Below are 72,089 nucleotides of genomic sequence, written 5' to 3'. Positions count from 1 at the left end.
AAGCAAATTCCTAGTATGTGTTTGATCATACCTGGCAACAAACCCCATTCTGATTCTGATTCTGAAGACAGCAGGGATAGGCTCTAGCACCCTCTGCGACCCTCGTGAGGATAAGTGGTAGAAAATGAATGAATAATAATAATAATAAGCGTGAGCATGTTGGCCACACAGTCAGGAAGCTCTGGATTGGATTTTTCCTATACCACTTATCCTCATTAAGGTTATGTGGGGGGGTTGAGAATTCTTCAGTCTAGCTTTACAGGAATTCTACAACCACCCAAGCATTGTCCTACATAATGCAATTCGGGCTTCCTATGTAAGTCTTGATCATATTATAGCCCCCCATCCCTCCCCACGCCTTCTCGTCAGGCTGCAGAGGGGAGCCAGGTAACGTGAGAGCCACGTTTCTCACTCGTGTTTGCCAAGAGCATCTTTGCCGCAAGAGACAAACAAGAATGTCACGGATGGAGTCAACCTCCATCGATCCGTCCATCAGCACACTCCCCTTCTCTCTCTCTCTCTCTTTTAGCTCTCCTTTACCTCTGGTCTCCCTGACCTACTTTCCTCCTGACCTGTTTACGCTGGCTCCTGTATACTTCAAGTCAGGAAAAACTAGAGATTGCTGTGTGATATGAGTTAGTTGATCGAGTCCCGCACTTTGCTTTTGGACACATGAAGGATTTGTATGTTTTGTTGCATGTGACTGAGAGCATTACGAAGGGCATTGATGCGTCAGCCTCAAAGAGGTGCTTTGTTTGCAGGCTTAGATAGAGGTCATGGTCACTTCCCTCCTCTCCTGTATCCTGCCCTCCCTCCATTTGCCCTTTATGCCCTTCTTAACATGACCTCCTTTTGGTGCATAGTGTGGCATGGGTGCTTTCTGCTACTTGTGTGAGCGATAAGTATTTCATCTAGTCCAGGGGTCTCAAACACGCGGCCCGCGGGCCAAATGTGGCCCGCAGGACACTAGTTTGAGGCCCCCGCCTTGATATGAAAGTTTAATGTTAGTGCGGCCCGCGCAGGTTTGATATGGATGCTGTATGGTTAAAGGTTAAATAACTGTTAATAGTTAACCTCCCTATCTGTGTGGAAGTGGTAAGTTTTTGGATATTTAAGTTTAAAGGAAATAACTTGAAGGCTACCGTTTAGGTCGCTAGCTCTCTAGTTTGCGAGTTAGCATGTGTCTCAAGACCCTGCAGTTGCGCAATATGTTGTAAATAAAAAAAGTATAAATGTGACTATAGTCGTGTTTTGTCATGTCTACAGGGCTCTAATAATGCTTTGTTCATTTTAATCTGAAAAAAATCATTTGTCTGCCCACCAACTATATGTGGTTTCTTAAGTTTTTATTATTTGCCGTTTTATTGTTATTATTATATTTATTTATTTATTACTGATTGATTTTCTTTATTCTTGATTTGTTTATTTATTTTTCATCTTATTTTGTGCAGAAAAATAAAAATTAAGATATTTGAGAACAGTGGAATGTTTTATCTGAGCTTTTCTTGTAGAAAATCGAAACCAAAGCAAAGTTTATTCATTTTTCTGTTTTTAATAAATGTGTTTTTTTTTTGGAAAACCTGATGCAGCCCAGTCTCGCCCAGACCCTAGCTCCAGTGGCCCCCAAGTAAATTGAGTTTGAGACCCCTGATCTAGTCATTATGCAAACGACAGCATCCGCTAGAGATAATTAAAACAATACTAAAAAGTGTGGGCCCTTTTTTTTGTGTGTTAACACAAAGACTCCCACTTGGCCTGGAGGTTGGCAACAGCAGCCAGGATCTCAGTCTGGCGCTGGCCCGGCTTTGCACACATCCCACAGTGATGACTCACCCCCTTCAGTTATAGGGTGTTTTACTTGAAACCTGCGCTGCTTATGTTATGTCTGCTCTAAACATGTTTTGAGAGGAGCACCTGTTGGACTTTGTGCGCGGCTGTCTTTTGGTGTGTGCGCACACACGAGACCCACAATGACAAGATCAATATTTTGAAAGCGTGATTACATATTTGACTTATGTTAATTTGGAAGAAGTGGGCTAGCGTGTTACATCAGACATGCCAGGGAGCTTGCTGAGGCTGTCAGGGAAAAGTGTGTCAGTGTGTCACTGTATTTATTAAATAATTATGAGGCTATTCATCTGCAATGAGAACGGTTGGGGAGTCTTGTTACATGTGGACACCTTTTACAGTTTGCATGTTACAAAACCATGTAAAACAATATCATGATAATAATGGTAATGGTTTTATTTCATTTGAACATGCATCAGATTACAATTGAATGCATCACATAATCAGTTCACAATTCCACATGTCCAAAAGGAGTAGGAAGAAGCAAAGCTTAAATCCTACCCCTCCATCTGGTACTTTTACAATCAGTAACTGTTACATTTGTTCACTTCCTGCTTTCCTAATATAGTTAAAAAAATTTTTTTAATTTTTTTATTTTTTTGTCCCGTACCGAAGTACGAGGTGATATGACCATATAATGACATAATGGGTACCATAGTAAGTGTCAATATAGTTTGATTCCACATACTGAAATGCTATGGCTTTTTAATGTAGTCCTAGCATATATGTGTTTCAAATTTACTTCTTCCATGAGATCATATTTCTCTTCTTTTGTAGAGAAGTATTGGATGACATTTTTAGGAAATAGATTTCATCGATAATTGATTTCAATAATTGTTGAAAAAGGAATTTATACTAACAGATATATTATAATTTATCCAGGAAAAAAGGGCAAAATACGGGGGTTTCCGGTGAAAATGTGAGTGATGACTGCTATGGCTGGGTTCATCCTGACCAAAAGTACTACTAGCAGTTATGATGCTCTATTGCCTTGATGTGCTCCATTTTTCCCTTTTTTTTATGATGAGTCATTGTTAGAAAAGGCTGCAAGCGATATGTTATCCAACCAGAGGTAGAGGTTTCTAGATCATGATGACGAGCTCGGCTGTCATTGCTGTGTTGACAGTCGCTACTGTCTGACGCCAAGGGGCCTTGAATAGATCCAACAAGCTGCTCACTTCTATTCAAGGTGTGCAAGGTTTGCTGGGTCTGGGAACAATATACATGTGAGGTAGGTAGGTTTATCTTAAGAGTCACGGCAACTAAATGTGTAGTTGACCAAGTTAAATACGTAGTTTAGTTATCTACTGTGTGTAGTATTAGATCCAAGCAAGATCTGGCTCAGTAGGTCAGGCATTTGCTATTAGTCATCATCTCAGGAGGCTCCTCTTTACAGATACACTCAACGATTCAATGTTTTGAGGCTGTTGCTTGGCGACTCAAAGTCTCAGCTCCCACTACTATGGGATTAAGGTCCAGAGACCACTCCAAGATCTTAATGTGCTTCCTCTTCAGCCACTCTTTTGTTGTCTTGGTTGCATTTTTGGGTGTCCAAACTTCCACCAAGGGCCAGATACCAAAAACAAAAAGAATGCACAGCCACTCTAATATTTAGTAAACCATTGCTAAGAAGTTATGTATATTTCGAGATTTATTATTAGTATGAACTATGATCTTTGCACCGTTTTTCCCATTTTTGCTGTTATTTTTAAAATTCAAAATATTGACTTTCTTCTTAAAAATATTTGTGAATTTTCTTTTTGTAATATTATGACTTTATTCCCATAATATTTGGACTTTATTTCCCCAATATTATAGCATTTTCCCAACCTAATTTCCTAAAATTTGTCTTGTTTCTTACATTACGATTTTAACAAACTAATATATTTCACCTTTATGCTACTAAAATGACATTATTTTCCCACATATAAAACTGATGAAAAAAATTTCTTGTTCCAGAACAACTTTTTTCTCTTGGAATTTTGACTTTATTCTTGTAAAATTACATTTTTTTTAAAATATTTTTTAAAATGTGCCACAAGCAAAAAATGGCCCCTGGGCTGCACTTTTGACCCCCCTTGTGCTAGAGGAACGTTCCACGTTCTGGCTGAAGCTAGGAGGTTCTCTCCTAAGATTTGAGGCATTCTCTCTTTCTCACCAAACTTCTTGGACCAGGACTCATTTCGGTGCTGCTTTGGTCAGAATTCTACCTGATCGGTACGGGATCAAGGAACACAGTCTAGCTATTTATAGCGCAGTAAAAAAAAAAATCGACTTTTCATTTGGGTCAACATTCTTTTTATTTCTTTTTCGATCTTGAAATGCTCCCATCTTCCACATTAGTGTCATTACATACATATTCATGTCAAAAGGAAGCAATGGTAATGACCAGCCAGACCAACCACTACCCATCTCAAACACCACATCACCTGTGCCTGTTTTTATTTTTCATAAAACCATCAGCAAAACCACAAACGTTACTGATTAATACACACTGAAAAGCAGGGGGGTGGAGGGTGAGGGGTGGGGGGTGGGGGTGCTATGAGGCAAATACATGTCATCACGGTCAATAGGAAAAAAGACACAGTATAGCGGGAAACTGAACAACACCTTGACGAAAAAAGAGGATATAAAAAAAAACCCAAACAAACAATGAAATAAACATTACAGTGTTGTTCAAGGGTGAGGGAGCTTTACATTTATACACAAGTGCCAAAAAGCCAAACATGGTACATATACTTTCTGTTTCACTTGGATCCAGTGCAGGCTACACATCACTGTGTAGCAGCACTGCAGTGAGAACTGAATAATGGAGGCAATTGGGGCGATCCAATCTATGCTGTGATTGTCTACATCATTATTCAGACTGATGGAGACGTGCAGTAAGCCAATCTTATCCGGTATCCAAAATGAATTTCGACGATCACTACAACTTGTCAATAAGTGTGTAGTAATTGTACATTTTTACACGACAGCTTAGCAGCTTATACTACATTTAGCCCCGAGCGTCAAATGCCTGCATCACAGTTCAAACTCCAAGCTGCAGATCTTTTAGTTGTAAGTATGTACACATTCTGTTTATGTTCCCGTGGGCTTTTTATACAGTGATGGGCATGTGGAGAAGAGGGAAATAAATACATTGGGCCAGTGAATGGTGACAACAGATATGGTCGATAAAGCTCAAATAAACTAAAGGCTTATTATAACCTGCAGCTGGTGAATTCCACCACATTTTTAAAGGCTGGTTTAAAGGTTAAAAACAAATCCAAACATTTTAATTAACGAGGCACTCGCCCCAGGAAACAAAATGTTTTCCATTCAGTGCTGTTGGCTCGCCAAACTGGACAGCCGTTTCTGTGTAAACAGGGCATTAACAAAGGATTAATGCTAAAGCGTAACAATCAAGAGAGGCGTTTTTTGATTTGAGTGGGTCCTGTCGCAACATCAGACAACGTGGCTGTACAGTACAGTGGAACCTCGCTTTTCGGTGGATTTTTGACCAAAAATTATTGCTAAAAATGTTACATGTTGGTCTCTGGGAAGTTGGGAAACTATAGACAGATTCCACCCATCATTGATCTCAGTGTGTGTGTGTGTGGGTGGTATATTTATTTGTTCCTAGAACACACACAGAACTTTCTTACACCTAATAAGCACAGTGAGTCGTTCACTGATGACCTGTTCAAGCGCACTGCGTATTTCTGAATGTGTGAGGAATCTGTACAATAAGATTGTGATGTACAGTAAAAGTAGATACCTTTAACACTGGTTGCTTTTGACAAAGACACACAACATACATTTTTAACAGATTATTCTCTGTAAAGGCAGCACGGCGGTCGAGTGGTTAGCGCGCAGACCTCACAGCTAGGAGACCAGGGTTCAATTCCACCCTCGGCCATCTCTATGTGGAGTTTGCATGTTCTCCCCGTGCATGCGTGGGTTCTCCGGTTTCCTCCCACATTGCTTGGTTAATTGGTGACTCCAAATTGTCCATAGGTATGAATGTGAGTGTGAATGGTTGTTTGTCTATATGTGCCCACTGATTGGCTGGCGACCAGTCCAGGGCGTACCCCGCCTCTCGCCCAAAGACAGCTGGGATAGGCTCCAGCACCCCCCATAACCCTCATGAGGAAAAAGCGGTAGAAAATGAATGAATTCTCTGTAAAATATGTTGGGAAATGGATTTACATTATTTCTTATGGATTCAGTTTCCATACGTTTCATGACGAAAACCGAGGTTCCACTGTAATTTCATTCCGATTCCTCAAAGGATGGTCATTTCAAAATCCTTGTTGCATTGGTATTCAAATTTCCTTGTAAAATATATATTTATAATAGATACATATATTCATATGTCACATTAATATACAAAGCAAGTGCTTAAAAAATAAAGGTGATGCAAATCTTTTGTGAAATTAGGGGGCATAGAGGTAGGGTCTGGGAAGAGGTATGGAACTTGAAATTTGTAGTAGTATCGGGGGTGTTGGGAGCTTCTTTGGTTGAGGGAACGTTTGATTTGAATGACGGCATATGCAGCCATGTGTGTGTTTATCTCCAGACAGATATGCGACAAATTTTAAACGTACCCATAAAGCGTGACACTGATTTTCTACATTCTTTTTGGTCAAAATGTGCTTTGACTCGTTGACGCTTTATGGTGTTGGCATTAATGGCGTAAGTAGAAAAAGTATAGGTAGTTCCATTCCTCCTCTCATCACATAAACAAAAGTGCTTCTGTAAGTATGGAGAGGATGTAAGAAATGACAAATCTGTACAATATACACAAGTATGATACAGTCCTACAGGACAAAAAGTCCAGCCTTTTTGGTGACATTGAGGTTCAGGGTGTAAAAAACAAAACAAAAAAAAAGCTCAGCTTTGTGTCCCGCCAATAAGAGGAGGTGATTGGATCACAGGGTAAAGGCATTATGGCGGGATAGTGACAGGGGAGCAATTGTCTTGACTTTAAAGAGCACTGGAGAATACGTAGCTGTCACCAAATTCCATATCGCCTAATCTCGCCTCTTGTTCCGTCGTCCACCTGTCTCCTTTTTTCCGTTCTCTCTCCTCTTGCCCTCCCCCTCTGATGCTGCCAGTTTGGAGGCCACGTCTGGGCTCAGGCTCTTAATGTTCTGCTGTGGTGACAGGGATAAATAAGGATGCTGAGGGAGGGGCGGCGGCGTGGCAGAGGGAGGGGTGGTCGGGGACTCTTGGCCGGAGCAATGGCCTCCAGTGGTTCCGGAGCTCATGGCCCGGTGTTTGAGTCTGAGTTTGTGGGGTAATGCTGTGCCCTTCACTTCTCCTTGGTGGTCCCGGCCCTGGGCTTGAGAGCAGCTCTGGGATGATGTTTGAGGGGAGGCCGGCTGGTGGATGCTGTTGAGATGTCGGTTGGGGTAGTTGCCCAGATCTGAGCAGGACGACGACGACGGAGACTCTTCATCGTCGGTAGATGCCTCTTTGTCAGAGCTCCTTGGATCCCCGTCGCTAGATGAGGTGTCTTTACCAGAGGAACTTGACTGGACTTGGTAGTAAGCCTCATTAGGAAGCTCACCCTCGTAGGCGAGAACCGGGGGCTCCTCGTCTTGGGCACTGAGGTACGAAGGATGAGGCTGGTGGTGATACAGGTGGGGATGGCTGACTTCCTCCACTTGTCTGTGGATAACCTCCGTGGACAAAACGGCTTCTTGCTGCTCCGGCAGATTCTGCCGGCAGACTTTGTACACTTGTCTCTCTCCAGCTTCATTCTGGCTGCCTGCGAGCTCGTACGGAGGAGAGTCCAAAGTTTTCCTCTCCAGCTGTTTTGTCACCTCCGTGAGAGTCTCTGTGGAGCTCTCTGCAAAGGAGTGGGGTTGTCGGCTGACACACTGCTGGCTGCTACCGCCGCTCTGCTTTTGCACGTCGATATCCTGGGATCTTGTCAAGCCGTCCACGGGGTACGAGGCACTGCTCGAGCCGTAGAGAATGACACTCCTCTGTGCAGCAGGCGGTTGAGGAGCCGGCTGGTTTGCAATAGTCGGAGCAGGCTCCTGATGGTGAAGATGGTGCTGCTGTTGCTGGCTGTGATAAGCAGCCTCCATCTCCTGAGAATGCTGCTGGAGCTGGTGATGAGTGGGTACCGACGCCAGACCACGGTGGATGTTGAACATGATCTGAGTCGTGGTGCCATTGGTGATATCCATCTCCAGTCTGTCGCCTTCTTGTTTGATCTCGAAGGGAATTGGCTCGGGGCTATCTCTGGAGGAGCCGTCAGACATGTCAGACAGGGAACCGCGCGGGGAGTATTTCACCAACTGCCTGTGTCCGTCGCTGCGTCCGGACTGCTCGGTTTCAGAGGAGTCAGAGTTCATCATCACCTGAGAGCTGCTGGAGTACCCGCTGGAGTAGTACTGAGTGGAGGACGACGACGAAGAGGAGGATCCTCCGTTTCCTGTGCTATTGCCCGTCACGCCGATCTGCTGGCTCTTTTCGATGTAAGAGGCGGTGCTTATAAGGCCGAAGCGCAGCTTCAGTTGGAGCAGCTCGGTCTTGAGCCTAACATTCTCATCGTTCAGTGCAATGACACGGTTCTCCAAAACCATGTCATTGAGACGCCTCTTCTCACGGGAGCGCTTGGCCGCCTCGTTGTTCTTGCGCCGTTTCTCCCAATAGGAAGCGTCTTTCTTCTCATCTGATATGAACTCCCGCTTTCGCCTGCAGGTTGCATTGGGTTTGGGTTTGATGATGCGGCCCAGGCGAGTCGGAGTCCCTTGGAGAGGGGGTAGAGACTCTTCATAACTGCTGAAGGTCTCAAGGCAGTTTATGTTACTTCCTGAGTTTTTGAGGGCTGAAGTTAGATTCTCCATTCTTTTCTTGTGGTAGCCAGTTTGAAATGTTGACTGGACAAAACAACAAAGTCAGAGATTAGGGTGAAGAGCACCTTTTTCAGATGTTCTCCAGGATCTTGATCAGTCTGTTTTATTGCAAGTCCAGGACTCAAGTGTCCAAATTAGCCAAGAAGATCAGGAAGAGTTGGAGCTCAGCATTTGCAACCCTCATTTATTCACTTGTAGCTTTGGGCTCAGCGTCCATTCGCGTATTGCAGTCAATGAATCTACAATGAAAGAGAACGTGTTTTTTAATGACAAGTGGAGTGGATGAAGCTAATTATGGTTTTTAAGTACTTTTCTACTTGAAATTGTCGAGTTGGCAGAAACGTGTCATATTGAGCTAAGCTGGTACAGAGGTGTCCCAGATCTGCATGCAAAACTGCAGCATGTAGGTCGGCCTGTCTACCTTGGTGCGTCAGTCTCTTGGGGAACGTTCGCTCGCTCGCTCGCTCCCTCTCCCTCTGTTCTTTCCACCGCTGATGTCGAGATTAAAAGCTGTAGAGATAGAAAAACAGGAAATAAGATATTATCATCTTGGTGAAATGGTGTCATGTTATTCCGTTGGGTTTGTATAGTGACTGAAGCCAGTCGTGTATCAGAATGCGTGGCTGTGTCTCCCACGGTAACCAATGACAAGTCGTCCGACCACACCGTCTGACCTCTATGCCCTGCTATTGATCTGCTCTGTCTGCAGCCTGTGACCTTTGACTCCGAGCCCGGCATGTTGACTTTTGTGATGTAACACGGTCACCGGGTCGGCTTTTATCTTGTCACTGTGTGCTTTTGTAAAACGCAACCCGAGAACCCGAGATGGGAATTTAAAGGTGTAAGCCGCAGCAACTGCAATATGCCGAGAGCTGGAATTGAAGGCGTATGTGGGTCAAAGGGTCAGTCAATTGGAGACTTCCAGCCTTTCAGAGAATCCCTGTGTGTAATCAGTGCTGAAATACTGCTACCCCCCGCCCCCAAAATGCACTCAGCCACAGAGGAATGTGGCAGCATTCTTTGCCAAAACAACTCAATGCCAAATCAATGATGCACAGTGAGGAGATAAGGCAGACAAAGGCAAGCAGCCAGTGTACGGTCAAGGATAAAGAGGCAGGGACCTGGGGTATGAGATTTTGAGGTGTGTATGTGTTTTTTTGGGGGGGGGTGGGGGTTGCTGGGACTTGGGGCATTGATAAATATAGGTCAAGGGCCTCTGGAAGGAGAGGAGGAGGGTCAGAGGCAAGACTAATGAAGCTCAGTAACACAGACTACAACACAAGGATGGTAAGTCTCATTGTAATCAGAATGTAATGTAATGAAGAATGTAAAAAAAATACTATTAAAAATACAATACAAATGACAATAATACTATGATTTATAGATTTTTTCATTTTGTAAAAAAGCTAAAAGAAATGGTATACTAATTTAATAACACTATGAATAATAATAATGATATAATAATAATAATTATTATTATTATTGTTATTATTATATGTATAATAATTATTATTATTATATATAATAATTATTATTATATATAATTATTATTATATATCATTATGATATTATCAATAATAATAAAAATCATGTATAATAATAATTATAATATTATTATATATAATTATTATTATAGTTAGAATAACTGTTTTGATTATAATATAATATTTATAATAATAATAATAATAATTATTATTATTTATAATAATGATAATAATAATTATTATACATAATAAAATAATAAATAATATATAATAATCTAATAAAAATTATAAATGATAAATAATAATTAAAAAATAAATACATAATTATTATAAATAATAATATTAATTATTATTATTGATAATAATAATAATGATTATTATTATTATAATTAATAATAATGATTATTATTAATTATTATTATTTATAATAATAATTATAATAATTATTATTATTATAATTAATAATAATGATTATTATTAATTATTATTATTTATAATAATAATTATAATAATTATTATTATTATCAGTACTAAGAGCTTTTTGCTCCAGTCCATACATAATATGGGTCAATAAAAATGAGCTGCAGGCAGCACGTTGGGCACCCCCGGCCTAAAAGGTTCATAATAGCCAGCTAAACACTGGCGAGAACTGCTGATTCCACTCCCCCTTGTCTTCCTGGTTAGGAATGGAAATTTTCTGTCTTTTTGCCCAGCCTTAAAGATCTGATCCTCGTGAGCTTTCGACATGTGGCAGGAGTGACACAGAATGGAAAGGGAACATTTCGCGCCGTGCCCCACTGACCCAGAAACCGGGGACCGGCCGACTGACTCTGTAAATACAAGTCTATGTCCCTTCACTGTACGGTTAGCTGGAATCTAGGTCAGCAGAACTGCAGTGAGGTCCTGAAAAACACGCCAGAGATGGAGGAAAAAACACCAAAAGTAATAGAATAGATACGTACGAGGGGGGTGGGGGGTGAAGCCAAATCAGAGCATTAACACAGAGGAGGGAGCAAGTGAGTGCAGACAAAGAAGTGAATCAAAGAGTGAGCGTTGCAACAAAGGCTGAGATTGTCGCTAGATTAGGGGGATACGGCGCTTCTGACAATGTTGGTATTGCATCAACAGAAAGAATGTATCACCCAAAGGAACAAAAGAGTGGCGGGCAATCACATGACATGTCCCCGCCCCCTTCATATGGTCAAGAGCACATCATTCAAGTATATTCTGCAATAAAAGGTCAGCGGCTGACGTCACTGATGGTGTCTTTTGCTCACCCCTCCTCAGATGAGCTCATTTTATTGTCTCCGAATGGACGCACATGCTCGTTCTTTGTTTTTCCCTTTTTCTCCCACCCTCTTTTTTTTGTGACCCACGTGAGCAAGCAAATCAAAGCAGCCCTATTTTATCCGCACGAGTGGCTGTCATTTATGACTCAAATATACAAATACAGTAAGCTCAAGCAAGCAAACCGGATCCGCAAAGATTTCCATGACCTAGATTACTCTTTCCAATTCATTATAGTCCTCACGTGTCATCGCCCGGTCTCTGAGGCACTTGTGGAATGATAGCACGGTAAAAGAATCCAAGTTGCACTCGTTTCCACAACCACAGGGCCCAAAACCGCAAGAGACTAAATGTGGTAACGCGCACTGGAAACGGTGGATCGAGTTCAAGCGCCGCACGTGTTCCTGTAGAGCATTTCAGGAAATAGGAGCAGGCTTAAAATAAAAGGCACATGCCTCCAAAAGAAGTGGGGGGGATGATGAAACAAGGGGGTGGGGGGGGGTGAATACATGGCACGTGGTGCGAGGTTGGGGGTCGCTGGCATGGGTGGGGTCTGTGTGAATTCCAAATCTGGGTGCAGACTTCATCCACTCCAAAAAAAAATAAAAAATAATCACAGAGGTAAAGGGGGTGGGGGTTAAAAATCTGAAAGCATGCCAGCAAGGTGGAGTCCTATCGAAACCGGATCCTTGTTCCAAGAACACTCAACCATATCGCCCCTTCTCTCTGGAAAAGGGGGGGAAAAAAAGCCGAGTGACTCAGTCCATGTGTTTCGCCAGTCACATGTGCTCCCTTGGCCTACTAAAATGCCGTCATTCGCCTGCGCTTGCTGCAACAACCACAGCACAACAACAAAGCACATCTTTTATCACCTCACATGTGCTACAAAACACCCAAAGAAGCCATAAAGCCATAAAACCTACCTGGCAACCTTTTGGAACTGCGTTTACATAGTTTTATTTACTTCTTGTTTTGACCTTTAAGGCTTTTTATATCCATATCTGCCTGTACAGTTATAGTTGGTGGGGATTTTATTTTGGTGCCCCCCCCCCCCCCCCCCCCCCACTCAGTAGCAAAGTGACCTACATTTATAGCTGGCATGGAGACCAGCAGTGTGTGCGCCAACCAACTGGCAGCAGCATCTCCGCAGACTGTTTCCGACGATTGCATAATAAGCCTTATTAAAAATATATAATTTTTTTTGGGGGGGGGTTGTTTAAACATACAAGCAGCCTTTCACAGTGAATGGAAGTGTCTATGATGGAGATAAGATTGGAGGATGGATGCCATTACTGAAAAGCTGCAAGGGCACGTGGGGTAACCCATGTGCAGTTCAGTGTTATTAAAAAAATAATAATTTAGCAACATCCAAGTTGATTAGTGAATTTTGCTTTTCTTCATCCTTCCTGGTAAGGTGATGGTGTGACTATTTCACCCCGCGTGGCTCCTTTGTTGTACTCCACTGACAAATCGCATTCATGCATAATTTAATCGATCCCCCCCCCCCCCCCCCGGTCATTGAAGGCAGCAGCATGCAAGCAATTGTGGCCCCAAATTCCATCAAAAACACCCAACATATCTCAACGTGACCGGCTATTACACCGACCGGCGTCTGACCCACATTTCTTCCAGATGTTCCCCCACCTCACCTTGCGACATCCAAAGCCGGTGAACCTGCCCATTCTACACGCGTCACCATCTTCTTCTTAAATAAGCCAAAAAAATAAAAATAAAATACAAAAATCCGCATCCAAATCCGCAAAGGACGCATTCACGGCTCGGTCATGTCTTACTGACACGCTTCTCAGGCGGCGACTGAAGGGTTAACGCAGCCGGAGGACCGCACAGCCGCGTTAACCTTTACAAAGAGCAGCTACACGTGACACGGAGAAGTGTGCCCACGGAGCCGACACGGGACTGCTCCACTTGTCTGCGTGGACTCCAGCCTACTAACCCACAACACGTCCAATTGGGTCGCTGCTTGAACACTCTGCACCATTGAACTTCATTTTTAAATATTGATATGCATAATAAAAACAACCATTTTATTAAACGTATTGTTATATTTATGATTAATCTAAACATTATATGGAATATTATCATGCACAGATTGTGACTGTTATTATATATTACATTAAAATTAATATTCCTAAATATTATTATTGTAATTCTAGAATAACACAACAATAAATAAGTATACAATTAAAAACGCACATACTTCTAAAAAAGGGAAAATTATATTTTTTATTATATTTTTATAATTTTATATTAATATTTTTGATGATTTTTTTCTTGTGTAATATATTATTTTGAAACAAAAATTAATAAGAATTATAAAAAACAAACTCCACACTCACCTGGTTGTCTAGTTTATAGAATCCACAGTGGGCATCAATCCGTGCGGTGTCTTCTCCCCTCACATTCACTCATAAACACACACGCACGCGCGCACACACACTCACACACCATCTACCACTTTACAAAACTCCAGCGCGACTCGATGAGTGCACGTCTCCAGAAGGAGTGCGAACACACAGTGGATCTTGTTTTTTAGCGCTGCTCCTCATGTCATGTTTGCTCCAATTCCTCCCTCTCTCTATTTCCTCTTCTCTCCCGGTCTCTAAATGTATGTTAGTAGGTCAGTTGTTGCATAACAGGACGCTTTGGGTGCCTAGTCACGTTTTTTGTTTCTCTCCGAGCTCTGCCCCCTCCCCTCTTTCAGAGCCTTCGAATCCTGTTGCAGGGGAATGGACTGGAGGGGTGGAGCTACAGATGGAAGGGGAGTGGTCACATGCTGTCAGTTGAGAGCCCATGATAGCCATAATAAGGTTAGGGTCAACAAACCTGCTTGTGAACTGGGAGAACATGCATATAAAAAGTTAGCAAGGGTTAGTAGAGTAGCGTAATGGAAGCAATGGATGTCAACATCACTCAGATGAATTTGCACTTCTATTACGCCTCCGGTAGTGTAAGATTTAACATACACTTTAGCACGGGGGTCTCAAACTCAATTTACCTGGGGGCCACTGGAGCTAGGGTCTGGGCAAGGCTGGGCTGCATCAGGTTTTCCCAAAAAAAATGCATTTATTAAAAACAGAAAAATATACAAACTTTTTCAGTGCTTTGGTTCCGATTTTCTACAATAAAAGTTCAGATAAAACATTCCACTGTTCTCAAATATCTTAATTTTTATTTTTCTGCACAAAATAAGATGAAAAATAAATAAACAAATCAAGAATAAAGAAAATCAATCAGTAATAAATAAATATAATAATAATAATAAAATGTCAAATAATAAAAACTTAAGAAACCACATATAGTTGGTGGGTAGACAAATTATTTTTTCAGATTAAAATGAACAAAGCATTATTAGAGCCCTGTAGACATGACAAAACACGACTATAGTCACATTTATACTCTTTTTATTTACAACATATTGCGCAACTGCAGGGTCTTGAGACACATGCTAACTCGCAAACTAGAGAGCTAGCGGCCTAAACAGTAGCCTTCAAGTTATTTTCTTTAAACTTAAATAGCCAAAAACTTACCACTTCCACATGGATAGGGAGGATAACTATTAACAGTTATTTAACCTTTAACATGAACATTAATCAAACGTAATATTTTTTTCTGGGTACATGATACCATACAGCATCCATATCAAACTTGCGCAGGTCACACTAACATTAAACTTTCATATCAAGGCGGGGGCCTCAAACTAGTGTCCTGCGGGCCACATTTGGCCCGCGGGCCGCTTGTTTGAGACCCCTGCTTTAGCATGTGCTCCCAATAGGCTAATGGTAGCATACTTGGGCCCCGCTTCACACCAAAAGTCCGGCGCTTTTCGGCTTGTATGATTGCACTGATCCATGCGCAAGAAATGGAAAGACTCCAAATAATCCAAAGGTTAAATCCTACAGTATACTCGCTCACCTGCGACTACATTAGTTTCAGTGATAAATAGAACAACAAGAGCTATGGATGTAATGAATGTGACTGCTCAATTAATGATGGACGCCACCTTGCACCAAAAGAGTAATCAAGACTACTAAGGTAGGAAATAATCCACATTAGGCCAGGACACGAACACGATGGGTAATGTGACTTATTTATCAATCACCATAAAAAAACACACAAATGCCCAACCATATTTATGCACCTTTTATGTTTGTTTTTTTTTTTTGTGCAAAAGGCAAAACGAGGCGATAATACAAGTGCACAGTAAAAGATGTCGGTTTTTAAGCATAAAAACCACCACAAGGTGGCAGAATTGCACACCTTGAGGAAGAGGAAGCGTGGAAGAGTGTAGCATGCAACATTGTCGGGAAATTGTAATGCTTTCAATGCACGCATTTAGTTCCAGATGTGAAAATTGTCAATAGTTCATTGTAAATAAATGATCATGATGTAAAACATTTTTTTGTGGTATACTTGTTGAGGTATGTCACAAAAGCAAAACAACTCTCTCTTTTAGTCAGGAACTGATATTTTCCTGAAACTCCACGACAGCATTATATTCACGCAAGTCATAGATTGCCTGTAATGCGATCGCTCCTCCTTCATGATAACGACACATTTTAGAATAAAAAGTAAAATTTTATTTATATTTTATTTAAAAATAAAATAAAAATAGTCATAATAGTCACATCACACGTTATGCTTGTTTATCTGTGGTATATATATGTGTGTGTGTGTATATATATATATATGTGTGTGTATATGTATATATATATGTGTATATGTGTATATATATATAAATGTGATATAAAAATGTTTACATCGGTACTGTAAGTACAGTGGATCTGTGCATACATGTGATTTAGCATTCACAGCCTTGTAAATACGCATATTTTTGTACACAAAATAACAATTGGAGTACAATTACGTACATTCAATGAACAAAATGAACTGTTATGAATCCATATATCCTGAAAGAATGCAATAAAGGGGAGGGATTACATTAACAATATTTCAATATTATAGTTATATTTTGCAGTGACAAATGACTCTCTAATAGTCAATCTCAATATAATGGGCGTCTCTACAGGGTTGAACAGTGCAGTAGGACACAAGGATCACATCCTTCATCAGCAATATTCTATATACGCCATCAGAAGCTCAAGCGAAGACATGCAAATGAGGACACTCAGAGCAGAAGGAAGACATATTGGAAGCATACGTTTGCCTGCGAACCAACTGGACCCATATTGACTGCAGAATAGTGAAATGACACATTCCGTTCTTGCCTTTTGTGTTCATCTTCCTCCACATTGTGTGGAAAAACCCCGGCTGCTATTGAAACACTTGTTACAAGCGGGAATGTGTAACATGCTGGCAGGATTGAAGTGTGGAAAACCCCTCACACAAAGACAAAGGCGTGTTTGACTATTCTGTTCATCTCACACCTTTTGGAGCAACCACTATGTGTAAATGAGGGGTTATCAATGATGATTGTGGGGGGGGCAGTCTAGTGTATTGGGATGAGACCACACTGACTGTTTGGCGGTGTGGACTGGACTGTTTGCATGCATCCTCTAATGCATAGTTAATGATGACCAGTCTAGCTTTGGGAATCTAAGCTTTTGCTGATGGGGGGGGGGCTTCTGCAATTTGCAAGGGAGATAAATATTGTGAAAATTTGGGTGGAAAATACAACATTTGAAGCTGAACTCTTTGTCTCCTCCATCCGTGGAAGGAGACAAACGGCACCGAAGTAGCTGAGGCATTGGCCGTGAACATGGATTCCCCCTCCCCCATGAAAAAACACACATTGTCTCTCCGTCTCTGCATCGTTCTCTCTCTTTTTGCGCCCCATCCTTATCCCTACCATAGCACCCCCCACCCAGCCCTGTCTGCACGCGTTCCCATGGCAACTGTCGCACTGACTGCCTAGCAACAGGCTTTATCCTTTCACTGAAAAAAAAGGGTGGTGGTGGGGGCAACAGATTTGGGGGGGTGCAGTGGAGGAAGAGGGGGTTGCAGGAGTTGTGTAGATGTTAGTAGCAGCATGTTGCAGTGGATTCGTTAAATCACACACCTTCCTCCCTTCCATCCTGCTGCACACCTGCACCATCTGCTTGCATGCATGCGTGCGCTACATTTTTCAACATACAGTACATACATCAAATGATGCATGGGAACGTTGTAGATATATTTTATTTTTACTCCCACAAATGGGGGTGAAAAACATTTTTTTAAATGCATAAGCAGATGAAATATGATGCATTCCCCACAAACACTCATTTGAAAAGCATCATCGGCAGTCTGCATCTGCGCGTCTTTCATGTGACCTTCCCTCACGTGTATGAATACCAGCAAACGCACAAAAATAGACGTGCACAGATGTTGAATTTAACTTATCACCATGCCAACTAACTTGCTCCTAGGAATGATGCATGGATGTTGTTATGTCTATTTTAAGGTAGCTGGAGCCACACTTAAAAGTTCCTAATTATCGCTGTTTTTGTTGTTTTGTGTTATCTTTTATAGAACACAAAGTTCTGTGGAAATAAATAGTGATAGACATAAGTTATTAGTATAATTATGCTGCATCTCTCAGTCAACAAACGGTAAGGTTACTGAAGTTGAAGAAGAGGAGTTCATTAGCAGGGAATGATACACACACACACACACACACACACACACACACACACACACAGTAGATCATCGGCTTTTGCGGGGGTTACATAAGCGAATGGCAAAAATCAGTGAATACGACCCCTCTTTTATCGTGGTTAATTGGTTCCAGACCCAACCATAATAAAGGACTTTTTGCAAAGTAGGATCTCTTATTATTAATGGAATATTTTTATAGCTGGAGCATAGAAAACAACCTTTTAAATAGGGTGTTTAACATTAATAGAGATCTGTCAACATGAACTAGCACCCCTATAGTCACCTTTACAATTGTATTACCCAATAAAATAGACATAATAACAGTTAATAAGCCATTTAAGACATAAATAAAACTTGTGCTATTGATGTGTTTGCTCCTTAGGGGACCTGAGTGGCAGGCAGACAGGAAGTGATGTCCGGAGTTCAGAATTGAGTTGCAGCTTCGCATGGGTTATGGATGCAAAAGTAGCACTTTTCTTTTAATGAAGGATTTTTGGGCCTGTTATGAGATAATTCAAAGCTGGAAATAAAAGTCAGTTGTTCCAGTTTGGTGCTTGTGTGTCAGTAACAATACTGACACCTAGTGACCAGTGTAGAATACTACACATCATTAACGCATTGTTTGTGTTTTAGTTAATTTTGTCATTAATTTACGGCAAATATATGTAACTTTGCTTCAATTGGCATATATTTCAATTTTGGATCAACATTTGCAATAAAAGACTAAGCTCCAGAACCCTCCCCTTCTCTCTTCAATATACCCACATACCTATTAAAAGCATTTGAAATGATAAATTACATACATGGTACTCCCGACTAAGGAAGGAATGATAATGTAAGATGATCCTAAAATGTTACATAACTCATTTCCAAATGCATATACTGTATTTGCAAGATATCTTGCAGACTTGGAGGAGGAGAGTGGCTTCTAGAGAAGGCAGGGTTGGAAAAGAAAGTGAGCCAGATAAATGGTTGAGATAAAGGCTTTTCAAATTATGTATTAATTGATGATGGTGGAATGAAAAATGTTCCTAAACCCTAAACCCCCTCAAGGGGTTGAGCTCGAACATGATGATGGATACAACAAGCTGAAAGAATGAAGACACGGAATGATGTTGTCTTTGCTGCCCCCTGCTGGCCAATTGGGCTTGGTTGCTTGCATGTGTGGTGGTTTGCATGACCAAACGGATTCCATCAGCATCAAACTGCGGCAGGACATTGTGTCTTCAATAGTGATGCCGTCTGGACTTCCAATGTTGGACTTTTGTCATGATTACTTTTTAGTTTTGACTGGTCAAAGGTCAATTAGGCCCAATTCCATGGTTTTGGGTTGGGTAACCACTGAACAGATGACCTGTCAATCACAGACTACATTTTTATGTTAGTTTCATGTTTTGGAGATACTATAGGTGGTAGTAGTGGACAATTCCAGAAACCTGAGGTCAGATTTGTTAAGTTTTGGAAGGTAACCAATATTTTTTAGGAAAATGTGCCTTCTAAAGGGGAAGGCCACACAGCTAGGACACCCGTGTTTGATTCCACCCTCGGCCATCTCTGTGTGGAGTTTGCATGTTCTCCCCGTGCATGCGTGGGTTTTCTCCGGGTACTCCGGTTTCCTCCCACATTCCAAAAACATGCTAGGTTAATTGGCGACTCCAAATTGTCCATAGGTATGAATGTGAGTGTGAATGGTTGTTTGTCTATATGTGCCCTGTGATTGGCTGGCCACCAGTCCAGGGCGTACCCCGCCTCTTGCCCCAAGACAGCTGGGATAGGTTCCAGCATGCCCGCGAGCCTCGTAACCCTCCTTATTGTCACTAGAGACCAGGAGATGCATTCATGAACACTGTTTATTATGCATATATATGTGGTCAATACATACAAATATGGATATGTGAAATTGTATGACATGTATATGAAATTAAATTAACTGTATAGAATTGATATATTCATTCATTCATTCATTTGCTACCGCTTTTTCCTCACGAGGGTCGCGGGGGGTGCTGGAGCCTATCCCAGCTGTCTTCGGGCAAGAGGCGGGGTACACCCTGGACTGGTGGCCAGCCAATCACAGGGCTGATATATTCAATTACATATAAAATTGTGTTATGACATTTATCTTTTTGTTCATAAAATACAGTAAAAATTGCCATATTTCACACATGTTTACAAATCGTGATTATTGGAAAATAGATTAATTTGATTAATTGTTTTAATTATATGACAGCATTTGATAAAATGTCACAAATGGCAATTCCTCACTTTTACAGAGTGAAATATGACATAATAATAGGATGGAGGGCTGCATCCAGTGGTTAGCCATAGGAGGCCACACAGCGAGGAGACCTGGGTTTGATTCCTGCTCGCTCATCTCTGTATGGAGTTTGCATGTTCTCCCTGTGCATGTGTGGGTTTTCTCCGGGTACTCCGGTTTCCTCCCACATTCCAAAAACATGCTAGGTTAATTGGCGACTCCAAATTGTCCATAGGTATGAATGTGAGTGTGAATGGTTGTTTGTCTATATGTGCCCTGTGATTGGCTGGCGGCCAGTCCAGGGTGTACCCCGCCTTTTAAAGTCATAAGAACTTGGGAATTTTAAGCCCCAATTTGTGAGAGAATTAACTGTGTGCATATATTGCTTTTTCTGCCAACAGTAATGAAAAAAAACACACCCACACAGCAGCCTCAGAGTGCCCTAATTCCGGTCAAAATAATGGCCAATGAAAACCATTTTGTATATAAGAAAAAGACCCAGGATAAGATGTGAAAACAGGACATAAGCCGTTAAAGACGCATGTCCCCCAGGTCTGGTGCCCCCCGTAGCCTCCTTTCTGTTCTTCTTACAAAGTTTATGTGATTATATCAGTTTATTTCATATTATTTGTGTGTGTTTGGGTCATTTCTGTTTTTGTATATATGCCACGTAATATATCCACATAAACCACAAAGCATCTTTGACGTCTGAGTCGTTATGGTCAATGTCGAAATGAGTTTATTTAAAATAAAAACAGTGCTCTAAAGAAGACTTATTGGCATGAAAATGAAGTCAACATACAAATACACTATCAGGAGTCCAGAGTTGGGCGTCTACATTTTGATTGTGTGTGCATGCTACCTTCTCTGGTTATATTCGGACTTCTTCAATCAGTCTCTATAGTCAGAACTGCAAACACTCCAAATGTGTGCAGTTCTTCTAGTCACAGTGCAATGAAAGACATAATTGTACACAAGTAGGAAGCTCCATGCCTGAGAGATTAGGCGTTAAACCTAAACAGTAGGTTATTTATAGACATTTATTACAAAAAAAATACAGTATTTGATTCAAAACATCACATTGTTGGAGGTTTTGGGTCCTTTTTATTGTGTGAGCGCTCCTAGTTGGCGTTGGCCATGAGCTGCTCTGTGAAAAGTTTCTTCAGCTGAGCCACTTCTTTGCTCAGACAGTTGAGCTGAGACTTCAAGTAGTGGTTCTCATGCTGATACTTGACCTCTGTGTGACCTTGAGCGGTAGGCTGGATGTTGGGGTTTGTGGGTGAGGCGATGCACTGGGGAGACTGTCTCCCCCTCCTGCCTTCGTCGCCCTGCAGAGGGAGCCAGGGAGTCGAGTGCCCCTCTCCATTGTCGCCTCCGCTCAGTCCGTGACCGTTAAGAGTCTCGCGCTGACCCTGCCCTGCGGGGGGCGCAGGGCTGCGCCTGGTGCTGCCGGGGTCCCCCGCGGCGTCACCTCCCTCGGTATTGCCGGGCGTCTTGAAACGCAGCTTATGAGGGAGGTTCTTCATCGCCTCAGCCTGGTCCACTTTGGCTGCAGTGTGGTGGACATCAGACGGGTACATGTCAAAGGTCACCTCCTCCGCTCGGAGAGGCGATGCTTTGCCATGGTCGCTTAGCCTGTCTTCAAAGAAGATGGGGCTGCCCACGCTGGAGCCCCCCGGGGTGGAGAACCCTGAGTCTTCTGACAGGTTACCAGCCTCCCTGGAGCTCCGCCCACTCGGCTGACCTGTCATGTTGTTTGTGTGCGAGGATGAGGAGTTGAGGAGATAATAGTGGGGGGTCACACTTGGAGCGGCGTGTTGTGGAGCGGCCGACAAGGGCAGGATGGAGGCGTTGGACGGGTCTTTCACTAAACCAAACCGGAACTTCAGAGCCAAAAGCTCGGCCCGGAGACGAGCGTTCTCCTCCAGCAGCGCCAGCACGCGGCTCTCCAGAACCATGTCGTTCACACGTCGCTTTTCACGGGAACGCTTCGCCGCCTCGTTGTTCTTCCTCCTCTTATCCCAGTAACCTTCATCCTTCTTGTCAAGCGGGATGAATTCACGCTTGCGTCTGATGCTGGACGTGGGGCTCTCCTTGCGTTTGATGGCGGCCGTGCGGCCCAGCAGGGAACGCGCCAATAGGCTACTGGAGGTCAGGACGGACACGCTTTCATCTGGGAAGGACACCGGCGCTCCTCCTCCTCCTGTGGGGGACTCGAGCGTGTGGAGCACCGCTCCATCCTGCTGCACTCTCATCTCCTTGGACTCCTCGTCGAACATGGAAGTTGAGGAATGGGAATGACCACGGAGTGGTGCTGACAGACCACTACGCTCTCAGGCTGTGTTGGGACTGCAGCAATAGTGCCACCTACTGGCCGGAAACACACAATGGCGGGAGATGAAGGATTTAATGGTTACGCAAGCGCCATTACAACACAATATTATGCAACCCTATTACACTTGTGCAGTCAAACTGGAACGACTTGTACCATATTATGCCTTCAATATGGGCCAAACACTAAGCCGCTGGGATGGCGTAACACTTTTCACGTTACATCCTATTGCAAATCCTCGCTGCATTTTGACCTACATTTTACATTCTTAATAATTTAGCCATCTTTTAAAATGCCTCATTAGGCGCGACACACTTTACTATTCCACTCATATTTAGCATCTTAAGTCAGGACATTTGAACCAACCCATGCAAACTGGTTTGTATTTTAGAGTAAAAATATAAATGATAATAACAAAATAATGTATGGTTTTTTAAAAAATGCAAATAAAATAGTCGTACCTGCAATGAATGGTGAATTCCGGTGCCGGTCCAGCGAGTCAGCAGATGCTGTGTAGTGTTTGACTTAATATCACCGATGCTGTCCTCCACTCCGCTCCACGCTCCACGCTCTACCAAGACCGCCTCTTATTGCAACGCGGAGTTCAGTTCGGGACGGTCTCTATCCTCGCTTGAACTAGCTGGGCCCCCGTTGGTGTGCACAAGTCAAGCACTGGGACGGACGGCCTCCTAAAAGTAACCCCCACCCCCCCAACCCTCCCAACCACGTCCGCCCATTCATTCCCCCCGCCCAGTGCAAAGGATGGACAAATGCGTCATCAGACTGGCGTCGTCATCAGACCGATGTGGCCCCGCCCCTTTTGGCAAAGTCATCACAGTGAAGCAACGTTACACCACCGCAATACAGGAGCTTTATTGGAGCAGAGAAACACTTTGGGCACCCCTGCAAAAAATGAAACTCATATTTTATACATTAATGTATTTATATGGTAATGGTTTTATTTCATTTGAACATGCATCAGATTACAATTGAATGCATCACATAATCAGTTCACAGTTCCACATGTCCAAAAGGAGTAGGAAGAAGCAAAGCTTATTAAATCCTACCCCTCCATCTGGTGCTTTTACAATCAGTAACTGTTACATTTGTTCACTTCCTGCTTTCTTAATATAATTTATTTTTTTAAATCATTTACAGAAGTACAAGGTGATATGACCATCCAATGACATAATGGGTACCATAGTAAGTGTCAATATAGTGATATATATAGCACATCATGACTGGTTCAAGACTCTTCATCCTTGTATTTAGCAAACATCAACTGCTTGTATTGTTTCTTGAATTGGCTCATCGTTGTGCATTGTTTGAGTTCCTTACTCAATCCATTCCATAGTTTGATTCCACATACTGAAATGCTATGGCTTTTTAACGTAGTCCTAGCATATAAGTGTTTCAAATTTTGTAGATGAAGTCAACTGAAAAACTTCCAGAATGATGCAAAAACATTTGACTGGTCTGAATTTAACTCCTGAATGTAACTATAAATAAATAAAAATAAATCATATTAACTTCCTGTATATTTTCACTGCCTCATTTAAAAATAAATAAATAAATACTATGAAGTAAATGCATTACTTTCAATAAATACCAAATGTTCTGTCCTCAATACGATCACAGGACATGAATCATCATGATGAACAATGTAGTAGTTATACCACATATCTCATATAGTACAGTATACACCACGGGGGGTACTTGATATTTAAAATGATTTTTTTTAAAAAGATTGATAAGATATACATCACAAGTTGTTATGGGAATCACCCCGGGCAACAGAAACTGGAAAACGCTCCCTTTTAATAAAGTTCACATCAAAATCCTAACATGAATTAATTGTAGAGACATTCACCAGGTATTGCTAACTAACATGCTAGCAAGACTAACAAGAGTCTCTTAAAGGGGACCTACTATACTCATTTTTCATCCCTTTTGTATTGAGTTGTGGACTCCGATAGAGCAGCTGGAGAAAACTCTATAGATCTTCCAGAATCTGCACCTATTCCAGCTGTGTTTCCTTGGGATTTGCTGCTTCCTGCCATTTATTCCAGCCATGGCCCGCCTCTGATTACGCCCACTCCGCTGTGATTGGCCGTGCTCCTAAGTACCATACTTCCAGACTACTGCTGATCCCCACTTAGGGGATACTGAATGCGTAGTGTGTCCGACATTAATGCACCTTTCCCGACGAGAGTGCGCTGCTTCTGGCTTCAGCAACATTCATTCATTCATTTTCTACCCTTATCCTCACAAGGGTTGCGGGGGGTGCTGGAGCCTATCCCACCTCTTTGGGCGAGAGGCGGGGTACACCCTGGACTGGTGGCCAGCCAATCACAGGGCACATATAGACAAACAACCATTCACACTCACATTCATACCTATGAACAATTTGGAGTCGCCAATTAACCTAGCATGTTTTTGGAATGTGGGAGGAAACGAGAGATGGCCGAGGGTGGGATTGAACCCAGGTCACCTAGCTGTGAGGTCTGCGGGCTAACCACTCGACCGGCGTGCAGCCCGCTTCAGCAACAGATTGGCGGATAGTTCACGTTAATGCTCACAAAATGTCGTCGACAGATGTAAATGTTTTTTCCTCTTGCTAGGAATCTCCAACTCCAACCACTTCTGCCTTAGCTTGCCTTCGCCTGGTTCAGAAAAGAAATAGTTCCCCACCATCATGCATTCATCATAGCTTAGTGTGAAGATGAGAATTAATGTAAGTAGCAGAAGTAGCATACATTATAGCGATCTAACTCATATCTTAGTTTGAATGTAAAACTAAGACAGGAATTAAATTAAATTAAAAGCACCGTGTGAACACGGAGCCACCAGTTTGTAAATCTTACCTTTATAGTTTCAGCATTTGGGACCAACTATGAGGTGAAAAAAGGGGGAAGAATACAGTATAATAGTTTATCTGTGCACTCGGGATTAAAGTTAGATGGTGTGTTGAAGGACCGTCATGCACAGTGGGACGTGCCTCCACTTGCAACACATACAAAACTGTATGACCAACTGGAACGACCAGTGTAAGGGCTGTGTTTTTCCATCGTGGTTCACCAAAAGTGTTTTTCTCTGATTAGAGCGTACTTGGAAAAAGGTTAACAACCACGATTGTAGCAACAACACGCTTTTATGATCATAAAATTGACTTTACTGCCTTTTCCAATGAAGCTCTTTTCCCGATGATGTCTCAGCGTTTAATTGCAGGGAATTGTTCCTTTTGAGTTCTCTTGTCTGGCCTGTTTGACCTTCTCTGTTATTGTGCAACCAACACCCACACTGCAAAGCATGAATGCTAACGTAACCGGGCAATTAGAAATACGTCTTAGTACACTTTTGTACAACACTGGAATTTACTACTATGAGCATTATTATTGTGGTGAAGCCTGGAATCCATTCAATTGTGCAGATAATGAAGATATCATACAATACTGGATGGGACGGTGGTGCTAATAATGTAGCATGTTCATGTAAGGTACATTATTTTAACAGTAGAAGAAATGAATGTTAGTGGGTGGAATGAATATATATATCCAAGTGGAATCGGAGGTGTGTCCTCAACTAACCCGTTTTACAGTAATCTGCAATGTATGCTGACGGTAGGCAGTGAACTCCACACACGGAATCATATCACGTATGTAAACCGCCTGAGCAAACACGCTTAGGTTTATAGTGAGATACACTTTTAGCCTTTTTCCTCTCTCTGTTTGGCCACGTTGCTTTCTTGATAGAGACCGAGGCCGATAGCTTTACAACCACGGTACAGTAGCTCCTCCAAATAAGGGTTTGTTATCGGGGAATTTTCCGCTAGTAAAACGCATTACAGAAAGCGTTCTGTGTGACGCCATCGTCGTAGCATATGACCTGGGATAATGTAGAGCTATTGGAAATAATTCATCATGTGATTTTTATTTTTTATTTTTTGGCAAAATTCTGTCAAATGTACTTCCAGGAAAGGATACAGACTCTATAGTCAATAAGGAAAATTCTTGTGGGTTTTGCTCTTCACTGTAATCACAAGATGGAACCCATACACGATAATAATATAGGAAGTAATAACAGTCATAGGCAGCCACAATCGTGTTTCGCAGCTGGCCCAGGAACGCCTTGATGTTCCTCTGGTTGGAGGTGTCCAGAGACCCGGGAAGTCTGGACTTCCCTACTGCTGCCCCTGTGACCCCCACCCCCAAATAATACACACAATGTGTTTGTTCAGAGACAGTAATTAGGGCCCTAGCAGCGAGTGGTACCTGTTAGACTAGGGGTGGGCAAACTACAGCTCGGGGGGCCACATGCGGCCCACCAAAAGTTTGAATCCATCCCGCCAGTTGCTTTCTAAGTATTTCCACATCCACAAGTTGGATGTCTTCATTCATTCATTTTCTAGCGTTTATCCTCATGAGGGTCACGGGGGTGCTGGAGCCTATCCCAGCTGTCTTTGGGCGAGAGGCGGTGTACACCCTGGACTGGTCGCCAGCCAATCACAGGGCACATATAGACAAACAACCATTCACACTCACATTCATACCTATGGACAATTTGGAGTGGCCAATTAACCTAGCATGTTTTTGGAATGTGGGAGGAAACCGGAGTACCCGGAGAAAACCCACGCATGCACGGGGAGAACATGCAAACTCCACACAGAGATGGCCGAGGGTGGAATTGAACCTTGGTCTCCTAGCTGTGAGGTCTGTGTGCTAACCACTCGTCCACCGTGCAGCCAGTCGGATGTCTTATTTAGTAAAAAAAAAGAAAAACTGCAAAATTAAAAGACATAGTTTCATGTGGTCTGGTGTGGTCAAGTGCTCCTGAAAAAAGGGACATAAGAACATACAGCAGATAGCATAACACTTTTACAGCTAAAATTAGACAGATAATTCAAGGAAAATTATAAGCATGAAATAGTGTATGTGTGTGTGTGTGTTAAATGTGTGTTCTGCCCCCCCAGACAATTTTGTTAACTCAATGCAGACCCTGTTAGGTCTGCTATGTTTATTATTATCCCTCAACTTCCATTTTCTATGCCGCCTATCCCAGCTGATTTTGGGACACCCTGGACTGGTCGCCAGCCAATCACAGGGCACATATAGACAATCAGCTACACTCTCATTCATGGACAGTTTGGACAATTTAGAGTCGCCAATTAAGCTAACATGCATTTGTTTTGAATGTGGGAGGAAACCGGAATACCCGGAGATGCCCAACCCAGGTCTTCCCGATCCCCTGACTGTGTGACCAACATGCTAACCACTCGGAAGCATGTCTGACCTGGTGAAAAACGTGATATTTCAAGGGTCTTGAACGTGAACCTCCCGATTCCACGAAAACCCCTGAGAAATTGTGTAAAAAGTAGCCTTGCTACCAGTTTCACCAATCGTCACCAAATTTCATGGAGACACAAAAAGAGTCCCCGGAATTCATGTCAGACATTTTGGTTTGGACCAGTCGTCTTAAGCCCAAACCAGGGCTTGTATTTTCACAAACTCCTTCTCCGGACTCGGAACAAATGAGGCCAAATTCAAATCACAGCAATTGCAAAGCATTTTAGCCAAAACAAAATGTTAATAACTGGCCTCCACAAGGTACATAATAATATGTGTATGATCTATTAGTCACGGCATGTTTATTTACTTACCTCAACCCTGAATTACGTGGCGGGGTGAGGCTGCTTGCAGCTTTAATAATTTTTAGTATGACACCAAGTAAAGCCGGTTCTAGAGGTCTTTTGTTTCAGCTTTCATAAGCTTCTTTAGAGGAATTATATGCATGAGCTGTTTATTATTATTGCTGTGTGTAAACTTCTCAGGGAAGTCCTAATGAATTTTCAGGCATCTCAAGCTTTTATTATGGAAACTGTGACTCCACAATTTGTGGTTTTCCCACTAAAAATAATGTTACAAAAATACTCAAATCCTGAATGACAAAGACACTGCAAAAATAGCCACACTTGAAACAAGGCAAAACTATCATAAAATTAGACAACTTTTATTATTTCAAGCAAAAAAAATCTGCCAATGGGGTAAGCAAAATTTGCTTGGCTAGAATTCTTAAAACTAAACATTTTTTCTCGTGAATTTAAGACTATAAAAAGTCCTAAAATGAGAAATCATGACTAATTTTAAGCAAGTTGTTTTTAATCACATCAACAGATTTAAGTAAAATGTCCTTATTACAAGAACAGATTAAGCCAAATATTCTTATTAATATCATTAACTGAGATAACATGTAGTTTTATAATGCTAGATTTAAGCAAAATGTCCGTCCATATTCTAGATATGGGAATATTGTTCTTTATTGATAAGAAATGTGTGCTCTTAAAATTGCTAGTTGTTCTAATGTTGTGCTTGTTTTAAGCAGAAATACAAGGATTACTAAATATGGAAAAAGGAGATAAATCTTAAAATAAGAAAACTTTAAAATACAATTTTCATAATACATCTGAGCTGATAGATACACTACATATATGTAGTGTATTTCTCAGCTCAGATGTATTATTTGTATATTAAACCAATCCAACTGTTGAATGGCGCCTCAGAAACTTGTAGATGATCAGAGTGTCTGTTTGCTTTACACAACAGGAAGTGAGTTACATCACAGACCTGGCTGCCTTACGAAATAAATGTAACACGTCTAACTTATGAAATTGGCTTTGCATCAGGCTTCTTTAGAAATGGATGTCGAAATACTCGCTTTTAAATGTCAGTCGCTAATCCCTGTCAATATCAAACACCATTTGGGGACGTAGTTTGAATCGGTTATTATCTGCAAACGTATTATCTGTAAACATAACGTTTACGTCATGCATCAGTGGTTAAAAAGTCCCATATTTTTATCTAGTTTTGACCCCCCCCCCACACACACCATAACACACCAGTTGGGGATCTCTGCGGTCAGTTAACACGATAGGAAAACGAGTTTCCTATCCTAAGTCCACAGGTTCAACAAGTTCATGCTGAAATTCTTGACATGCTAACCGAGCGCCTTATGGAACAGTGACCTTGACCCGAGGGCCGGGGGGGGGGGGAGTAAGATAAACCTGCAGACGGAGTGTTGTCTCAACTGAAAAACATGTCCCACAAGAATTTACAAGAGGGCGGTTTGTTGACTTCCTTTGGGACTGAGATAGACTTTATTGGTCCACAATTGCTTTTGTAAAAATGTACATATATTTATTTGTGTATGGACTAAGGATAACATGCAATTTAACTCTTTGAGATCTAGTTTTCTCTTTACTAGAGTCCATGTACTGTAATTGGGTAGTACTGATGTTTTAAATCAGGTATTGAATAGAAGTGGGTGATGCTACAAATTATTTATCAATCTGATGCCAAGTAAACACAGTACCAATATCACTGATACGGATACCAATACCTATTTTAAGATCATTTAAATCATATATTGATTTTGCCTTTAGGATAGAACCAGCAACCTTCAGGTTGTTAGAATGATAGTAGTTACAATGTAGTATTTTTGTGTTAAACCACACCAAAGTTTCAGATACTGAATTCTGCACATTTGGAAGTGAGCACTGAAAGAAGTTTGGGATGGCTCAAAACATGCCGTTTTACAAGGCGTGGTCAAATTGTCCCTTTTATGATGTCACAGAGGAGCAGACTTCCTTATATGGGCGTGGCTGTAAGACAGATAAGATCTTTGCCGTCCCTTTGCTTTTCCAACCAAAATTAGTGGCTCTACCCAAGTGGTAGTCCCGCAAAACACATTAGATGTTACCAATGTTGTAGAAAACATTGAGTAATCTCCTTTGTTGACAAACTTCGGACTGTCCAGCCTCTAGATCCAACACATATGACTGGGGGAACAAAACTTAGAAGACAATTGAAACTGTTGGAAATTTAAAAAACATAAAACAGCAACAGAAATGGGGAAAAAAGACACATTTTACAACAATAAACTTGTCATTTTATGAAGAATAAACAATGTCATCTTAGTAGCATTGAATAGATATATTTATTGAAAGAAATTTAAAAAAAAAATTAGGATGACGAATAAGTAATATTACAATTTTTTTACCAAGATTATTTAGGAAGAATTTTTAATATTTGGAAAATAAAAAAAAAAAAAAGCAAAAATGGGGGAAAATGAAAAGATACCAGAATTCATACAAATATCACACTTTTCCCCTACACCACAAAGTTTTCCTTAGCATAACTTCAAGTGTTGAGTTCCACCATATGAAGTGGTCATATCATCCCTTCCTTTTATAGTATTTGCCCCCCCTACCCCCCACATGCTACGGCAATGTTGGCCAAGTGTAGCCATAGCAGACAGGAAGCTGTGTTTCTCGAACAATACCCGAGTTTTCCCCCATGAAAGATAAAATGTAGGAAACTATTAAAACAAGGGGGCAGTTGGAAGGAAGGGCTAAATAAGGAAGTTTCCTAGGGAAAACAGGAGGATTGACAGGTACAGTATGTGCTACTTTATCTTTCCCATCATAAACTGGCTGTTTTCCTAGTGTCTTTTTTAGCTAGCTAGTAAGTTAACACCCCACTTCTATATTTTCAGCCATTTTTAACTTCGGTCATATGACCCTAAATTTAATCTCAAGTTCATTTTTCACCTTCTTCTGACAGGAAGGCTCATGCAAATAGAGAGGCATGCTTTTGACAAATATGTATTTACACTTTCATTTGGAGTGTGGCAGGTAAAAACTGTAATAAATGGAATATACACTCCTTTCTTGACACTTTGCATTTTGAATTTTGCAGCTTCACTCTATCACAGTTTTTCTCAATAAATTCATTAATAAATATGAGCTATTTCGTGGTTGACTACGGCCTATTAATAGTAGAAAAATATGCATATTTAGGTGAATATTACATGCCTGGCCTAAATTAAGCATTTCTTATTCATATATCAAATTAAAATAAATTGTTTATGACCTTCTATATACAGTTTTTAACATTATTACAGCCCTCTGGACATGCAATAACACCCCTATCGCCACTTTGACACATTTATTTCAAAACTTAGTCAATATAATAAAAAAAACTATCTTCCAGGCGTGTCGCCAGGAAGTGAAATTGGGGATTTGGGGGTTGACTTTTGGCTGAAGTATGGCCACAACAGTAGCCCGTGTTATCATTACGATTATTATTATTATTATATTATTGTGCATATTGCGAGATACCTGCAATAAAAGCTTGTTGTTGTGGCGATCAAGTCCGGTGCTTGTATCAGTGCAGAATACTACATTTTTTGAGCACTTTTTTTGAGTAATAATAGACTGTAGTCAACCACAAACCAGTGATCATTTATTAATTAGTTAATTTAGGATAATGTTAGGGCCCGATGTCCTAACTGCAAAGGGGCGGGGTATGACTGTATGTCTTATTTATGTTTCAAACGGCTTATTGTCTGTTGTTTATGTGTGTTATATCGGGTAATACGGGTGTAAAGGTGACCATAGGGGTGTTATTTTGTGTCTAGAGAGCTCTAATAATGTTAAACATATTTAGAGGGTTATAAACAGGTTTTCCATGGTCAAACGACAAAAATGTTGTATGTAAGCGGTTAGCCAGAATAAACAAAGAATGAGTATAAAGTGGATCCCCGAAAATTCGCACCTTTGCAAATGTTTGGTTTATAGACCATTTCTCATTCACTATAATGCTAATAATACTAATAATTTTTAAATGCGGAGTTGACAATCCAGGCTTTTAGCTACTGTATTTATTATACATTACTTGGGAAAATGTTCAAAAGGCATCCACTGTACTGCGGTGTACATTTCACCCTTTTATTATTGACTGACTTTATTGATCCTTGTCTGCCATTTCCCAACGTACTTTACCGTGATGACCAATAAGCTCTGCTTCCGGCTCTATGATCCTCATTGAATGTTTCCTCTTTGTTATGACTCTCCGCTTTTGTCTTCACTCAAAGAACTTCATAAGCAGCAGCCAGGAAGCCATCGACCAAAGTCAGCGTGACGGTGTAGATCCCCTTTCCAAAACCCGCCCACAGAAACAGCCACTGGGGTGCAGCAAGATCAGTTGGAGCTGTTACGTCAAGTGCTCTGCAGAATAGACTGGGGGTGGGAGGGTCTTGGGGAAAAGGGCAACAGGGTGGCTGACATAGTTAACCTGTCACAGAAAGAAGGTCACAGGCATTAATCACTAATAGCTCCCTATTATGAAAATTGCTGCGGACTGTGTTTCATTTCATTGTTAATTGTTATTACGATGTTTGCGCCATACTTTCATGGTGCGGGATGATGGTGTTTACTTCATTGTGTAAAAAAAAAAAAAAAAAAGCTGCTGCAGGGACAGACTGCACTGCAGCAAACTTAAACACTAGCTTGGCCTACTTTCATGTGCGGTGTAAGGTTATCTAATGTGCTAACACTTTGTGGCATTTATGAGCTGCTGCCTGCTGTCAGCTATGGGCGGCACTCCTGGTGTGACAATACAAGTACCCTTCACCAACCTAGGCAATAGTTCATATTTTATCCTCGTTATTCTCCTTTATTGTAGAGCTTAACAACTTCATTTAGTAATTAATGGCAAAAATGCGCCACATTCCATCTATCTTTATGTGTTTTGTTTGTATATGCTTGTGAATGTGAAAAATGCAGTACTTGGGGGGGGGGGGTGCTAAAGTTATGCGACCAGAACACATTTATGTAACAGAAAAACACAGACTCAAGCCCCCCCATCATGCACAGGACAGCTGTATTGGTGCGGCTAAAAATAGCCTATGACTCATTTTGTTAAACTTGGGGTTCAGTTTCATAACAAGGAGAGTGTGTGTGTGTGTGTGTGTGTGAGAGTGTGCGTGTGTTTGTTCCGGAACTGACTGCTTATTGTCAGCACATGCTAAATAACTCTATGCAGTCCTCAGGTGTCAGTTGTACCACAAATCACAAACACGGCCTGTTATCACGTCACGCTTACATAATCACATCATTGTCTCCGTGTGAGGCATTACAAGGGAAAACAGTGCAATTGTAAAGAAGCCAAGAGCCTTGATGCTGCTTTTCCCCCCATTGCATCTATTCTTAGCCTTTGAAATACGTCACGCTGTTGCCCGAGCAACCGTTTTTTGAACGTTTGGGGAGGGGGGAGAAGGGTTGGGGTATTCAATGCACACAGGACAAAAAAAAAAAACATTAATGCAAGACAATCCAGGCAAAAGTGTGATTAAAAAAAAAATCAGATTAATCAGGTTTCAAACTAATTAATCATGATTAATCACACCAGCAACTATGTCTGAAATATACTGAAAGATAAATGACAGGATAGCATTATATATACTTGTATGTACATATTAACAGAACCAAATCAATGTGTAGAACAATTGAATCACACTTTAAACCGTGTTGTTATGAGCATTGAGGGGTTGCGTTCAAAGACATCATGTCATTTAAGGTCAGTGTACTTGTGTTCTAGTGTAGTTTCCAGCTTGTAGCAAGTGACATCTCGATTAAAAGTTACAAAGTGGGAATATCCACTTCATGTCTTTCTTTATCTTGCTGTTTATTTATACACCCCCCCCCCCCACACACACACTTTATAAAGTTTGTCCCTGAAACTTACATACAGTATGTTCTACTGCTGATTACTAAAGAACAGAAAAAGGTAGAACCAATCTTTATTTTGTTAGGTTCCATGTTTATTATCTTTATATAGTCGAAGTACACAATATTGTGTGTGCCTTGAAACATCAGTCAGTTATCTGCAATGGCCGGTAGAGAAGGGGATTTTGGAAAATGGCTGGGATTGAATGAGCCAAGTCGTCCATCATAAAGGGAAAAAAAGTTCATGACACAACCATAAACCGCAGTCTCTCTCTTCGAGTGGAGCCAAGGATGCATGCTGACGTTTGCAGGGAGCAACAACAAGAAAAATGTATCCCACAACTCAAAGTGAAACTTCAGTTTAAACTCCAAAATATGAAATACAGGAAGTATTGCCTCATATCAGAAAACTCTAGATTCATTTTTTTCCTCATACTTTTTCATCTCAATGCTGCAACTTTGACCAATTATTTCTTATAAATACCATAACTACAAAAATATCCATCCATTTTAATACCATTTTAATAAAAAGGGGAAAAAAACGTCTCAAAGGCGGACATGTGAAGCGTCACTGGCGTCTCTCCACCATGGTCCTCCTGACCTCGAGAGCATCATCCCGACTAAAAGGGTGTGTTGTTCCGACTGGAAGCATACCCAGTGCTGGTACCAGGGCTTGGAAGAGTGGCGTGGTCCGGAGGCTTTCAGGAACCCAGAAATAGTGCGTGAAATTGGGCTGAGACAGCGAGCACGGCTTGGCTATGGAGCTCGTACACTGATGTATACTTATGTATTTGTGCCAAGTGATTTGGTGTTTGAAGGTAAATAGACATTAGAGGTATTATTTTCATTATGTCTGATGTGGAGGCTATGCTTTCACTGCTGCTCCTTCATCTTGTTTTCAAATATATAAATATATGACAATACGGCGTAAAATGTACCAGATTCCTTCACTGTATTACTAAAGTGAGGTTTGTGCAAGATGGCCGTGCCCTGTGTACACTCAATTCTACAGTCAACTCTGTTTTCAAAACTTGCAGTGAGGTGAAAACCGCGTGGTGCTTTAGAGGAAGACTGCGACGGCCCCATGACAGTTGGAAGAGCGGGTTTAGCGAAACCTAAACGACCAGGCTCAAGGCTAGACCGTGACGCCAATTCCATCTTACATTGTCATTCATTAGTGGTGAGTACCATACCATTTTATACTGTACAGAATTCACACATTTACAAATATCACTCAAAATATGAAAATGTATTATTACTGGATAATGCAGTAGTCTACACAGGTCACTGCGAGGTCAATTCTGGGCTATTTCTGCAGCTTTGACATGGGGATGGGGAAGTGTGATGATAACCACAGAATCCGAAATGTCAGTCACTGACATACTGAGTGGTTTTCCTGTTCAATACAATATGAGCATTACAATTTATACAATACATACACAAATTAAACTTTTACCCGTAAATAGCAAATAGCCAAAAGCATAACAGCAAATGACTAACAGGTAAATCCACACCTGGTGACATGTTGTTCTCCTTATAATATGATGTCATAATGATGTAACAATGACTCAAGGAGCGTGTTTTATGTTGAGGACGGGCATCATACATATAGAAAATAATTTTATAATGCATCTGGAGGGGCTGTGACGTCAACTGTAAATTCCTGTGTGTAATTAAACCTTTCATGTGCAACAAATTGGTTTATTCAGACAGAACAGGGCGTAAACATCTCCGGTTATGTAAAGTATGTTGTGCAGTTGCATAATCTGTTCGTAATCAGAGGGGTAGAGCGGATATAGATGGCCCACTTTCCACTCGTGTTCATTCCAGCATAGCGGTGGCACACTGTCCTCACCACTCGGGTTCACACAAGTCAGCTTTTGGATGATAAAGTAACATGATAAAGTCAAATGTACAGTAAATGTATCACTGTTAGAGTTTGATGTGCTGGTACTAGGTTGTGTGTGTACTGTATGTACAGTATTGTGAAGTACTTTGAAGGGCTGATCAGGATTTTATTCTTCTGATTCCAATCATCCATGAGTGAGTTTGGCCGATACTGATACCGATCACATGGATTAACGATACATTTTTCACTTTATTTAGTTATGATGAGTGCTATTGGTCATAAAAGGTACCATAAAATGGGGTAGTAAGGGATTCATTCATTTTCTGCCAGACACCCCGGACTGGTCGCCAGCCAATCATAAGGCACATATGGTCAAACAACCATTCACACTCACATTCATACCTATGGACAATTTGGAGTCGCCAATGTGGGAGGAAACCGGAGTACCCGGAGAAAACCCACGCATGCACAGGGAGAACATGCAAACTCTACACAGAGATGGCCAAGGGTGGGATTGAACTCGGGTCTCCTAGCTGTGAGGTCTGCGTGCTAACCACTTGACCGCCGTGCAGCCAGTAAGGGACAATATTCGGGAAAATGTTTTAAATGTAATTCTGCCTTTTCATGTTCAACAGGAAGTTGCTTTGTGTTGTTTTTTTCCCAAAAAAGCAAATATTCTTGAACAAATTGTTAAAACATTTTTTTCCCGAAAATTGTCCCTTGTTACCCCGTCGTCCCTTACAACCCCATTTTACTGTAATTATTGTTATGTCTTTATGTACATTAAACAACCTCACAAAAAGTCTTTTGAAGATAGTTTTTCCATTGACAATTGAAAAAGTCAATATGTGCCAAATTAAAGTGATCTCCCCACGGGACAAAAACGAGCTCCAAACTAACCACATTGCTTGTTTATTTTAAGATTTGTTGTAAAAAGTCACTTTTGAGTCCGTACATGAGAAGGTAAGCTGTTGACAGCTAGGCTAAGTGTGTAAAGAAATATGCAAGAAAAATGACACCATTGAGGTTTTACAAACTAGTTTTGATTCTCACGGCGATACAGGAAAGAGTGTATTCCTGCGTGACGCAGCACACATGCACGTTCATGTCATGTCTGTGTTGTCATGACATGAATCGTCATGTCGTCACCACACGGTCATGTGATCGCCTCTGAAAGGAATGACAGTCAGCCCTATGAACCCCATTCACTAACAGTGAAATAAATACAAAAATGCAATAACACAAAGTTTCACTTGTTAGGGGAACTTTTTCCACATTTTCTGTATTTTCCATAGCTCATAATACGGATTTGTGTAATGTTCATATAACTGGAAAAATAAAAAGTCATGTTGGATAAGTGAGTCATTGTCATAGCATGTAGTGAAATCCACATGACTTAACAACACCAGCGTACAACATGCACTTTGGGTTTTCTCAAATGTATCTAAATTCATCAATGGACCGATTCAACAAGACTTTGAGGTCTCAGTAGTGTCTTTGTTGTCAAAAGACTGTTTGTTATAACCCTTAATGATTTGTCTCATTACTATGTGAGATCCTCATTGGAGGGAAACTTTCAGTTTTTGTAATGCAGCATGCCTTGCAATAGGCTGAAACCATGTTCTTCAAGGTCAGGTGGGAACATGTATAAAAGAAAATGAGGGTGGTCCTCCAAGAGGATTTGGAGGAGCTGGACTAAGTATCCAGAGAAAGGGAAGTCTGTTCTTCTCTGCTTAGGCTGCTGGCCCTGTGACCCAACCTTGGATAAGCAAAAGTCGTACAGATAGATTTTGATTAATGATGACCCATTTGGCATATAGGGGGAGAAATATTATGGTAATGGTTTTATTTCATTTGAACATGCATCAGATTACAATTGAATGCATCACATAATCAGTTCACAGTCCACATGTCCAAAAAGAGTAGGAAGAAGCAAAGCTTATTAAATCCTACCTCTCCATCTGGTACTTTTACAATCAGTAACTGTTACATTTGTTCACTTCCTGCTTTCCTAATATATTTTTAAATTTTTTTTTGTTTTAATTTTATTATTTGTCACGTACCAAAGTACGAGGTGATATGACCATCCAATGACATAATGGGTACCATAGTAAGTGTCAATATAGTGATATATATAGCACATCATGACTGGTTCAAGACTCTTCATCCTTGTATTTAGCAAACATCAACTGCTTGTATTGTTTCTTGAATTGGCTCATCGTTGTGCATTGTTTGAGGTCCTTACTCAATCCATTCCATAGTTTGATTCCACATACTGAAATGCTATGGCTTTTTAACGTAGTCCTAGCATATAAGTGTTTCAAATGTAGTTCTTCCCTGAGATCATATTTCTCCTCTCTTGTAGAGAAGTATTGGATGACATTTTTGGTAATTTGTTGTTTTTAGCCTTATGCATTATTTTCAGCAAGTTTAAGTATTTGTGATTTTAAAAATAAGGAGTAGAAAAAAATGATGAATACAGTTCTAAAAAGCACAAGTCACTTGATTATTATTTTTTTAACAGTACAAGTTCTTTTTCCCTAATACAAATTATTGCTTAAAGGAACGAGTGTGTAAACAATCTGTGCTTTCAGAGTACGAGACCCAGGGACCCAAGGCAATAAATGGGACTGACTCCTTCATTTTACTGTGTTCACCATCACTGTTGGACTGTCGTAATCGGATCGCTTGTGTAATGGGAATGATCCGGAAAGGGTAAAGAATAGGACAGTTTGTTGAGGACAATGGTGCAACTCAACATAGCCAATGGATGTCTGTTTACTCTGTCCTTACCTCCCGCTAGTCACTGTTCGTTCAGTCATTTTTCCCCAGTGATGTGGCTGTTACAACATGCCCTTCATCGGTGTTAGGACATACTGTATCGCATTCCTCACTGGCATGTTTATTTCCTCATACGCTGCAATGACCAATCGCATGTTCAGCATTTTAGTTGAGTGTAATTTGGAATATTTAGCCCATGAGTTCCTAGATAATAAATCCCGACTATAGGAGGCAACGTGGGAGGATGAGTCATCCCTCATCTGGGATTTGAGTTATGGTGCTGGTGCTGGTGCAGAGGCGAGTCAGGGTCTGTATCTCCATGTGATGTCAGAGCTGTCGCTGCTCTGCTCCATAACCCCCACACAATGCTTTTTGGTATTCCTACATTTGGTTGTTTTCGAGACAACACCCTGTGGAGTGCATCGACTACACGCTTAAAGTGTAGATCTTAGTATCTTTCTGAGTACAAATATTGTACTGTATACTCTTGTAATTGTGGTTGCCGTCATTGTTTTTTCCACCTTTGTTTAGTGATGTGTGTACACCAGGGGTATCTAACTCAATTTACTACGGGGCCACTGGAGCTAGGGTCTGGGTGAGACTGGGCCGCGTCAGGTTTTCCAAAAAAACAAAAAACACATTTATTATAAACAGAAAAATGAATAAACTTGGCTTTGGTTCCGATTTTCTACAAGAAAAGCTCTGATAAAACATTCCACTGTTCTCAAATATCTTACGTTTTATTTTTCTACACAAGATAAGATGAAAAATAAATAAACAAATCAAGAATAAAGAAAATCAATCAATCAGTAATAAATAAATAAATAAATATAATAATAATAATAAAACGGCAAATAATAAAAACTTAAGAAACCACATATAGTTGGTGGGTAGACAAATTATTTTTTTCAGTTTAAAATGAACAAAGCATTATTAGAGCCCTGTAGACATGACAAAACACGACTATAGTCACATTTATACTCTTTTTATTTACAACATATTTCGCAACTGCAGGGTCTTGAGACACATGCTAACTCGCAAACTAGAGAGCTAGCGACCTAAACGGTAGCCTTCAAGTTATTTCCTTTAAACTTAAATAGCCAAAAACTTACCACTTCCACACTTACCACTTCCATAATTATTAACAGTTATTTAACCTTTAACCTGAACATTAATCAAACGTAATAATTTTTTCTGGGTACATGATACCATACAGCATCCATATCAAACTTGCGCGGGCCGCACTAACATTAAACTTTCATATCAAGGCGGGGGCCTCAAACTAGTGTCCTGCGGGCCACATTTGGCCCGCGGGCCTCGTGTTTGAGACCGCTGGTGTACACTGTGCGCCCCCCTGCCAATTTACCACTGCCACGGTGCGCTTCGCCTGCGCCATAGACCAAGTCGGACCTGGTGAGCTTTCAGCGCACCTTTACCATGCTGTTTTTGTCACAAAATTGTCACTGCGCCAAGCTGAAAATGTGGACACCTCCCATGGTGAGCCGCAACGGCCATCTTGGCGCAGTCCAGTCTACCAAATAACCAAATTGGCTGCGCACAGTTGTGTGCTGGACCAAATTACCACTGCATGGGCTGCGCCACGCTCCGTCATCCTGTGCCATCTTTGTGCTGCGACACAAAATTTGAGCCCATGCAATGAACATTCACACAGGAGCTGCTGTCGGCTGCTCTCTACACTGCTACTCTTGCTGACATCACACGGGCATCTTAAAGGGGCACACAACTAATCTGATACTGAATTACACTTAAGATACGCTTAGTATATCTTCTTTAATATCCAAGCACACTTACATCATGTCTAATATAGTGTATACCAGGGGTGGGCAAACTACGGCCCGGGGGCCACATCCGGCCCGCCAAGTGTTAGAATACGGCCCGCCCGTTCTTTCCAAAGTATTTAATTTAAACTTAATGGGGTGACAGAGCCTTCTCCATTGCTGCCCCCACCCTACTGGAACTCTTTGCCCCATTCGCTGCGTGTTTGCCCTGACCTTCCCAGTTTCAAAAAACAACTAAAAACCCACCTCTTTAAATCTGTTTTTAATGTCTAACTTTTTATACTGGCGGCACGGGGTCGTGTGGTTAGCGCGCAGACCTCACAGCTAGGAGACCAGGGTTCAATTCCACCCTCGGCCATCTCTGTGTGGAGTTTGCATGTTCTCCCCGTGCATGCATGGGTTTTCTCTGGGTACTCCGGTTTCCTCCCACATTCCAAAAAACATGCTAGGTTAATTGGCGACTCCAAATTATCCATAGGTATGAATGTGAGTGTGAATGGTTGTTTGTCTATATGTGCCCTGTGATTGGCTGGCCACCAGTCCAGGGTGTACCCTGCCTCTCACCCGAAGACAGCTGGGATAGGCTCCAGCACCCCCCGCGACCCTCGTGAGGAAAAGCGGTAGAAAATGAATGAATGAACTTTTATACTTGACTGCTGTGCCCCGCTTTTACCCATGTTTTAACTGCGTATAAACGAATGAATGTTGTATTTTAATGTATCTTTTACTCTGTTTACTTGCTTTTATTCAAGTCCATTTTTCTGTAAAGCGTCTTTGAGTATTTTGAAAAGTGCTATACAAATAAAGTGTACTATTATTATTAATAATATGCAACCTGGGATCATGACTTGAGCCAACTTTTTGATGGTTTAAGTAGCTGTTTGATCAATTTTGTTATTTGATGGGGTCTGTTGTTTACAAAAAGCTCCTTGAAAAGGGGACATATAGCAGATTGCATGACATTTTTATAGATACAATAATTCCAGGTGGACTGTTACGTGTAAAATGTATAGTATGCCCCCCCCCCCGTCAATTTTGTTAAATCAATGCGGCCCGCGAGTCAAAAAGTTTGCCTAACCCTGGTGTATACCGTACATAATACTCATATATGTTGGAAATTTTCTCATGGCAGCATCCACTATGACAAAATCCAGATGCAGTGCATATTTGTCTATAAACCCATGGATGAAACCATACAATTTCACTAAATCTGTATTAAATACCAATCCACTGTAGATGTTTTTTCTTGTTCCAAAGAGTAGGCTGGAAGATGTTCTTGCCGTGTTCTTTTTTCCTTAATGCATACTTGACATTCTACTGGGGACTCGATGTGACAAACTTTGGAGAAGTTCCCACCCACACGATTACACAAAATGGGACAGTATGTTCCCTTAATCTTTACCGTTGATGAAATAATACATTATGTGTAGCCGGTGGCTCCTGTTCCATGAAGTAAGTGACTCATCATTAGATAATTTACAAAGGTTACATAACTGCACTGTACTTTCTCAGCTTTGCTTTACCCTTCCCGTGTATGACCGCCATTGCATAAGGGGAACTCGCCAACTATGGGCAAATTTGGTCGATATAGACTAAAACATCATCTCCATCACACCACAAAAGTTTTTTTCTTAACAAAATAACTAACATTACCATTTTTTTTTTGAAAGATTCAATGATATCTGTCATATAGATGTACCCTAATGTATGAATCTATGTTTTTATTCACACAAGGCAATTAAATGGATTTTCAACTTAAACATCAATAAGCGTTTTCCCTGCTTTCTATTTCCTGTAACCTACAAGTAAGTTGCAAAACAATTGACTGCTTTAATTCCAGTTTTTAATAGAAATTTATTTGTCTTTTGTGCAAAAACATTTAATGAAATTGAAGTCCATATCTATTATGAGAGACAATGAAAATATATGCAGGCCATAACAAACACATATATAACATTTTTACATTATAATAATAATAATTACTCTCATTTAATGTTATCATTTTTCACTTAGTGTCAAGTAAGCGTGGCTAAAATAATAACCACCCAACCAATTTGCCGATTTATCTTCCTTTGTGCCTGTCAAACAATAGAGACTGTACAGGTTTACTTTCATTCTAATTGCCTCAATGTGGAATTCCGTTGTTATTTGAGATGATACTGCCCTCTTTTGGTGAATAATATTGTAGCACTCTGCTCTCAGCCAAACACCAGACCAGATAGGCGGAACAAGGGGAACTGTAGCGGCCGTAACCCACGCCACAACTATGTCCTCCAACATGCGCTTTTTTTCAGTCACTTCCTGTCCGTAACCCCTTTTCCTTCCCAACCCCGGAACATCTCTCCATGGCAACACATTACACATCACAAGGGTGATTACGCTATTAAAACCTCACAGCGTGTGACATACGGAGTATACACGTATACTGTAGTATGGATTGTATGTATAAACATGACAAGGTGGGCATCTCTAATAATCATAACCACCATATTGATATGTTATAGTGTGCAGATGTACAATATTCATAAAATTGTCATACACAGTATCGATCTATTAAATACATTATGTATCATTATGTATTTTTTGGGAAGTAATTGAATTCGAGCTGAGGTTTGTATAAAAAAAGATATTACAAGTACATAGTTGTTATGATTCTGTTTTTCTTCGTGTTAACATAACTAGCAAGCCACTATAATCAGGGATAATGGGGGTATATGGACTACATCAAAGTTGTAATGTTTCGTATAAAAGTTCCCCCACAGGTTATTCTTCAAAACACCGTTTAGCTTTTTTTTTAGTCCAATCGCTGTTAAAAGTTAAATTTCCTGTGTCTATTTTTGTTGTTGTTGTTGATGGAGTTGAGTGATATTTATATAAATGCGATCCGTTTTCTTCTACTGTTGTTTCAGTGACACGGAAGTCTCGTTGTTGCCCCCTGTAGACTGGAAAGAGTACTGCATGAACGAGCAAAATACTACCAGGGGCCATTTGCGGCCGGCTGCTGATTTTTATTTTTTAGTGGCCAGCAGCACATTCTAAAAATAAAATTTAACATGGAAGTATGTGTGTGTATAAATATATATATTATATATAATATATATAATACAAGTTTGCACTGCAATCCAATTCAGGCTTGGACCAATGGTGGTACCAATGGTTCAATATGAGGGAACTAATTACTAACTGTAGAGAAAACAAACTGCAATGAAGGACAAGCACCCAAGGGTCATTGCGGAAAGATTTTCCAACGTCCTTCTGTCTAAACCGTGATCTAAGCACCTTTTACACAAATCTTCTTCATGCCATTAAAATGATAAAATACAATACAGAGACCTGTGAAGGGGGACGTGCATGAGTCAGAAAGTGCTTGTCGCTGCCGTCATTCTACAGCAGGGGTGGGCAAACTACGGCCCGGGGGCCACATGCGGCCCACCAAGTGTTTGAATCCGGCCCGCCAGTTGCTTTCTAAGTTTTAACATACAAACTGGCAACATGACCTGCAAGTCGGATGTCTTATTTAGTAAAAAAAAAAACAACAAAACTGTAAAATTAAATTACATAGTTTGATGTGGTCTGATGTTTAAAGTGACATTGGAACATACAGCTGATAGTATAACACTTTTATAGATAAAATAAAAGGAAAAGTATAAGCATAAAATATTGTGTCTGTGTTAAATATATATTCTGGCCCCCCAAACAATTTTATTAACTTAATGTGGCCCACGAGTCTAAATATTTGCCCACCTCTGTTCTACAGAGAGGAAATCCCAGCATTTTTGTTACTTTATTGAAATACATAAACATCCGGGTCAGCTAGAATCAACAACAAGTCAAATGCAATGATTTTTCATGTCCTGCTGAATGAATGAATGAATGAACTTGAAAGCCAAGATGGTGGATTATATAATAAGCTCAACGGAAGGTGATCAGACTTTTACAACAAAGTAACACAACTTTTCCCTCAAGAATTATAGGACGCATAAAAGGTAAGACTACTACAAATATTTTTTTATAAAACAATATTACAGAGGACTAGGACGTATTTGGAAAGAAAATGAATTGTTCTATTAATGACTTTGCTATGAACCTCATTGCACGTCACTGCATTATAGCATCCATAACACTTGATTACAGTATTAAACTGTCAAATCAGAAAAATAAAAAAAAGACCAGTTAAACAAGAGTAAAAGCAAATCTACAGAATAGGAACTAGGCTTTTCTAATACTTATTCATATTTCATCCTCTGATGTTAGTATTGTAGGTACCATTTAAATATCTGTGAAGACTCTGTCAGGATCAGTTCTTTTCTTCAGACATCTGCCCGTTGATGCGACCAAACTCCCAGCGTTGCCAGAGACCAGACCTCTGACTTCCCGCCCTGTGCACACTCGCACTCTGCAGTGATGACAAAGAGGGATTGGAATGGGATGGTTGACTTGACAGAAGAAAGGATCAATAAAAGAACCATTTGAATTTCAGTCAGTATCGCAAGAACAAGTGGGGCGCCATTAAAGTCAGCTGACTTTGCAGTATAGTCTTACGGTAACCTTATCAAGTACAGAGTCGTTAAAATGACGACATAATCAGTGTTATTTCGCTTGCAATTTACAATAATTTGCAATAATTATGTCACAGGGGGTCAAGGATCTAACCCAGAGATGTCCAAAGTGTGGCACGGGGGCAATTTGCAGATGTTGTTTTTTTTATGGCCCATGACACAATCTACAACAGATATATACATACAACCGCAGAGATGAAAAAATCACAAACAATTCACAAGAATGAAGTAAAAATATTAAGAGAAAAAGGTGTAGTTTTACAAGAATTATGTTGTAATATTAGGAGAAATAATACAGTTGAAATATTAATTTAAAAATATGTAATATTATGGGTTTTTGTTGTGGAAAAATCTCAAATATTTCAATAATCAACTCAAAATATTATGAAAATAAAGTCATAATTACATGAAGAAGGTTGAAATAATACCAAAAAAAAATGAACGGCTGCAAACATAGAAAAAAATGCTTTAATTTAAATACAGTCAAAATATAAAGAGAAGTCATACTCTAATGAGGAAAAAAAGTTGCAATTTTATTCAAATAAATCTGTAATAAGTAATAAGTACAGAGTTGTTGAAATGACGACATAATCAGTGTTGTTTTGCTTGCAATTTGGTCTCGATAACAAATAAACGTATAGTTTTTTTTAACAGTATGAATCTCTCCAGACTACTGATACATTTATAGCATGATACAACAATAAGTTCATGTGCAATTAATACACAAAACAAATGAAACATAGGATTGTTGTTACCTGAGTTTGTTCAGATTTAAGCTGCTCTTTCTTGCTTGGGGGTGGCCAGACCCGTTCCAGTTTACCCCGGGATGGTTGCTTTGCGCCTGAAGATATAGAAAAAGTAGAAATAGAATAATGAGATCTCATTCCAGGTATTTTGTTGTTGTTGTAAAAAGCAGTATAACAGTTTTATTATGTAACTAACAATTGTCAGTCTATCATTTTATTATGTACCTAACAATTGTACTAAAATTCCAGTATATCATTGCATTATGAAACTAACAAACATATTAAGAATCCAATATATTATGTGACTAAACCATTGTATTATCAGGACAAGTTGTTATGAAAATTTACAAGCACCTGACCACTCCCATTAGCTACTCAACCGAACTTAAGATACATATTTTAAGGGCATGAACCTTGTTGCCATGACCCCTTTTGAAACAGGAAAAGTAGGGTCCCAGACTTGTATTCAGCACCTTTTAACAGAGAAGTGAAACAGGAAGCAAACTGAACTGTCCCAACCGTAACTAACCCTATCTACGATGTAATCACGAACTTATGTAATTGCCGGATTGTAGAGTGAACCTTTCTATAGCTTCAGGTATCCATGTCGTAACATGGCATATTTAGAACTTAGAACATGAGAACTAAAATCACTTAAGACCGTCTTCTTCAACATCACAATTGAACAGCCTCTAAAGTCCTTCATCACACACTTTGTCAGCCTCTCTCTGTCTTAAAACTAAAACCACTTAAGTCGTCTTCTTCAACATCACAATTGAACAGCCTCTAAAATCCTTCATCACACACTTTGTCAGCCTCTCTCTGTTTTAAAACTAAAATCACTTAAGTCGTCTTCTTCAACATCACAATTGAACAGCCTCTAAAGTCCTTCATCACACACTTTGTCAGCCTCTCTCTGTTTTAAAACTTAAATCACTTAAGACCGTCTTCTTCAACATCACAATTGAACAGCCTCTAAAGTCCTTCATCACACACTTTGTCAGCCTCTCTCTGTCTTAAAACTAAAACCACTTAAGTCGTCTTCTTCAACATCACAATTGAACATCCTCTAAAGTCCTTCATCACACACTTTGTCAGCCTCTCTCTGTCTCTTGTTTGTTGTCGCTCTTTATGCCACTTTTGTCTCGAGCCATTAGCCATGTATGTAGCTTGAGCTAAAACTCTTCACATAGTAGTCTATCGTTGGTGGTAGTGGACGGTTCAACTACCGTATTCACCATAAGTCAATATTTTATAAATACATGACGATACAGGTAACATATACAGCATACATCTACCACTGTAAAAAATGTCTATACATTTTACATGTTTGTTTTTATACTTCACTGATGATGTTTTTTGTCAAGCGGCTCCACACTTTGTACCACCGTCATTGCGTTCTACAATGCCAGGGTTTTGACTGCAATTAAAACAACTGCCACCCGGAGCTTTAACTATTTTTATGTCTGCTTTCTATACCGACAGGATCAATGCCAGGTCAGTATAGCAAACTTTTGCAATACACAATTCCATCCAACTTTGTGTTATGCTATTTATGTGCATTTCCCTCAACGTATTCCTTCATTGTATCCCTGTTGCAGACGCACAGCATTACTGTCACATGTGACTTGTAAGGCCCTTTTCACCTTGAGTCAACCCACACACCATTAGCAGCCTCAGTGGCTAAAAATATGGACAACACACTCCCAGACTGGCTGCACTGTTGTGTCACGTCTCTGAGCTCTCCTGCTGGGCACACGCGCACTAACGACACACACACTGAAACCATGTCGGAGAACTAAACACCATTACTGCATTTATTCCACAGTAATGTATTTGCAGGTAAACAATACCTACAAATAAACCCAACTGGCACTGCTTTCCATTGATGGCTTCCTTCTATTTGACGGAGCAATTGCTCCAACTTCCATTCCCTAACAGCTTGTGACAGGGTCCACCCTAGTGGCTCATCCTGTTCCCTGAATAACACACTTAATGCTAGCAGAGAAGGTCATTTAGCAGTGCGCCAGACGGGGTAAAAAGGTCAACATGTGTAAAAAAACAAAACAAACAAATAACATCAAAGTGACATTTTTCAGAATATAATACATCTTAGAACAAAAATCATAACACCGCCATCATTATTGCCACATTTTGCTATGAAAATCGAGCGAGTAAGGACTATCTATATCATGGATGGGAAAATAATTATGTCACAGGGGGTCAAGGATCTAACCCAGAGATGTCCAATGTGTGGCACGGGGGCAATTTGCAGTCCGGTGGGTGTTTTTTTTTTCTTGTTTTTTTTAAGGCCCATGACACAATCTACAACAAATATATACATACAACTGCAGAGATGAAAACATCTGAAACAATTCACAAGAATGAAGTAAAAATATTAAGAGAAAAAGGTGTCGTTTTACAAGAATTATGTTGTAATATTATAAGGAATATTACAGTTGAAATATTACTAAAAAAGTTGTAATATTATGGGGTTTGTGTTGTGGAAAAATTTTGAATATTACAATAATAAACTCAAAATATTATGAAAATAAAGTAAAAATTACATGAAGAATGTTTAAATAAAACCAATAAAATGAACAGCCGCAAAACATACATACACCTGCAGAGATGAAAAAAATCTGAAACAATTCACAAGAATGAAGTAAAAATATTACAAGAAAAAGGTGTCGTTTTACAAGAATTATGTTGGAATATTATAAGGAATAATACAGTTGAAATATTAATTTAAGAAAATATGTACTATTGTGGGGTTTGTGTTGTGGAAAAATCTTGAATATTACAATAATAAACTCAAAATATTATGAAAATAAAGTAAAAATTACATGAAGAATGTTGAAATAAACCCAAAAAAATGAACAGCCGCAAAACATACATACACCTGCAGAGATGAAAAAAATCTGAAACAATTCACAAGAATGAAATAAAAATATTACGAGAAAAAAGTGTCATTTTACAAGAATTATGTTGTAATATTATAAGGAATAATACAGTTGAAATATGAGTTTAAAAAATATGTACTATTGTGGGGTTTGTGTTGTGGAAAAATCTTGAATATTACAATAATAAACTCAAAATATTATGAAAATAAAGTAAAAAATTACATGAAGAATGTTTAAATAATACCAAAAAATGAACAGCAACAAAAATTGAAAAAAAATGCTTTAATTTAAATACAATGAAAATATAAAGAGAAGAAGTCACACTCTAATGAGGAAAAAAGGTGCGATTTTTAAAAAATAAATCTGTAATATTATGAGGAAAAATGTAATTTTATTACTACAAAATATCTTAAATAATGTATATCAAATATATATTACATCTTTAGCCCTTGCATGCTTTCAGTACGGACATCCCTGATCGAAATGTATACACTTGGCCAATCAGAACTACAGTGAAAGCATAGTCTAGGATTATTCAACTAAAGTGAGATGGCGTCTGGGTCCGGACTCGGATAGTAGTCCATGAGTTAGTGATCCCTGGTGCAGACTATGAATATGGTCAAAGTATTTGTAGCCTACTTCACTTGGCCCATCATTTATTTTCTGCTGTATTGCTGCAAGAATTAATAATATACAGTCATACACTCATTGAATGTATGTACTTTATGTGTAACCAACACCTGCAGATAATGGCGGCATACGGTACCCAGACACCGTGCAGCCTCACCTGGTATGACGGCCGACGTGACTAGCGGCTTGTTCCTCTTCTCTGTACTCTTCAGCGTGTCTCCGTACAAAGTGTGTCTTTGTCTGCGAAGCTCGTCCTCTCTTGCTTCAGCCTCCTTGATGTCCTTCTCAACCTCTGGTTGCAGAGCCAACGATGGACGCAACTTGAAGAAAGGATTTTCTTTGATGACTGAAGGTTCCTGTGTTATCTCGTCCTCTGTGGTGGTGGCTGGTGTTGCTACATCGGTACTTAGAGATTCGGAACTTTTCTGAAGGTGCGCGTTTTTATCTTGCTTGGGGTATGGAGATAAACGTGACCTATCTCGCGATCCTCCGGTTGGACTCCTTGAGGGCAGGTTTTCCCAACTTTTCTCCTTCTCAGAGATTTCAGGTTTAGAAATTCTGACGGAATGTGCTCTGGAAATGGGGTTACTTTTCACGGAAAACATCTCCAAGCTACGTGTGCGCTCCAGCACCGAGGGATTAACCTGATCTTTCATTGACGCAGAAAACGGTTTCCTTATCCTGGTTGGACCTTGCGTGTTATCCTGTTGAAACGATTCAAACAGCAGTCTGGTTTCCTTTAATTGATGGGCCCCCCCTTTTATATACTCCGTTGAGATTTCTCCAAATCCAGTCATTCCAGGTTCTTGCTGAATCTTCGGAGTCTCTTTTGGCGTCTTCTGTTCGGAGATCTGCCAGTCATCATCCAGGCCTGGACATACCTTGGTTGGAATTGTCTCAAACAGGATGTTGGTATTAAAGGGGATCTCCAATATGTCAGGATCATCGGCTAAGTTTAGAACCCCCCCAACTCTCTGCAGGTTGTGTTTGCCTTCGGCGTCTTGGTGGACTCTTCTTTCCATGGAGGTCTCCGTGACAGAGAGGCGGTGACAAGAAGTTGGCTTGGAAATTGGAGACCAATCTGCACTCACCCAACTGACATCATCATCAGAATAAGCCCCCTCTGTTACGGCCATATTGAAGCGCTCCATATGTGTTGGCTTATTTGCTTGGGCAACTCTACTTCCGTTCCCGTCATTCCGTTCTTTCTCCAATAGGGTCACCCTTATCCTGTCCGACTTCATATCTACTTTCTCATTTGGACATGTTTGATCCCTTGCTTTTGTTGCCAGAAACTTCCCCCCGTCTTCTTCCTCGCCACCAACGTCCTTGCAAGCGGAGATATCTGCCACTTGCCGTTGTTGCACCAGTTGTAGACGCTGAAGTAACTGCTCCCCTTGCTCGATGTCAGATGTTATTCTCCAACATTCATCGCCCTGCTTTACCCTTCCTTCCATATTCTGTTTCTCTTGTAACTGAGGTGATATTACTTTTCCAAAATGCTTTTCAGACATTGGTAGCTTTCACTCTCCTTAGCAAGGAAGTCTCTGAATCGCTATACCTTAAATAACGGGTTTTAGGTCCTTGTTTGAGTCTTTGTCCGCGACTGACCGCATTCTGCATCAGGGTTCGGGTTGATTTTCCTGAGTCTCCTACCTTCTCCACAAGTGCATCGTTTTGAAAATTGTCTGCAGTCTTTGAAGATGAATGACTCAGAAATCAGAGTCTTTATCAGTTTTCCTTTCCTTCACTCAATGCATCATCTGTTTGGACGTGTATTTGGTCTTGCTCTATTGTTCCTCCAAATGGATCCTTGAGACTCTGGCCCCCCTTGGGTTTTTGGTCTTCAGCATTTGGAGTAGAGTCTTTATACTCCCCTGATATCTCCGCTGCATCTGCTAACACTTCGGCAACCTCTCTCTGTGCCATTGACTGCCTCTCACTAGGATGCCAGTGTAATCTGTTGTAATTAGCCTGATCCCCTGTGTCGTCACCTGCCTCGTCTACAGGGGTCACACTGGAATTACAACTCGTTCAATCTTTCTTGCTCCCTGCTGCAAATAGTGGATCCCTATAGGATGGAGGAGGTTGTAGTGGGATAAACATATGAGCCGCAGTGTCATTATTGTTCTCCATCACTGCAGGGGTGGAGAGGCTTTGGGTTCATCTTGGATGAACCTTTGCCCAGGTTTCATTGATGAGCTGTGGTCCAGCAGGTCTGGATTTTCTGTCACAAGCTTGGAATCCATCTTCATCCACAGGCTATCATTATACTGACGCATTAGGTTCCATGAGGACAAGGATCCCTGAAAAACACTCAGGGATCTTTTATATACATATTTTAAAAATGTGTTTTGTATCGTAACTAAAAGCTCTGTTTTCCCACGACATGGCCTCTTGATAAGAATCCAAAATCATAGATTTCTTAATTAGTCATATAATGAAATGATGTAGAACAAGCCAATCAACCACATCCTCTACTGTCTGCGTTGTCGCGTTACAAGATTACATATTATCGAAGTATCATCAGCCGATATTCAACCAAAGTGCGATTAGCCCTTGCTCCATCAGGTCCTAAAACTATAATAACACAGCATGTGTCATGTTGTTTATTTCATGTTCTACATAATAAAAGTACACCAAAGTAATCCCTTTCAGTGAGGTGCAGGTTTAAATCTATGAGTCTATATTTACACCTGCATTGACAAGCTTTATGTCAGCTGCGTTGTAGTTGAGGATTATCAGCGCTAGCAGCAACATATCCAGTAACAGGATATATTAATCAGCTTACCCTGTTTATTCCAGCCTCTATTCAACGGGGCATCACTTCCTAAGCTTTATTTGTATATGTGGCTTTTTAATGGAACTAAACCTGCTGTGTATGACCTTTGTCATCTACTCAAATGTTCTCAGTTGGATTTAGATCAGGGGAACACGGAAAAAAGAGTGAGGTTATTCTTCTGGAAAAAGTCCTACGTCAGGCGGGCATTGTGAAGTACAGCGTTGTCCTGTTGAAAAAGCCAGTCGTGACCACACAGACCAGACTAAAACTTCCACCTTTTAATGTCTCATGTTTGGTGCTTTCGTACAAATCCCAAATTTTGTGGCATTTAAGGAGACTTGGATGTCTTTGGACATATTTTTTTCTTCTTAAAACCTCTTAAGGATGGACTGCACTCGGAACCAGTAAGAACCTTCACATGGGCTGAGGATGGTCCGTGTCCCCGGTACCAGACCCTGCAGGACATTTCATTGGGTCCATCATTTCAGTTTTTAGTTCCATAACCTTCAGCATTTTTAAAGAAGTTTAAAATGCGTGCTAAGAGAGGCTTTGATTAGAAAGCTTTTTAGTCTTTTCCATCAAGAGGTCATGATGGTGTGAATATCTGATATTGAATCCACATTATTGCCAAGATTTAGGCTTTTAAAGGCTGCGCTCTTACATTTTTGACAGTCTATTTCACTTTAACCACCCTCGGCCATCTCTGTGTGGAGTTTGCATGTTCTCCCCGTGCATGCGTGGGTTTTCTCCGGGTACTCCGGTTTCCTCCCACATTCCAAAAACATGCTAGGTTAATTGGCGACTCCAAATTGTCCATAGGTATGAATGAGAGTGTGAATGGTTGTTTGTCTATATGTGCCCTGTGATTGGCTGGCGACCAGTCCAGGGTGTACCCCGCCTCTCGCCTGAAGACAGCTGGGATAGGCTCCAGCACCCCCGCGACCCTCATGAGGATAAGCGGTAGAAAATGAATGAATTTCACTTTAATGCATGTTTGCTTTTACTTACTCAAAATGGGTTTTTTCCCCAAAACTTTATGCATTTTTAAGCTGTAACAGTGCAAAATACTGCAGATTCATGCAGTTTTTCCAAAGCTCTTAACATTTTGATCAGCATTTTTAAGTATGCAGGAGTAACAGTAAATGGTTCAGGGTAAAACCATGATCTAATGTCCTTGTCGCCATATTCGACTTGATGTAAATATAAAATTAGGACGACTTAGCATTACAGAGAAAGTTGAATTTTTAGGCAATTATTAAAAAGAATATGAATAATCTACTTAATATTTTGAAATATTTTGATATTTATATCTGCATGTGAGTGGTTGTTTGTCTATATGTGCCCTGTGATTGGCTGGCAACCAGTCCAGGGTGTACCCCGCCTCTTGAATGAAGACAGCTGGGATAGGCTCCAGCACCCCCGTGACCCTCATGAGGATATGCGGTAGAAAATGAATGAATGAATAAATTTATATCTGCCTCATATTATATTGTTATGATTGTGAGTATTGTATTGAAGAAAATAATAATATAGTCTATAGTCCATATAATAATAACATAATCCATAGTCCATATAATAATAATAATATAATAATATAGTCCATCCAGTGCTGAAAAGAATCAATGAATCTTTTATTTGAAGAAACCATAACCAGAAAACATGCTTTATCCATGCAAAAAAATGTCCAGTCCCACCCATATATACTATCATGATTACATACAAAACATATAAAACATTTTTAGAGGGTTAAAAGAAGCACAAAAATATCCTGAGATAAACAGGAGTGCATGTTGAATTGCTTGCCTTTCTCCTCTAGGGGGAGGAAGTGGTTTTCATGAGAGAGCTATTGAGAAGCTGCCTGTTCCCTTTTGCTGACTTACAGCATAGCACCAGTAGCACCAGTAGCACCAGACAGAGTCAAAAGGTGGGAAGTCTAAAACGGGCTGCGGTCCTTCATAGTGTTTATCCTCTTGAGAGCCAACCTGGACATTTGTTTCTTTTGTATTTTGGGAAACAAAATAGCCTTGTTATGCTTGTCAACTGAAGGAGGTCAGCTGATACAATATCCATCAGCTTTTTGGTGTATATTTACATTTGTGCTCCAAATCACTTTAAAGTGGTTCATTGGTAGGAACATCTACCCTTTCCTTCATTTAGTCATTGTTCCATCACCTGTTATGAGTCACCTGGAGCCGATCCCACGTGGCTTTGGGTGAAAGGCGTGATACATTCTTGACGGACCGCTGAGCACGATTATTATCAAATGACGTCAACTTCTTACATGACTGAACAACACTGACAAGTCTTGCGCTTCGACTGGGATTTTCCTTCTTTAGCGTCAGTTGAAGATGATTCCTTATCGGGGTTCTCTTCCTGGGATTGGGCTGTTTGAGGTTTTTCCTTGAGGGGAATGTTCTGCTGCATTTCACCTTCTTTTCCCTGCAACTCTTGATCTGTTCCACCGTGTAATGTTGACTGCGGTGTCAGCATGTGTTCATCGCCGTCGTCAGTGATAATCACTCGCTCTGCAGTTAGCATGTCCTGCGTTTCTTGGGTGGCGTTGGTGTAGCCCAGGAACACAAGAGTGACCGGATTTTCCTCCAAATTTCGATCATCCATATTCACCTCCTTTCCTGTTGCGTCTCGAAGCACCATGGTGTTGTCGAGCTCCACTTTAGCGTCAGACTTCGGGGTTCTGGAGTTGTGTTGTCCCTGCATTCCTCCAACGGGAATTCTGTTGGCTTCCGTATGAACCATTTTAGATTCTTCATTTGGGGTGACGGTGACCTCATCTAGCATCACTCTCATTCCAACTCCGTCCACTGCACTCAAAATCTGCCCGAGCTCTTCTGTTGAGGGTTGACAGCCTGACCCAGCGACTGCATGGATGCTTTTCCTGCCGTCGTCAAAGACAGTCGTTGCCAGGGTAGCACTGGTTTCTGTGGACACGGGTGCCACCGATCGGACAACAGTGGCACCTGTCTTGGGGTCCTTTTCCACCTGTACTGCTACCATTCCCAGAACTGCAATATCAAAGTGGAAACAATGTGAATAAAATAAAACAAATATGGTTGACCATTAGTAAAGGTTAAGGTAATTTAAAGGTAAAGCGCTCATAGGTTACAGTAAGACAGGAGTGTCCAAACCTTTTCCACAGATGACCACATACTGAAAAATCAAAGGCCACGTTGATATTATTTTTTTATGGCTATGCTAAGAAGTTATATATATTTTATATATATATTTCTCAGCTTTGTGGCATAAGTGAAATACTACTATAACACATTTTCTGTCCATAATAGTCAATTATGACATTTTTCTTAATATTTTTTCTTTATTCTTGTAAAATTACAGCTTTAAAAGAAAAATCCAATTAAAAAATTGGAGAATGTTTCCTCATTATTTTTTCCCTTTATTCTTGGAAAATGTCTGCTGTTACCAATTCCGTTGGTGCATTTTTAAAAATAATTTTTGAAATATTTAAACATTCTTCTTGCTAATTCTTGTTAATTTTTTTTCATTTATTCCAAAACCAAATTTTCCCAAATTATTTTCCAAACATCTTTGTTGCTCATAATATTGCCACTTAAAATATATATATTTAATATACATATATTAATATATTTAATATTTCAACTTAATGCTACAAAAATGAAAATTTGCCTCCATAATAATTTGAAAGATACAATTTTCTGATAACGGTACTGTTTTGGTAATATTTTGACTTTATTCTGGTAATGTTACTACCAATTTAATTTTTTTGTGCACTTTCAACACCCCTCAATAAGACCTTTGTTGACTCGCGTGAGCTGTCTAAATATTTAATTCTGCCTGAAACTATGAGTAAAAAGTAGCTTTTAAACTCTGCAAGGCCCTCTGGCAAATTAAAAAAAAAAAAAAAAGCAAAGGAGACTAGAAGTAGAAAGTGAGCCAAATATAACACTGGCATCGTTCACACCATTCACCTCAGTCTCATCATTAAGTCATTCCCTCAAGGCTCCACTTGGGCAGAGTAACATTAAATATAAGGAATGTTGTTTGCAAAAGATGAAAACAAATGCAGAAACCTCGTCTCCAAACCCCGAAGATGTTCATCTGTCATGGATGGATGCCTGAGTTATTTTCAGTGTGGGTCAAATAAATGTTAATGCCATCTCTGCATTTCCAGATGTGGATAAAATTCGGTCAAACCGGTCAATGAAATCACCGGAAACTAACAAAAGTGGGAGATTTGTTCTCTTCAGATTCACGGTTTATTGTATTTCAGTTTAAAGGGTGAGCTGATTTTTCAAATGAGTAACCCTTCCAGTTATTGATCAATAAGACTGAGATCACAGTAATGATGATTAGCATTCCTGACGTCTTACCTGACCTGCCATCTTGCCCACTTTCATGGAACATCCTTTGCGCCATGATGAGGTCCTATTGCCAGCCTCTTTGTTCACTAAAACCAAAAACATGTTTATTATGATTCTATACATTCATCCAATCTCCAATACATTAAAACTCCCCATTTAGGAATGGCCTTTTATTGTGGCCAGCCCAAGGCACACTAGTGCAATCAGCATCAGTGCTCACTAAAGCGATTTGTGAACAATATATATGAGAGAAATAGGACAGCGAAGGGGTGGGGTTGTTGTGTTCATATTGTTGTGTTGTGTTTATATTTTTGTTAAGGCTTTGAACCTAAACTTAATACGCTAATGGTGTTCTTATACGGCCTCCATAAGCCATGAAGCGGGAGAAGGAACGCGATGCCGCCTCAATCTAAGTCGAGCTGTTGAGCTGCTTCTTAGCCGTGACTCCATTCTGTCACCTTGAGTTAAACTTCAGCAAAAGACGTAGTTATGGTAAATTATTATCAGCCCAGAAATAATAGATTCAAAGCAGGCGTAGTCATGACGCTGACTGAGAGAGGATACAAATCCATTGCATTAGCGATAATGATACTATTGTTTCTCACAACAAAAACAAGCCATTTGTTGAATATGTTCGATAAAAAGGTATTTAATTTATGATTGGGCATTGTTTACCAGAAAGAAATCTGTATATTATAAGACTCCATCCCACTTGTTCACCAATCATTGTACATTATTGGTCATTAGTGGTGAGTACCTATACATTTTGCTTAAACCTGGATTGTGTGGTAGTAAACAATGGCAATTGAAGAGAGAAGGAGACAGTTCAGAGCTGAATCACATCTAATAAATACAGCAGTCACTTTTATTGCAAAAGTCCAAATTGTTGTGGGCGTATTGATTGAATACTGAAAGTTAATCTTCGTTTCAAAGGAGGAGAACTGCAGCAATATGTTTTAACAAGGATACAAAAACACTACAGTACAGCGAGATGGTGAATGAAAAGGCACGGTCATAGGAGTAAAATACGTTTGAGTCACTTAGTATTTTCTTGTGTCCAACCTGTAGGTTGATCATTAAAATTCAAACAAAGGTTTGTACAAGGGATTCGGCAGTAGTCCGGAAGTCCTTGGGAGCACTTAAGAGTGGGATCAATCACAGCAGGGTGGGCGTGCCGGCACGTGGAATAAATTAAAACAGGACGTTTTGGAAATCCAAGGAAATACAGCTGAAGTAGGCCCAGATTCTGGAAGATCTAGAAAGCTTTCTGTGTTGGTTATTGTGTGTAGCTGCTCTATAGTCCACAACTCAAAACAAAGGGTGGAAAATGATCATATTAATTGTAAAAAAATGAAGTTAGCTACTTACTTCAGGCTATTTTGGGAACTTATCCCCAGTGATAAACAACAGAACACTGTACTTGTGTTTTTCTAACCCCCGTGTAAAGTTAGGATCTACTGTACTGTTTTATTTTTGTTCTATTGGTCTCTATTGTAATCTCACACAGTACACAGAGTATATTTTTCAGTGTGTGCAAACAGTAATGCCAGCATACTGAATCTGTCTCGGGCTGTAATGTCACAGCCGACTTAAATGGACGTGAATGAACCTTCCAAAATGAGGCTTGGATAAGCTACAAGGTCTTTGCTGAGACCTGCAGTGGGGGGTTTGGGAGGGGGGGGGGTTAAACCTGAGGCTGACAAGTGAAGGAGGCAACGTGGATGCAGACACCAGTGCCTCAAGGAGAGCATGACATGCAACCGTAGTTGAGGTCAAACACGAGGCATAGTAGAAAGAAACTATGAGGTCATCGTATTCCTAAAAAGACATTTACAATTACATTCATTACAATTAAATCTGCTTTTAGTAGTTTATGATGCAGAGGGTGCGGTGTTTAAAGATCATCATGACAGCCGAGTGAGCAAGAAGTAGTAAATGCCCCATTTGCTGTGCCCTTAAATCGGGTTCTCGATGAATAAATAATCAGTGTGTCCTTAATGCTGCTGTTATACATGAATATGGAAAAGAAACTTTGTGAGACAAACACCCAAAACACCATATTTAATAATAAACAGCATGTTGACGACTTGTATTGGTGTCTAATTGTTTATGGTTCAGCCCATTAGTGAAGTCTTAGGAAGGCAGCGGGGTAACTTGGCAACCGGTGTGTGTGTGTTCCTGACTCAAGCTTGTTCATCCAAATTTGCCATTTTCACTCCCTGCATACAGTATCTGACCTCTGATTTAAAGCAGAAGTAGATTATGAATATATTTATATATATTGTAGCATACATTTTGCTTAAATTTCTATCAGCTTCAATGGTACTCCTTTTCCAGGAGTTTGCAATGTCGCAATCTATGCTTGTTATCTTGGTCCAATCCTCAGAACGTTCCCCGTATATTTTGGACAGTTAAATTTGTCCCTGAGTAGTCCTTAAACGTCCAGGACAATTGTCTAACCATTCCAATGTGTCTCTACATCTCATCTGTCTACAGGTCCTCACTTCCTTGTTTACAACGCTAGTTTTTAATCCACGTCATGTGAGCAGCATCCCACCACCGACCTGATGAGCAAGTAAGCACTGAGCACAAATAAATATTAATAATTTTTCACCCCTCATGCTCCCTCTGGGTTAGGAGTGTCGAAAGTGAGGCCCCCAGCACATTCTAAAAATGTCATTTCATATGAAAACTAAAGAAAAGAGACGGCATAAATGAAAAAAAGTCAGCAGTAAAGTAGAAATATTGAAACATATACAAATGATGAAATGTAACAATACAAAGTCATAATTTTATGAGAAAATACTCCTAATATTATGAGTAAAAATGATGTAATTTTAGTAGTCAAAGTAGTAGTAGTTTTGTAGTTTTACAGTCAAAATATTAAAGTAAATTTTAAAGCCATAATATTATGAGGAGCACACAAAACAACACAGAAAAAAATACATTATGAAAATAAATAAAAAATATTATGGAAATGGTCTAATTACTAGAAGAAAAATAAAACAGAAATGTAAAAAAAACAGTGGTAATTTTATCCCCAAAAAGTCTTATTTTAATGACAAAAAAAGTTGCAATTTTACGAGAATAAACTTGTAATGTTATGAGGAAAAATATTATTCAAAGAATTATGTATTTTAGCAACAGAGTTTAAATATTAATGAACAAAATACCTTATTAAAAAAAATCTGAAAAACAAAATGAATGTAGTAATTTTTGGAAAATTTGGTTGGGGGGAAAGGGAATATAGTCAAAATATTTCCAAAATTATTTAAGAACAATGCAAAATAAAAAATAAAAAACAGAAAAATGGAGTGACGGACAACCAGAGCTGGGCGGGACTGGTACAGGCACCCATTCCATGCCACATGCCATTGAGCTAAAGATAACTCTCCAATGGCACAGAACAGGAATCATAATGGCGTTTAGGGAGCCCCACCCAGGACACATGAGTAAGGTGTTGACGAAGAGGCAGCCCAGCTTGGCCAAAGCCATTAGATATGACACGAGACATTTGGGGGTGGGGCGGGTCAAATTTAACTGGAACCATGTGGAGATGAGAAACAAACAAAATATTTCTTCTTATATATTTTCGTAAGCATGTGGCGTATTTAGCTTGTTAGCGTCCAATTCTAGTGAACAACGACAAATGAGGCTAAAGAGTTCTGGAGTCAAACGTAATCCAATAATTACAACAGATTTTATTGCAAATGTTGATCTGAAATCAGATGAGATGGTTAATGTCAAGATAGCAAAAGGGTTTGGAGGGGGCGGAGAAAGCTGCATGTTTAAAATAGACATATATGGGCGTATAATTGTGAAACTTCCTCCTTCTGTTTGGTATCGAATTTACATGCAGACTTCAACCATAACCCATTCATAATAAAATGGCTTCAGGTCCAATTCCAGTGCAAAAACTTTGGGAACTTTGGCCGGGTGAAGAGCGCATGCGGTATAAATTGATCCCACAAGTTATGTGACCCACGACAATAATCACTCAATATGAAAATATCAAGGTTGGAATTTTGAGGATTGAAACAAATTATGTCAATTTGACAACATGCCTTTTTGTTTTGCAGTCTTGTGGTCCCCTTGTAGTCAATAGTGACTATATCTTGGTTATTATTTATGATGAGTTAATATTTTGGAGAAAAGACCTGCTGTCCTCTGCAGCTGATTGGTCTTCTGAGGCGTGTCGCCTGATAGCTTTGAGTTCTAACCGTCACAACATTAGCCACGTTTACATGAGGAGTTTTTCCTCTTTCCGAATGACTTTTCCAAAGACAATGGTATACATGGAAAGGAATATTCCAATCTCTTGTCTACATGCGGCGCTATAATCCAACAGAATAGTCAATGGGGCATGCGCAGTAAAGCGTAAACATGAACATCACGTGATACCGACTTCCCTGAGTTTTTCTTTCGTCCAGTCTTGAAATTAAGTTTGGATCAAAAACCAAATTTCCGCAGCAGTCCAGTGCCGATTGCTCGCCTCCATTTTTAAAACTGAAGAAAGTCTGCAGCTAAGTGTTACGTCATATCTGATCATGCGCTGAAAGAACGCACCCGGGATAAATTTAAAGAGGAAAAGATCAAATTCAATCTTGCTAATATTTTATAATTAAACTGGGGACATGTTTTATATAGATATATATTTTATTTTTAAATAAAAACTGGACTTGTGAATAAAGTATAGAAGGGTTTAGATTCTGTTCCACAGATGGCGCTAATGCACACTGAAAGCTGCTTTCTGTTTGAGCGGGTACAAGATACCTCAATCGGATTGGGGAAAGGAATATTCTACCCCTGTGAATCCGATTATATGTTCATTCGGATTGGCACTTTTCTTTCGGAATGAGGTGTATACAAAGGTTACATTCTTTATACAAATTTCCCCACTGAGGGACGAATAAAAGCATATCTTTCTGTCTGACCAAATAAACCGAATGCAATTGGAATATTTGTGTCCATGTATACGTGGCTACTATCAGTGAAGTTCAGCACATCTAAAACAAGGATCCTTTACCGTGTATACTTCTTAAACTCAAAACAACAGGACTGTGTCAAATGACTTACCCCTCACGACTTTCCCCAAAAGTTGAAAGTTGAGTTGCCAAAAGAAAAAGACCTATGTCAAGTCAAACATTGGATACAAGTCTGCTGTAGTCATGATAGTAGGTTCCACCCACTGCCTACCGAACACCCCTTTACATTCAACAAGAGACTTCTTCTTCATGAAGCATCAAGTGAAGCAGAAGGTGGGCCGGGGGTATTTTTTTACAAGACACTAACTGACGGATTAAAGTGGGCAGCTACAGCTGGCAGAGGGCAGGGATGCCGATGGAAATAGTTCAATGACACAGCACATAGTACGCATTCTGACACTGTATCTGCGTTGATAATGTGAGCTGTAAGCACGCTGCGGCATTCGCTGTCTTTGCCCAAAGTGGGTCACTGGTATTTGCACTTTGTCATGGCTGGTTTTTACATGAAAGAGAAGTCAAGCAGGGTCCGCACACACCCCTCAAACCTTTCACAGAGCACTGATTATTAGGCAGAACATGAACTTCTTCTTGGCATGTTCACTTCAGGCAGCAGCCATCAAATGAGTGCAGACCATCGAAGTGACATCCAAAAATGTTTGTGTGCTCCACTTATTTTGACATGCGGTGAAATTTCATGTTGGTTTAAAGCATACTGAAGTGGACTGTCAAATGGCTGAAAAGAAGGAAAGGCAATTTTATACACTCCCGATCACAATTTTAAGACCATTTTACTATTTGAACTTTTGAAGTAGCGCATCAATTACTGTTTTTCTCGATTGTTTACACACAATTTGTGATGCCTGAGACACAATGACCACAACATATAACCAATGCACCAACTCCATGAACCAAGTCTGCTAAACTACAGTAAAGTCTCGTTATATCGATATCGGTTAAAACGAATTACTACTTATTACGATACTATTTTCATTTCCCGGCAAATTTCTAGTCTTTTATGATATAATTAGCTCCGTTAGTACGATACACGGTTATTATGATAATCCGGTTACTAGGATGCCCTTTTCATCTCCCGCCAGCCAATTTGGTCTGCTTATATCGATACAAAAGCAGCTTAAATCAATCTTTGCTTAAGGATTTCAATACCAAAAAAGAACACGGCGAAAGGCTGCTTCCAGTCAACTTTATTTTTCACACTTCCACCACCAGAGTGCAGCACACACAGCGGAAAACACCCGTCCCTCGCGCCTACCCCTCCGGGTGGCAACACCTTCCCTATCGATAGTTCCGGGGTGAATTATGTCCCGGTAACCGGTAATCACTACAGCGTAAGTTTATTTTTATTTACTGTAGTACAAAATGTATTGTAGTACAAAAGCATGCTCGATACGCAATCCATGAACTCAAGGAGAAAATTACATGCCATATCAAAGATCCGCCCACTTTTAATGCAGTTCGGCGCAGGATCGGATATATGGATAGTCCGGTTATATCGGTATTTTTTCCGACTCCCGAGAATATCGATATAACGAGACTTAACTGTATAAGCACAATTCCTGCTTTACACTAAGAATGCAGATCTACAACACACTTTTTTCAAAACACTACACACAATTCTCTGAGTTTTGGCACAATTTTCATGAAGTAAACTTCTTGTTTTCACAAAGAACACAATGACACTCAAAACAGTCAAATTAATATTCCTATTATTAACACTGACTCATCACATGGGTAAACACCTGTCACACATTTTTACAATTAGCGGTCTAACAATGACGGAGGCTGGGCAAAGGGTCAGAAATCCACAAACACACAATCCCCTTCTCCAAGCTATGGAAGATGCATGTAGAGAGATTCCAGCGGATGCTTTCCATGCTAGGCGATATTTCCCCCGCTGCTTGGCCAGAGAAAACCTTGCATGTGATGTAGATGAGGTGCTGTGGCCTGACCCAAACAGAAGTCGTGATGCAGCATAGTCTTTTGCTTTGTTATTGATTGATTTTTTGTTTATGATTATTATTATTTCTTTAACTGAAGCTGTATACATTTAGATGCAGACCACTGTATGTGGAACTCTGTGTTGGCTGTGATGAACACTTCGTACATTGTTTTTCTGTGAAAAAAAAATATATATATTTCTGTGTAATTTTGTGTTCTGAGTCAAAAAAATACCAAAAAACAATTCTAAAATATTTTGCAAGAAGTGTCACACTGAACACAAAAAGGCCTGAGTCATAGACATAGATAGACTCCCTTTATTGTCATTGCACAAAAACACAGTAGTGAAATTGCCAACGAAATGTCGTTGATGAATATGATGCAATCACAGTGTTTTACACTGAGCACATCGGTGTTCAACTGATTCATATAAATGTTTGTTCATATAGTGGTTTGTGTGCGTCATTTGGAGACAAAACACCATTTTGAGAAGAATGAAGACTGTTTTGGATGTAAAGTTTCATTTTGCAGGAGAATTGAGGGGTTTTCAGAAATGTGTGAGTGATTTTTGGATTTGTGTGTAGAGTTATGAGAATATGAGGCATCCTTTTAGAAAATGTGTTTAAACAATCGAGAAAAACTGTAAATTAAAGAGCAAGACAAAAAAATTTCAAGTAAGAAATTTATTGCAACCAATCATTAGGCTGTTCATCGGCTGATCAAAACTGCATTGATCTCTTGATAGCAAAGGTACAATTTATTTTTGATGATCTGGGCTGCTTTCTTCTTCAATGCAACAATGGATCTTCGGGTTGTGCAGGGGCGTCAAAGGGCACCTGGCTATGCAGAGATGTTGCCGGTTGAATGAAGGGCCCTCATTAGTGTGGTAATGACTGGAAAATTTTGGGATGGATAGCAAGGGTAGTTTATCAGTATATCTGATCAACCTCCATGTGCAATACTAAGGGCTCTAAATGCAATATACTAAGTTCTATGTGAAGTATTTCCATAATGGCTCATATTAACTCTCTAACAAGATCTCAGTGTATAGACTGGTCATATATCTCATCTCGTTTCATATTATCTACATACTGTATTGTATATAACTCCGGGAAAAACTGTTGATTTTGTTAATACTTGGGTTGTTTATATTGTTTATTTTTCTATATTGTGTATTTTGTACTGCTTAACTGACTTTGTACTCTTGCTGCTGTGCAATTCAAATTTCCCCACTGAGGGACAAATAAAGGCATATCTTATCTTATCTTAAAAACGGTTCCAGACAGTGGATGCGATCTGTGAAGCCATCTTCACCACCTGGAACTCAACAGCCGAGATTCAAACCAAGAACCACCAGACTGTGAAGCAGACATGCTAACCATATGTGACAGCACATGTAGAAACATGTATTTCTTACCGATTCTTACCGGACTCAGTCATTTTTATTTTGTTACTGTCTCTTTAAGAACGGGAATGGATGAGGGCGTCCTGAAGGAAAACACAAGTATTCAGTATCATTTGGTCTGTTTTTGGCTAACTTTTTGTCGAAGTTTGTTGCTGCCGAGAGAAATCGGTAAGAGACCGTGGTGTACTACAAAGATATTGATCAGCTCACTCTGACAAGGAGTTCAGTTGTTAACGCATGTACTGTCTCTGGGAAAAGTGTGAGGGAGTAGGCATGCGGTGGGAAGCTGTAGATAGAAACAGAACACATTCCTCACACATATAACTTGAACTTTGAACCCCCTTCATGGCATCCAAGCAATAAAATGTCATCCCACTTTAGCTCCACCTGTTTCTACAGTACTTTGTTAGATGCTTTCAAAGTATAGGCTGTATAAGATGTTTGGATACTTGCCAGATCTGGAAATTGAAGCATGAGTAACCTCTAATGTGAAGGTTATCCATGTATCCATTGCAATCATTCATAATATCCATCTTTATCACATACTACAGTATTAATTGGCCCTGTACCCTAGAAACCGCCCATGAATGATACGGGAAAAGGCCAAAATGATACTGTGTCAAAGCCCAGGGCAGTGATATTGATAAACTATAGAGTTTAACCATGTCCAGTATCAGCCCCCGTAGCTGTCCACTCAGAGCACGCTGCTCTGGTTTCGTGCCTGTGAAACAACCAATCAGAGAACAGCGCACGAGCGTGAACACTTGCATTTGTTTTGCTGCCATCTGTGCTCTGTCAACATGTCAGCGGTTAAATAGTAAATAGTATAGTAAATATTAGTATAATAGTAAATATTAAATAGTACGTGATAATAAGCTCATGATTAAATAGTATGTGATAATAAGATCATTACATGGTTTGTCTGGTATCAGGCCCAGTATCATGCCCCCGTGTGCGTAATTAGGGATATTGTCTTCCAATAGGTCAAGTTAGCGGGTTAGCACACAGGCCTCACAGCTAGGAAACCGGAGTTCAATCTCACCCTCGGCCATCTCTGTGTGGAGTTTGCATGTTTTCCCTGTGCATGCGTGGGTTTTCTCCGGGTACTCCGGTTTCCTCCCACATTCCAAAAACATGCTAGGTTAATTGGCGACTCCAAATTGTCCATAGGTATGAATGTGAGTGTGAATGGTTGTTTGTCTATATGTGCCCTGTGATTGGCTGGCAACCAGTCCAGGGTGTACCCCACCTCCCGCTCAAAGACAGCTGGGATAGGCACCAGCACCCCCACAACCCTCGTGGGGATAAGTGGTCCTATTTGCGTATTCACACAAGATAATCCACCTACCTTCAGTCTCAGGTCGCTCAGATAAAAAAGTCACATGATGGATGCTCCCATCGATCGGCCACTGATCAAAATCGGTTGATTTCCATGAAATAGAACGTGATCGCAAAAGCCTGTCACCTCTGGCTCGGAGTATTGCAACCTGTAGCGAGCGTCTCCCACCCTTTCCACGCCTTCACCCTGTGCAAGGTGTGCCCAACCCAAAACAATCATGTCCGCTGTGTGGGACTTAACTGTCATTTGTGACTGTCATATACATTTTGCACCCTGCAAAACATGAAATATCTCGCCGGGGTGGCACATTGATATTGTGGCAGTCGGAGGTCTAAGGTGGATAGCACTCGGGGGGGCCCCGCTGCGCGACGCCTGGGGGTCCTGTTCGAGTCTCCTTATAGAAGTTGCTTCTTTTCCCGTAAGATTCACCAGTGATATATCAATTTAAAAATGTACATTTAATCTATATGATCGATATCGACTGATTTCACTCATGAGTGATCGGTATTGGAATCGTCACCCTGATCGGAGCACCCCTAATTCAGAGAATATCTTGCTGTTCCTTTCAGTATTTACATGAAGAGTATCACATTCATTGCCATACAACGTGCATGAAGGATGTTTGTGAAGCGGAAGCACCACGGGGGGGTTCTTTGCTCTGTTTGAATATGACGAAGATGCTCATTAAGAAGGTCACCGGCATGCCGGGGGGAAATGCTATCTTTTCATAGCAGCCGTTGTCACATAAACACACACACATAAATGCATATACTGTACGCACACAACATACCACCTCGGAATGAATGCGATCATGATACTGTATGTCGCCGGGAGCTTAATGAGATGAGAAACGGTAGTGCTTGATGTTTGGTTGGCGCTGCAGCAGCGGTTCCACAGATGCACCGCCCCTATTCCCATGATGTGCTTTCTGTGGAAGCAGGCTTAAGTGAAGGATGTTGGAAGGATTATCATAGACGAATGACATCATCTCCACTAAGAGACACAGAGAAAAGCCCTTAGCCAAATGATCTGATGTCAAAAAGAGCACCGCATCGCAATCCAGGGATGAGGAGGTTTTCAAGCGTGCCGTATGAATGAAGTAATCCCACCAAATTGAATTTAAACGAGGTTTATTACCCAGGAGCTGAAATTCCTCAACTAAAGAACTGAACAGAAAGTCTCATTTATCAAAAGACTTCCAAATAGAACTGTAGACGACTGTTTTCGTCTTGAATGAAATCAGTCACTTAGCACTTCAGGTCATTTGATATGCCATGTTTTCTCCTTTATTATTAGTAATGACTGTAATCTAGTGGATCAATACGGGAAATTTACAGGAAACTCTTTTAAATTGATGCTTGACAGGGCCTGAGGCCCCTAAAAACCGGGGCCCGGGACCTTATGGAATGGATTACTACCAACAATAGGAAGTACTATATAGTTATGCTCTGATACGTTTTCACTTCCTTTTTATGTGATGCATAGAAGCCCTCTTCTAAATGTCGGTTTGATTCATTTCAGTGGAGTTGTCATCTTGCGGCATGTCGACTGTGAGCCACACTGTGTGTGTGTGTTTGTGTGTGTGTGACCCATGCAAAGGCCTGAATGTAGCCTGATGTCAGTGTAACTTCATCATTGAGTCAAATCAGGATCAAATCCTGGACGTACAAGACAGCCGCAGATGGCCGCTGTGTGCTTTTATCGCCTGTTTCGCCACGCCAGCTCTATCAAACGCTTCTTAATAGAAGGACGCGGCGACTTGCTAACTGTTGTTAACCCTTTCCCTTTTCTTAACCGTCTCCTCACAAGAACAGATGAGTGCAACATGAAGTTGTTCGCTGTTGCATACACTATGAAGACTACACTCGCTCCCACTTAAAGCATCTGTCAGCGTACATGTATTCTAGAGAGCTGCGCTGACTAGAATAAGGAACCATATACCAATGATAATGCACAATTGTTAGTCCTGTAGGACCAATAATGCTTTCATTTCTGCATTTGCGCTTTCTAAATAGTACGATATCACACAAAACTGACATTTTTTGAAGCCAAATGTAATAATTTCTTACTTTTATTGCAAATGCTGATTCAAAATCGGAGAAGAGCACTAACTTTACAAGCAATTGCCTACTGCTGATCACCAGTGGAAATTAGCCATTCGTAAGCAGTTACTAGCAGTAATGTAAGTCAGGCATATTGGTCACTATACATCCGAAGTCTATGTTGTGTTATTCGGTCTTGGTAATCTTACTCATAGCGGACCTATTATGCTCATTTTTTGGCCCTTTGTATTGAGTTGTATGGTCCTATAGAGCAGCTACACACAATAACCAGCACAGAAAGCTTTCTATTTCTTCTAGAATCTGCACCTATTCAGCTGAATTTCTTACTTCCTGCGAAAATGGTCCGTTTTAATGTATTTTACCCACGGCCTGCCTACAGGCACACCCACACCACTGTGGTTGGTCACACTCCCGAGTGCTGAAAAGGACTTCCGTTTTGTGTTGCAGCGATTTATATATTTTTTTTTCTCTGAATCCGATCCGGAAGTAAAGATTTATCTGGATTACAGCCATGTCCATATATACTACAAATGCCCAAACCTTATTATCTGAAACTTTGGTATCGTTTAACACAAGAATAGTACACGCTAACTACATTTGTAGGTCAAAAAAGTGGAAAAAGCATAATGTAACTATACAAGTATATCCTTATTGTTTTGATACTGAGTTAAGTTCATGAGTTAAGTTTTGTCATTTTGTAATAAGCGTTACAATTTATTGCATTATCATGTTGATTGCCCGCCTTCCACTCTTAATAATTAACTATCGATGTCCGATAGTAACACTCTCACACTCGCATGGCGACAGTCCAACACCACAGCTTTATCACAGAGTGGGCACTGATTGCACATTTAACATCTGAATGAGTGGACAATGTTTCCATAAATGTGGATTTACGAGCCCCACGCTGATCATATCGGCATAGGAATCCCTCGTATAAATGGCGACCTTACGGGAGAGTAATGGCTCTCTGTGTGAAATAGCCTCATACATTATGCAGAAGAAGAGAGGGGAGGATGATGCATGAACAGGTGCAGTTGAGAAATTAAACATTAGATTTAAAAATGACACCTTTTGCCTTTTGACAGTATTAGCATTGAAACAGAGGCTCTGTGAAGCAATGTGTTAATGATGTTGGTGTCACGTCAAGGACGCAGAGACAGGAGTGTGAAAGATGACAGAAAGATGAGGGAAAACAACACAAAAAAGGAAGCACTCGCAAAATAAGAATGTAAAACAGGACATAAGGAGGACCGACGCACAATAAAGTCATGTCAGAAAATGATAATCTATACTTCAGCACAAATTATTAGATTATTAGAGATCAATATGCTTGACACATTTAAAAAATAATATTAATAGTCCCTGATTTTCCTGGGTTCACGTTGGAAAAATGGTGAAAAAAGTGCTTTCTCTCCTTCAAACGCTCCTCATCGCTTGTTGTTAACTTTCTTCTCTGATTTTGAATCATTTGCAATAAAAGTGACATATATAAAACTTATATATGATATATAATTTCGGGCTGCACAGTGGTTGTGTGGTTAGCTTGCAGACCTCACAGCTAGGAGACCCGAGTTCAATTCCACCTTCTGCCATCTCTGTGTGAAGTTTGCATGTTTTCCCCGTGCATGCGTGGGTTTTCTCCGGGTACTCCGGTTTCCTCCCACATTCCAAAAACATGCTAGGTTAATTAGCGACTCCAAATTGTCCATAGGTATGAATGTGAGTGTGAATGGTTGTTTGTCTATATGTGCCCTGTGATTGGCTGGCGACCAGTGCAGGGTGTACCCTGCCTCTCGCCCGAAGACAGCTGGGATAGGCTCCAGCACCCCCCGCAACCCTCGTGAGGAAAAGTGGTAGAAAATGAATGAATGATTTTTTAGTGGTTAGTGCGCAGGCCTCACAGCTAAGAGACCTGCGTTCAATTCCAGCCTCGACCATCTCTGTGTGGAGTTTGCATGTTCTCCCCGTGCATGTGTGGGTTTTCTCCGGGTACTCCGGTTTCCTCCCACATTCCAAAAACATGCTAGGTTAATCGGCGACTCCAAATTGTCCATAGGTATGAATGTGAGTGTGAATGGTTGTTTGTCTATATGTGCCCTGTGATTGGCTGGCGACCAGTCCAGGGTGTACCCTGCCTCTCACCCGAAGACAGCTGGAATAGGCTCCAGCACCCCCGCGACCCTTGTGAGGTTAGGTAGAAAATGAATGAATGAATATATAATTTAACTGCCGTACTCCAAAGTGCCAAATCTTGATGCTTGCAATTCCAAAGACAAATTCCAATAATAAATTTAGCTTGTGTTCACCTTGCTGCAAGTTTGTGCGGTGAGATTGATTGTCAAAGTTTCCCAAGCCAAAAAAAAACCGTATCATTTTTGGATTTAAAAAAAAAGTATCCCCCCTTCATCATAAACCCCCGGCTGTGCATGCCCTACCTAATGAGGCGCCCCACTTCAGCATGTGGGTGTTTTACAGTAAATCTCTGCAGCCTGGGGCACCAGGCCTGGATGCTTGGATCTTTGTCACAGCCTCAGTGTGCTGCACATTTGAAGTCTATTTCATTTCATGCCCCTTTGTTGTTATTTAACTCTGATTGGACTGATGAAAATGAGTTCTGAAATAGGATCTGAAAGATCTGGGTTTGAATTTTTTTCTCCGGTGGAGGGGCAGATGACACTGCGTCCCCTGCATATCAGGTCACAATACTTTTTTTTATTGTATGTAAACAAAAACGGATATACAAATGTACTTCCATGCTGTTTTGTTACCAGCCACTGTCAACCACAAAAGTGAGCTTCCGCCACCATCCCACCCCTTACCTATGAAATTGAATCTATTACCATCTCATTATGAAGCGATTGCTGCTCTGCACCCATGTTCTCTGCTTCGGGACCCCATCTGGTGTGTTCACAATAACATGCATCATTTCCCGTTGCCTGAAGGCTTTATTGCAGGCCAACATGAGCAAGGAGCGGCTTCATGGGATCCCGTATAAATGGTGGTGGTGGTGGGGGGGTGATATGAGCAAACTGCAGCACAGAAAATGAAATCACATGAGATGGAATTTATTTCCCAATAACTGTAAAAGCCGGGAACACCTGCTACACAAGCCCCGAGTCCCACTTTGACATTTGGACTACCTTGTTCACATCTGTCAAGTGGTGTATTTTGTCACGGCATTCACATATGCAGTACCGTGCAAAAGTCTTAGGTCACCATTAGGTTACGTTGTTTGGGGCTGAGTCAATCTTTGTTTGCTAGCCTTTACCGGGTTTACGACAGAGAGACGATGGTGACTTCTCTCTGATGTAATCTAACTGTATACAACATGATGAATGCATAAGCAGGAATTGAACCAGGCACCTTTTGGATTGGGAAGCACATACTTTATCAACCAAGTCGTGCCATCACTGTTGAAGTCACAAAGTGATTCAGTTATAGAACATTTTAAGTGACTTTTCCACCAGCATTTAAATTGGTAATTCATTTCTAATAGGAAAACTTACACAATAATAAGTATATATAAATATATACTTATAAATACAAAATACTTTAAATATATAATACACTAAATGTGGGAATATTTTGAAAATTGTGTTCCAAAAATAAGATACTGTTAGAAATCCTGCAGTTTTTGCATGCTTAATGTGAGTAGAGTTTTGTCCAACTTTGCTTGATGGTCCTTGAACACACCCATGCG

The 72,089-nt window shown here is 40.4% G+C and overlaps 4 protein-coding genes across 5 annotated transcripts; all 4 read right to left on the bottom strand.

Annotated features, from left to right (window-relative positions):
- Positions 1–5,815: 5,815 nt before the first annotated feature.
- On the bottom strand, positions 5,816–14,136 carry LOC131103833 (uncharacterized). Its single transcript, XM_058050440.2, has 3 exons — positions 13,828–14,136; positions 9,121–9,209; positions 5,816–8,938 (listed from the first exon to the last, which is right to left on the bottom strand). Exon 3 carries the CDS (start codon positions 8,688–8,690, stop codon positions 6,861–6,863), a length of 1,830 nt encoding a protein of 609 aa, XP_057906423.2. The 5' UTR covers positions 8,691–8,938; positions 9,121–9,209; positions 13,828–14,136; the 3' UTR covers positions 5,816–6,860.
- A 6,925-nt stretch (positions 14,137–21,061) lies between these two features.
- nfil3-6 (nuclear factor, interleukin 3 regulated, member 6) lies at positions 21,062–23,355 on the bottom strand. 2 transcript variants are annotated; one of them, XM_058050445.2, is made up of 2 exons: positions 23,133–23,355; positions 21,062–22,709 (listed from the first exon to the last, which is right to left on the bottom strand). In XM_058050445.2, exon 2 carries the CDS (start codon positions 22,616–22,618, stop codon positions 21,461–21,463), a length of 1,158 nt encoding a protein of 385 aa, XP_057906428.2. In that variant the 5' UTR covers positions 22,619–22,709; positions 23,133–23,355; the 3' UTR covers positions 21,062–21,460. The 2 variants fall into 2 exon arrangements, with proteins under 2 accessions (XP_057906428.2, XP_057906427.2); XM_058050444.2 differs by having other exon boundaries at positions 21,062–22,706.
- A 21,060-nt stretch (positions 23,356–44,415) lies between these two features.
- On the bottom strand, positions 44,416–51,435 carry LOC131103834 (uncharacterized). Its single transcript, XM_058050443.2, has 3 exons — positions 49,656–51,435; positions 45,975–46,060; positions 44,416–45,056 (listed from the first exon to the last, which is right to left on the bottom strand). The coding sequence occupies exons 1-3, from the start codon at positions 51,010–51,012 to the stop codon at positions 44,958–44,960; spliced, it is 1,542 nt and encodes a 513-aa protein (XP_057906426.2). The 5' UTR covers positions 51,013–51,435; the 3' UTR covers positions 44,416–44,957.
- A 2,506-nt stretch (positions 51,436–53,941) lies between these two features.
- On the bottom strand, positions 53,942–61,866 carry LOC131103837 (uncharacterized). Its single transcript, XM_058050452.2, has 3 exons — positions 61,715–61,866; positions 56,648–56,724; positions 53,942–55,303 (listed from the first exon to the last, which is right to left on the bottom strand). Exons 2-3 carry the CDS (start codon positions 56,691–56,693, stop codon positions 54,558–54,560), a joined length of 792 nt encoding a protein of 263 aa, XP_057906435.2. The 5' UTR covers positions 56,694–56,724; positions 61,715–61,866; the 3' UTR covers positions 53,942–54,557.
- Positions 61,867–72,089: the final 10,223 nt, after the last annotated feature.

This window comes from Doryrhamphus excisus, linkage group LG16 (genome assembly GCF_037039965.1).
Source record: "Doryrhamphus excisus strain RoL-2023G ecotype Guam linkage group LG16, RoL_Dexc_Guam_v1.1, whole genome shotgun sequence".
Lineage (NCBI taxonomy): Eukaryota > Metazoa > Chordata > Actinopteri > Syngnathiformes > Syngnathidae > Doryrhamphus > Doryrhamphus excisus.
Note: the sequence above shows the minus strand (reverse complement) of the source record. Positions and strands in the feature narration are given on the sequence as shown.

Coding starts and splice junctions, on each gene's coding strand:
- LOC131103837 (XM_058050452.2), bottom strand. CDS start 56,693: ATGGCGCAAAGGATGTTCCATGAAAGTGGGCAAGATGGCAGGTCAG. Junction 55,304..56,647: donor TGGGCAAGATGGCAGGTCAG/GTAAGACGTCAG, acceptor TTGATATTGCAG/TTCTGGGAATGGTAGCAGTA.
- nfil3-6 (XM_058050445.2), bottom strand. CDS start 22,618: ATGTTCGACGAGGAGTCCAAGGAGATGAGAGTGCAGCAGGATGGAGCG.
- LOC131103833 (XM_058050440.2), bottom strand. CDS start 8,690: ATGGAGAATCTAACTTCAGCCCTCAAAAACTCAGGAAGTAACATAAAC.
- LOC131103834 (XM_058050443.2), bottom strand. CDS start 51,012: ATGTCTGAAAAGCATTTTGGAAAAGTAATATCACCTCAGTTACAAGAG. Junction 46,061..49,655: donor CACGTCGGCCGTCATACCAG/GTGAGGCTGCAC, acceptor CTATATCTTCAG/GCGCAAAGCAACCATCCCGG. Junction 45,057..45,974: donor TTAAATCTGAACAAACTCAG/GTAACAACAATC, acceptor TCATCACTGCAG/AGTGCGAGTGTGCACAGGGC.